At 44.5% G+C, this 72,089-nt stretch overlaps 1 protein-coding gene, 2 long non-coding RNA genes and 1 pseudogene across 3 annotated transcripts; 3 read left to right on the forward strand and 1 right to left on the reverse strand.

The window, feature by feature from the left end:
• The first annotated feature begins 19,517 nt into the window (after nt 1-19,517).
• Nucleotides 19,518-20,775, forward strand: LOC100445684 (glyceraldehyde-3-phosphate dehydrogenase-like; annotated as a pseudogene).
• Nucleotides 20,776-25,768: 4,993 nt separating this feature from the next.
• On the reverse strand, nt 25,769-42,167 carry LOC129059631 (uncharacterized). The gene is made up of 4 exons (XR_010140079.1): nt 42,058-42,167; nt 30,210-30,313; nt 29,496-29,704; nt 25,769-28,849 (listed from the first exon to the last, which is right to left on the reverse strand). It is a non-coding gene; the product is annotated as an uncharacterized LOC129059631 (long non-coding RNA).
• On the forward strand, nt 31,858-39,174 carry LOC103890780 (uncharacterized). Its single transcript, XR_008525645.2, has 4 exons — nt 31,858-32,074; nt 34,011-34,185; nt 37,959-38,032; nt 38,626-39,174. It is a non-coding gene; the product is annotated as an uncharacterized LOC103890780 (long non-coding RNA).
• Nucleotides 42,168-66,678: 24,511 nt separating the features above from the next.
• Nucleotides 66,679-67,163, forward strand: LOC100444944 (small ubiquitin-related modifier 2-like). Its single transcript, XM_054555292.2, has one exon. The coding sequence runs from the start codon at nt 66,703-66,705 to the stop codon at nt 66,988-66,990; it is 288 nt and encodes a 95-aa protein (XP_054411267.1). The 5' UTR covers nt 66,679-66,702; the 3' UTR covers nt 66,991-67,163.
• The last annotated feature ends 4,926 nt before the right edge of the window (nt 67,164-72,089 follow it).

Consider the following 72,089-nt stretch of genomic DNA (forward strand, 5'->3'; position numbering starts at 1 on the left):
GGAGTTAAGGGGAGGGGGATGCAATTTCTGCACTCTTTATGATATCATCAAAAGTAAATGAATTATGAAAACAAAAGAGGCAATATGAGGCTGCCAGTACTAATTACTGGGTAGGACAGAAAGTTCACAGTGAAGGAGGAAAGAATGATCAGAGAAGGACAAGGATACGGATCATCTGGCCTGCAGGTGTCTTTAGACAAGGTGGGGCTTCCGCGACTCCACCTTCCAATTTCAGGGAAAAGCTCTGCTTTTGCTCCAAATGAAGAAGCTGGATCGTGAGGAGTGATTTCAGCTGTTGTTTTTTGGTTTTGGCTTTGGTTTTTAATTTTCTTTCTGGTCTTAGCCTTAACAATGCTGGACAAACTAATCAACTTGATTCAGAGGCGACTTTAGGACTTCAGAGAGGTTAACTAATAATAACCCTGGAGCTGGTTGCTTTGGGAAATGACCACAGAGCTGGTTGCTTTGGTAATCATAATATTTCCCCTCAACAAAGGGCTGGCCACTCTCTGCCATGCACTACAGGGTAGCATCTGATACAGTCCACAGAGCCAGTCTGAGGGGTAGATGGAGGCAGTGGGCTCACACTGATACGGAAAAGATGGTTTGACGGGTGCTGAGGTGCATGCATGTGACTTTAAAAGACGTCAAACTTACCCAACAGAAAATTATTTCTCTTTCATTTTCCTTCCAATTCTTCTGATTAGATCAAGGAAAAGGATTCAGTTAGGTGCTAGCCTGTCTTAACACCTCCCTTAGTAACGGATAGGCATATTTTTAAATAGAAGTCTGGCAGACAATGGCATCAAGCTAAAATTTAATATCCTTTTGTTTTTAATGTATTAATTTGTACAATTGCCTTCTGTTAACATAAAATGATTATGTTTTTCCATTTATGGTAATGATATAAAGTTTTATGCAAAAATAGTGAATTGATTTTTTTAAACTTTTAAGTATATAATTCTATGAATGATACAATAATACAGTAGAAATTATGAAAGTGGTGCTTGAATAACTGATGTCTGAAAAACACCTGTGTAAAGGAAGGAGTACTGGCCAGAGGGACAAGGAGGACAAATTCTTAGGTCCTCTTCCACTGCTGTGTAATCTTGGGCAAGTCCCACAACCTCTCTGGGCCTCAGTTTCCCCAAACATGCCATGCCAGTTGAACAAGATGCTGTCTCAGAGAAGAACGAGCCATGACAGAATATTCCTTCTATCCTCAGAGTTTAGTTAAGAAAATTGAGGCCCAGAAAGGGCCAGAACGGTCCTGGCACACAGTAGGTGACCGACAAGCTGGTCACTTCCTCCCTTTCTGCTCTCCCTCCCTCCCCTTCTGCTCTCCCTCCCTCCCCTCCTGATCTTGCCAGTCACTAGAGAGAGAACTCTGTGTCACCCATGGATAGAAGTTCCACAAACACTGACGAGGGAAAACTAAGGGGCAATTTCATTGAAACAACAAGTTATTTTGAAAACTATTGGTCCCTGTTACAGTTGATTGTTTGCAAACCAAGAGATGTGTGTCCCACACAGAAAATTTCTGGGAAATGTTACCAGTCTTTAAAAACATTTGGTAACAGTAACTGTTTTCAAAATAATTGGCTGTACTACAGGCAGAGGGGGAGAAGAAGTCAGGAGAAGTGCACTGTATATAGAAAATTGGTAACAAGGGGCATGAAGTTTCAGAGCTGGGGGTTGGAGTGACATTTTACGTTATGATTACATTTTCATGTATTACTTTTTGTAATCGAAAGAAAAGACCCAAACAACATAGCCTACATATTTTTATATATTTCTAATGTTTGGGGAACAGTTTGGGTGGTAAGGTATCTTCAATAGGAATAAAAACTCAAATATTTCTGAGGTTCACATAGAAAATGTAATGAATAAGCCTAAATAAATAAAACAGGCAGACAGAAATGGGGGAATTGAGGGGGACCAGCAAGCTTCAAACAATTGCAACATTTGGAATGTGGGCCCAGGGATGTCAGCTCATTCCGTTGTTCCCCCACTCAAAAAAAAATTGAAATCCAAATTTTAATGTGAAACCTTCCATTCTTTTACTGGTAGCTTACATCTTAAAGACTGAATGTTAATTAAACAAACTGACCTGAAGATCACCAGTTGGAAGTGTCTCCAAATCCCTTTAAATCCATTCAGAGGCTCTACTTTCGGTCCCTGGGGAGGTGAAGCATGGCTCAATCTCTCCATGAACTTTCTTGCTTCTTCAAATTATGGCGGGGTAGGGGAATCTCTGGTGATTATCTAGATGTGCGCTCCTCTGTGTGCCCACATTTCTACTGCCCCAGCTTCCAAACTAGCCCCTTTCACCCTGGGGTGCCATTGCTGTCCTACTCTCTATTTCCCCTCTCTGGCTGAGTGCTACAAGGGCTGAGCCTTGGGGGCTCATCTCTGTCTCCTGGCATCTGCACACAGTAGGTGCATAGTAAAGCTCTGCGGAATGCATGAGCAAATAAATAAAGAGAATAAATGAGTTGCTTAAGGGGAGACTAATTGAACTCAGATTAATGTAGTGGATGAAGGGCAAAAAAAAAAAATCATGGAATTATGGGTGTGTCTGCCTTCATGTCTGGGCCAAGTGTCTTTCCTAATAGGCCTACTTAGTGTTTCACCTTTGAATGCTTCTAGACAAGAATTTCCCTAAACATAGTCTGTAGATGTTACATGGAAAAAGACCCATTCTCACAGAAGTTTTGAAAATCTTGGATTTAGCTACATTAGACATGCTTTTTAAATTGCAGGACTTCTCTGAGCCCTTAAATGCTAATGATTTCCCAGCCTTATTTCATCTTTTGATTGATGAGTAACTACTGGGACAAGTGCTCCAGGGTAAACAATTTTTAAAATGCTGTTCTAGGAAATGATAAGTCTAAGATCAAAAAATATATGCTTGTGTTATTCTCAGCTCTTAATCAAACCGCCAGCTCTCACTTGTCAAAGCCAAGGCCTCAAGTTTGGCTGGAATGGCATGGCAGGGCCAGAAACAAGACACCAGCCCCTAACTTTTTCTTAAATTTATTTTAGATTCAGGGGTTACATGTGCAGGCTTGTTACATGGGTATATTGTGTGATGCTGAGGTTTGGGTCTCTATGGATCCCATCACCCAAGTAGTGAACATAGCACCTGATAGGCAGTTTTTCAACACTTACTCCCAACTTGTTCATGTCCAGGGACGTTCCTCCAGCATTATTTCATGGAGCTAGGCTAGGTATATGTTCTTACTACCATTTTACAGGTGAGACAACTGAGGCTCCAGGAAATCAAGAAGCAACCATTTTTTAAAATTGTGGCAAAATAAATATAACCTGAAATTTACCATTTTAACTATTTTTAAGTGTACAATTTAGTGGCATTAAATCCACTTATGGTGTTGTGCAACCATCACCACTACCCATTTCCAGAACTTTTCATCATCCCAAAGAGAATCCCAAATTCTGTATCCATTAAATAGTAACTGCCCATTCACACCTCTTCCAGCTCCTGATAACCACTAATTTACTTTCTTCTTTATAAATTGACTATTCTAGGCACTTCGTATACAGTATTTGTCCTTTTGTGTCTGGCTTATTCCACTTAGCAAATTGTTTCAAAGGTTCATCCATGGTTGTAGCATGTATCAGAATTTCATTCCTTTTTACAGCTGAATAACATTCCATTGTATGGCTATAGCAGTTTGTTTATCCATTTATCCCTTAATGAACATTTGGGTTGTTTTCACCTTTTAGCTATTGTGAACACTACTGCTATGAACATTGGTGTACAAGTATTTGTTCAAGTCCCTGCTAGTAATTCTTTTGAATATATATCTAGGAGTGGAATTGCTGGTCATGTGTTTAATTTTTTGAGGAATTGCCACACCTTTTTCCACAATGGCTACATTGTTTTACATTCCCACCAGCAATGCATAAGTGTTCCAGTTTTTTCACATCTTCATCAACACTTGGTGTTTTCTGTTTTTATTTTTTTTGATTTATTATATCCATAGGTATGAAGTGGTATCTTCTTGTAGTTTTGATTTGCAATTTCCTAATGATTCATGATGCTAAGCATCTTTTCGTGTATGATATGGTTTGGCTGTGTGCCCCACCCAAATCTCATCTTGAATTCTACTCCCATAATTCCCACGTTGTAGGAAGGACCCAGTGGGAGTTAATTGAATCATGGGGGCAATTTCCCCCATACTGTTCTCATGGTAGCAAATAAGTCTCATAAGATCTGATGGTTTCGTAAGGGGTTTCCACTTTTTCTTCTCTCTCATTCTCTCTTTCCACCAGCATGTAAGGGGTGCGTTTTGCCTTCTGCCATGATTGTGAGGCCTCCCCAGCCATGTGGAACTGTGAGTCCATTAAACCTATTTTTCTTCCCTGTCTCAGGTGTGTCTTTATCAGCAGCATAAAAGTGGATTAATACAGTAAATTGATACCAGGAGTGGGGTGCTGCTGAAAAGATACCCGAAAATGTGGAAGCAACTTTGGAACTGGGTAACAGGCAGAGGTTGGAAGAGTTTGGAGGGCTCAGAAGAAGATGGGAAAATGTGGGAAAGTTTGGAACTTCCTAGAGACTTGTTGAATGGCTTTGCCCCAAATGCTGGTAATGATATGGACAATAAAGTCCAGGCTGGGGTGATCTCAGACGGAAATGAGGAAGTTATTGGGAACTGGAGCAAAGGTGACTCTTGCTATGTTTTAGCAAAGAGATTGGCAGCATTTTTCCCCTGCCCTAGAGATTTCTGGGACTTTGACCTTGAGAGAGATGATTTGGGGTATCTGGCAAAAGAAATTTCTAAGCAGCAAAGCATTCAAGAGATGACTTGGGTGCTGTTAAAGGCATTCAGTTTTATAAAGGAAGCAGAGCATACAAGTTCAGAAAATGTGCAGCCTGACCATGCAATAGAAAAGAAAATCCCATTTTCTGAGGAGAAATTCTAGCTGGCTGCAGAAATTTGCATAAGTAACAAGGAGCCAAATGTTAATCCCCCAGACAATAGGGAAACTGTCTCCAGGGCATGTCAGAGGTCTTCACGACAGCCCCTTCCATCACAGGCCCTGAGGCCTAGGAGGAAAAAATGGTTTTGTGGGCCAGGTCCAGGGTCCCCATGCTGTGTGCAGCCTAGGGACTTGGTGCCCTGCATCTCAGCTGCTCCAGGTGCGGCTGAAAGGGGCCAACATAGAGCTCGGTCCATGGCTTCAGAGGGTGCAAGTCCCGAGTCTTGGAAGCTTCCAAGTGGTATTGAGCCTGTGAGTGCACAGAAGTCAATAACTGGGATTTGGAAACCTCCACCTGGATTTCAGAAGATGTATGGAAACACCTGGATACCCAGGCAGAAGTTTGCTGCAGGGGCGGGGACCTCATGGAGAACCTCTTCTAGGGCAGTGTGGAAGGGAAATGTGGGATCAGAGCCCCCACACAGAGTCTCTACTGGGGCACCACTTAGTGGAGCTGTGAGAAGAGGGCCACCGTCCTCCAGACCCCAGAATGGTAGATCCACCAACAGCTTGCACCATTTACCTGGAAAAGCCACAAACACTCAATGCCAGCCTGTGAAAGCAACCAGGAGGGAAGCTGTACCCTGCGAAGCCACAGGGGCAGAGCTGCCCAAGACCATGGGAATTCAGCTCTTGCATCAGCATGACCTGGATGTGAAACATGGAGTCAAAGAAATCATTTTGAAGCTTTAAGATTTTACTGCCATGCTGGATTTCAGACTTGCCTGGGGCCTGTAGCCCCTTTGTTTTTGTCAATTTCTCCCATTTGGAATGGCTGTATTTACCAATGCCTGTACCCCCATTGTATCTAGGAAGTAACTAACTTGCTTTTGATTTTACAGGCTCATAGGTGGGAGGGACTTGTCTTGTCTCAGATGAGACTTTGAACTGTGGACTTTTGAGTTAATGCTAAAATGAGTTAAGACATTGCGGGACCGTTGGGAAGACATGATTGATTTTGAAACGTGAGGACATGAGATTTGGGAGGAGCCGGGGGCAGAAAGTTATGGTTTGGCTCTGTGTCCTGACCCAAATCTCATCTTGAATTCTACTCCCATAATTCCCACATGCTGTGGGAGGAACACACTGGGAGATAGTTGAATCATGGGGACAGTTTCCCTCCTGCTATTCTCATGGTAGTGAATAAGTCTCACGAGATCTGATGGTTTTGGAAGGGGTTTCCACTTTCGCTTCTCTCTCATTCTCTCTTGCTGCAGCCATGTAAGAGGTGCGTTTTGCTTTCTCCCATGATTGTGAGACCTTCCCGGTCACGTGGAACTGTGAGTCCATTAAACTTATTTTTCTTCCTAGTCTTGGGTATGTCTTTATCAGCAGCATGGAAACAGACTAATACAAGGTGCTTATTGCTCATCTGAATATCTTCTTTTGAAACATGTCTGTTTGAATCCTTTGCACACTTTTGAAGTGGATTGTTTGTTTTTATGCTGTGGAGTTATAGGAGTTCTCTCTATATTTTTGATATTATTAGATTACTTGATACTCTGATATTAGTTAATAATCTGATAGTATCCAAAATATGTAGAGAACTCCTATAACTCCTATATCTAGCAATTATCAATCACAGGTATAATTTGCAAATATTTTCTCCCTTTCTGTGAATTGTCTTTCCCATCTCTTGCTAGTGTCTTCTGATGCACAAAGGTTTTTAATTCTGATGAAGCCCAGTTTATCTATTTTTTTCTTTTATTGCCTGTGCTTTTCATGTCATGGCTAAGAAATCATTACCAAATCCAATATCATGAAGATATTCTGCTATCTTCTTTCTTAAGAGCTTTAGCTCTTACTTTTAGGTCTTTGATACATTTCGAAGTAAATTTTGTATGTGGTACGAGGTATACAACTTCATTCTTTTGCATGTGGATATCCGATTTTTTAAACATCATTTGTTGAAGAGACTGTCTTTTCCCCCATTGTGTGGTCTTGGCATCCTTGATGAAAATCAATTGACCAAATCTGCGAGGATACTGTTACTTTTAGAGACCCTGGAGCATAATGGGTGTGATGCCAGGTGTTTCCAAGTGGCGATAATGTATTCGAGGTCACACAGCTGGCAGAAGCAGAACTCGTAACAATAACACCCATGACAAGGACAATGATGATGATGAAACAATAACAATTAGCAGCTATTTAGCACCGGCTCTGTCAGGAACATTGCCAAGAGCTCTTACTTGCATACTCTCATTGAATCTTCCTGACAACCCCATTATTATTTTACAGATAATAAAACAAATTATCAGAGAGGCGAAGTAACTTGTCCAAGGTCACACAGCAGGTAGGAGCAGAGGCTGATTCCGTAGCCTGTGCTGGCAACCACTGGGCTGTTCTGTCTTGGACCTAGACTTCCCTCTAGCAGCCATTCTTGGGCCATATAATGATGATGATTTAGAACAACCACAGTCTCCATCTGTGTCTAGTCCTGCTGAAGTCTTACCAGGGCCAGTTCCATAATTTGCGGGACCCAGTTCAAAATAAAAATGCAGGGCCCTTGTTCAAAAATCATGGGAAAAGCTTATTTTCTTTCTTCCACCATGTATCTTGACCTGTCATGGTGTTTTTAGTTTGTTTTTTAATGCCACATTCCCTTGGGCATGGGGATACTCATGAAGTGAGTAAAGCCCCTACAGATGCCAGGACCATGTCTCCAAAACCCCAACCCTCCCTGCTTCTGTGCCCAGGCTCCTGCCAGAGTCAGAGGAAGGCAGTAGTCACTGGGTGGAGACAAAGACGGCCAAGGAAACATCCCAGGTAGGCAAGAAGGCAACAGGAGGTGGGACCAGGAAGGAGATGAGGCTTCAAGTTTCCAAGTCTTCCTTTTCCCATCAGACTTCACTTACAAAATACGAATTCAAAGACAAAGCTACTGAAAGTTGCAGGACAATGACCATGAGCATTAAACTCCAAGTGTGGGGCCCGTTTGAGTACCAGCTACACTGATTACACACCCATGTGTTTCTTCAGTAGTAAAATTGGAAATGAGGCTTCTCCAATTCTCTTCCCTCCCTGCACACAGGATTTTAACTCTGATGAAGTCCAGTTTATCTATTTTTGGAAGTGTGATTCTCCCACGGTCTGATGCCACCATCTTCAGAAGCCCTTTATCATGGGAATGTTTCCAACCTGGGATTCAGAGAGACTTACCTAACCCCATGGCTGGGAGCCACACAACGCCAGGATGTGAAAGGGAAGTCAAAGCTCTCTGCCTCCAATTAACTAGTAACTAAGACTGATTCATCTGCCTGTGAGGAAAAGAGACCCACAAAACTCAGCTAGGGAGCACTCACCTTCCTAAAAAAGCCAGGGACTGGGGATCTGGCACATGTCTGGAGTCATCCCATAAGCAGAAGATAGAGGGCTGGCCCCCTTCTTTATTCCAGAAGGCCTGGAGTGATGGGAAAGGCTCTAGACCTAGTGAGTGGCCCTGAGCAGTTGTGTGAAAACTGTCTCTTCACTTCCCCTCATAGAGCCTCAGTTTTTCCTTAAAAAGTGTGATGATAATATAATAATTCCCACAACAGAGGCTTCCAGTGACCCTGTGAAAGGGAGATTATTTGAAAGCTGTTACTCATGGCATAAAAATTGGTTATTACCACTACTGTTCTTCATTTAGCAAAGACTGATCGGGCACTCATTGCTGGACCCAGGGCAGTGCCAAGCATGGGAGTGAACCCTAGAGGCTTCTGGGGAGACACAAAAGGAGCATGGGCTTTGGAGGTTGGAGGCTGTCTATTCCCACCCCACTTCACCTTCCCCTACCACATGCACCCCTGACCAGCCCACCTCCTACCACCCATGACTTGATGGGAAGAGAAAAACTGGGCTTGCAGATGCCACTTTATTCCTCCACTCAAGGAGAAAGCAAGGACATTCTCACAAAGGACATGTTTGATTCTTCCAACTTGGTTCTCTGAGGCAGAGCAGGGAGGTGGACAGAGGTGGGTGTTCACCGTTACAACATGGTATGTACTTTCCTCACATTCTGTGACAGTTAACTTGACATATATCTGTCTCCTCATTAAGCTGTCAGCTCTGGGGTCCAAGACTCTGATGTGAATTATCTTGTATCACTCCACATTGCCAAGCCTGATCTCCTTTCTTCTTTCCTCTCATTCACTCATTCATAAAATCAATGAACAATGTGTAAGTGAGCCCTGCTCTGGGTCCTAGGGAAGCTCACTGAATGATGATGATTATAAGATGAAGAAGAAGGAGGAGAAGAAGTTGGATATGGAAAAGGAGGAAGATGAGAAGGAAGAGGAAGAGGAGGACAGGAAGAATCACTAACATTTATTGACTACTTTGTGCCAACCGTTTGGCACATATTTTCTGTGTTAATCCTCCTGGGGCTCTGTGACATGCAGATTATTATTTTCATTTCACAGATGAGGAAACTGAGGCTCAGAGAGGCCAAGTTTCCATAGTAAATACCATCTGAGCTGAGATCCAAAGACAGGTGTGTCTGTTTCTAAAGCCATACCCTCTTTACCACCAGACTCTGGAGACAGCAATAAATAATGATGGTGGCAGTATGTAGAAAATGTAATGCCTGGTATCCAGTAGGTGCTCAATAAATGCTTCTTTAAATTGGGTTGTATTGGTTTAAATACTGGCATTCCAAGATTTCTAGACCCATGGAGACCAAGCTAGATCCTTTCCAACTTCCCTCTTGGAGCCTAGGGCTTCAGGGGACAGGGGAAGATGGGCCTTGCAGACCTAGCGAGGAGGCAGCTCTCACTCTTCCCACCCGGACAGAGTACCCTTTGTTTATTGTGCCTCTGCATCCTACCCAGTAATTAGCATTGGCAGCTTCATATTGAGCTTTTGTTTTCATAATTCATTTGCCCGCGATGACATAATAAAGGGAATATTGATTCAATCCCAACTCCTCTTGGCCAGAAGCCCACATCAACCAATAAAAAAGAATTGCTAATTGCAGAGTGCGCTTGCCCAGCTGAGGCATTGGAGCAGGGCATTTTGATAGCGGCTGGAGGGCAGGCAGCTCAACCTCTAAACCCCCGTGGTCTGGGCACCAAGTCCTGTCCTGGGCACAGGACACCATCCTCCAGCGAGACCAAACCCAGCTTCTCTACAGCACCGGGAAGAAGGCAAGCTGGGTCACCTGGGCGTGGCCCCAGGAAGGAAAATCCTCCACGGTCCTGTTGACAGATGTGGTATCAAATGAATTGTTCTCTGCTTAGACACGACTTTGATATTTATTGGTTCAAATTGCTCGGCTGACTCAGTCTTGCGTAAGTCTCCCTGGTCTGTTTTAATCTTGACGTTTTGGGAAGCCACACTGATGTGGGTAATGACTGGGTTTACCTGGGATCAAAATTAAAAGGGAGAAGGGGGGGTCTGGAATAATTACAGTGGGGCAATGTATATTTTTGTGTAATCTGGAAAGGCGATTTATGAGGCCGATAAAAATGATAATGTGTTCTGCGTGGAGCCAGCATGGATTAGCTGCAACAGAGCTTTCTTTGCAGGAAATGAAGGGGGTGGTGGCTGCTGTTTACCAGACAAATAGTTGTTCTGAATCTCTTTTATTTTTTCACTTCTTTTCTGAAATTACTGAGATAAGGCACATTGGAATACAGATTGTGGTCCTCCTTCGGTTACTGTGAATTAGAATTTGTTTCCGGAGTGCAGGGAGGTAGGGATGGGATTTGTGGAATTAAGACCAAAAAAAATGATGGGGAGGGAAGGGAATCCCCCAACCCCCATTCCTGCTCTATCTTTAGAATCGAAGCACGGACCCTGCTGATTTTGTTAAGCTTGGCTGGAATGAGGATTCCTGGTTCCAGGAGGAAGCTTAAGCTTACATAACTTCCTGGGCGGTCTCCTCCCAACCAATGCCCATTTTGCTGACCCAACTGTAAATGAATCAGAAACATTTCACTTCCATCCCTCTGAATTTGCAGTTCATAATCTCACAGGAAAATAGTAGTAGAAAAAGCTCCCAAGTATTTGCTCAACTCAAGATGGAAAGAAAATGTCTTCACCCTCCTTCAAAGTGTTCCTTATGTCCTCATCTCCAGGAGGGCCCACCAAGCAACAGACCCTCCCAGGCCCCACTCTGCACCAGGTGGGACACAGTGACCATGGAGGCAGTGCCTATAAGACTCATGCAAAGCCACCTCCACCATGCACATGCCTCAGCCAGCAGATGCATTCATCTGGGCTCAGTCAGCTTCCACTCTGGCCCTAACGGTGATGCCTCGGGCTCTCCTGGCATCCAGTCTCTTTGACCCACCACTTACCCTGCTTTGCTCCTCTGATCTTGATTAAGGAACATTCATTTTCCTAAACAGTGGCCCTCTTTCCTCCCAGACTTTGAAGGGAATTCAAATGGGGAGGGGGAGAAATGCTTTCTCTAAAGGTGTCTAAAGGTCTCCAAAGGGTGACATTTTCAAAAATCAGGGCTGGTGTGGACTCAGCAACCACTACTCATCATCCTGTCCACCTTGACAGAGAGATCACGGTCCTTCTTCCTCATGAGACCAAATGTGGTCCCAGAAAACTTGACAGAATGTAGACTCGTCACCCCATCAGAGTTGGCCCTTGGGCAAAACCTTCTCCCTATCCTTGCCGGAAGTCATAAGGTGCATGAAAGCACCTGAGCACATGTCCCTGGTACCAGTTCCTGGTGCCTGATACCTGAGATCTGCCTCTGGGGTGATGTTAGATACTTGGCACCTTTGATCCACCCAACTTTCACAGCACCCCCAAGGGTCAAAATTTATTCTGTTTTATAGGTGAGGAAAGCGAGGCACAGAGAGATAAAATCACTTGCTCAAGTTCACACAGGCAGTAAATGCTGGCATTGGGATTCACGTGCAAGTCTAATGTTGCTTTAAGTTCACAGATACCAACTCTTCCTCCCCCAAGATGTGTTAGATGGGCTTGTGTCAGAGTGAGGTGCTGTGGGATGATCATGGAAAGAATAGGAAGAAAGTTTTGAAAATGATCTCATTGACCTACTAAAGCACTCACATGATAAACCTGGAAGTCGTCCAGGTACAAATAGTGTTATAAGTCACCTGGCTGGGGAGAGAAGCAGTGAAATTGGAAGCCACTTCCACTGAATCCATCAACAGGGTTCTGAGGCTTTCCCCTTATGTTAAGTCTTTATGGGTTCCTGGTAGATTGCTGGTAGGATTATGGTAGTGGATGGACAGAGATACATTAGATCTGAGGCACAGCCCATCTCTTCTCCCCAGTGGGAAAATGAAGGACAGTGGATGTATTCATGCTTATGGTCATAAAAAGGCAACAAACTATTTTTTAAATCATAAAATTTTCTCCAGCAACAGGGAAAGTATTATGGACATGTAGACCTTCTAGAATATGAAATGCAAAAGGCCTTCTTCCCTTTAGGGCCAAAAGTTATTTATTTATGTATTTACTTACTGTAATGTTGTAATAAAAAGAGTTATTGTAACAGTAGAAATATCTGTGCATGAGATAATGCATCTTACTGCCCTTAGCCCTGAGCCTGCCATTGTGTGAATGCTCCTTGAGGATTAGGTTCATTCACTGAATGAACGTTTCTTTGTGATTACTACCTGCCAGACCCAGTGCTAGGCTCTGGGGTATACAGCCACAGGATGCAGTCCTTGTCCGCAGGGAGGGAGTGGGGAGTGTTGAAGGCAAAGAGAAGCACATGTGCAAGGTCTAAAGCAACTGAGGCCAGGTCTGTCACACAGCAAGAGGGAAGCTGGGGTGCAGAGGGGGTCAGTAAGGCCCAGGCAGGCAAGGGAGGCAGATCCAGATAGGACAGCCTTTCCAGAAGGCCACAGGGGCTTCTGAAGAAGGTGATGTGATTAGACCCTTTTGGCTGAAATGGAGAAATTGAATTGGAAAGGGACAAAAGTGGAAGTAGAAAAAGAACAGAAAGAGGCTGTTGCAAGAATCCAGATAAGAACACTGGTGGCTGAGCACAGTGGCTCACGCCCTGTAATCCCAGCACTTTGGGAGGCCAAGGTGGGTGGATCATCTGAGGTCAGGAGTTCCAGACCAGCCTGACCAACATGGTGAAACCCCATCTCTACTAAAAGTACAAAAATTAGTTGGGCATAGCGGCAGGCACCTATAATCCCAGCTACTCAGAAAGCTGAAGCAGGAGAATTGCTTAAACCCGGCAGGCAGAGGTTGCAGTGAGCCGAGATCATGCCATTGCACTCCAGCCTAGGCAACAGAGCAAGGCTCTGTCAAAACAAACAAACAAACAAACAAACAAACCAATGGTGGCTAGATCTAATGCAGGGCAATGAAGGGGAGCACATCACTATTATAATAACCCCTTTGAGCTACACACTCCTCTTCAGTTCACACTGTGCTTTCAGACACATTATCTTATCTAATTTGAGTGACCTCTACAAAAAAAGAACTATTATGCCTCATTTGCTAATAAGGAAGTTGAAGCTTATGAAAGTTAAGGGACAGGCCCAGGGTTCACAGCTGAGCCAGGCTTCAAATCCACATCATCTTATTCCAATTTTAAGTTCATGCAACTGAGACTAAAGTCGCCGCTATGATAAAGCGGTACTGCCTTGAATGTTATGTTTTCTGGAGGGAAAAAGAGATCGTGGGCAAGTGACTTTATCAGCTTTTCCACTCCTTGGCTATGTTCTTTTGCCAGTTATTACAATTCCTTGAGGTTTTATTATTTCCCCCATTTATTTTATTTTTTATTTCCATGGGTTATTGGGGAACAGGTGGTATTGGTTACATGAGTAAGTTCTTTAGTGGTGATTTGTGAAATTTTGGTGTACCCATCACCTGGGCAGTATACACCACACCTTATTTGTGGTCTTTTACCCCTCACCCCCTTCCCACCCTTTCCCCCTGAGTCCCCAGAGTCCACTGTGTTATTCTTAAGCCTTTGCATCCTCATAGCTTAGTTCCCACTTATGAGTGAGAACATATGATGTTTGGTTTTCTATTCTTGAGTTACCTCACTTAGAATTTGTCTCTAATTTGCAGAAGAGGAAAACCAAGAGCTTGGAGAGATTAGGTGGCTTGCCCAAGATCACAGAGAACAGGGAAGAGTCAAACCTTAGAGTCAGATCTTTTGACTCGTGTTCAATTCTACATCTTTATGTGATTCTAGGAATCATGAATTTGATAACAAAGAAAGCAAATACATTTTTCCACTATAATAAATTTGTCACAGGTCGCAGAGATTATAGGTATATATCTACCTAACACTCATTTATCATCTACCTACTATGTGCCAAACACTGAGTTAGATGCCAAGACAAAAAACAAAACAAACAAACAAACAAAAACTTCATCTGATCATCCATTACCTCATTAATTGAGAACATTGATTACATGTTGCTTGCAGGCCAGGTTTACCATTTGCTCACCATGCCAGAATGCAATTTGAATTAACTCTAGGAAGGGGTAGGAGTTGGCCAGTTGGAGGAGCATCCCAGATAAAAAGGTAGAGCACAAGCAAAAGCATGCTGTGAAAGGGGTGTGATGGCGTCCTTGGGTATCAGGGAGCAGTACAGAATGCATCCGGAGGGCCAGAAACTGGCTCCCATTGGGAAGAGTTGGTCCATGAGGCAAGGAAGGTTGACCTGGGTTCCTTTGCCTCCTCTATCCAGTAGTGAGGCTGTTTTTCTCTCTCTGACCTTTTCTTTGCCATACGCCATGACCCCAAAAATCAAATGACTGTAGGCTGGTAACATTAAAAAGTGAAGCAGGGGGCTGGGAGTGGGATAGACTGGGAAGGGTCTTGAAGAAACTTCCTGGTGTATATTTCCAGAAAGCCAATAACCAATGATGCAACAACAATTATATTAAATGCCTATTGTATGCCAGATACTGTGCTAAGCTAGTATTATCACATTTAAGGTTCACTTTAGCCTATTGATATAGGCTCTATTTTTAGCTCCATTTTACAGATGAAAAAAAGAGGCACCAAGAGGTGAGATGCCTGCCCAAGACCTCACTGCCAGAGGGAATGGGTGCCAGGACCAGAAGACAGTCTGATCACAAAACATGTGCTCCGAATCAGCTTTGCTTTGTGGCAGAAGTAACACACTGGAGTCCACCTGCAAATGTTTCACTTGACCATTGGCATAAATTGTTTCTTGACATTTAAACATCAGAATACGTTATGTAAAAATGAGAATATCTGGCAACACCAAAACTGCAATCACACGCCAATAACAATTACAGCCAAGTAGGAGAGACTTATGCCCCCGAGTTCACTGCAGTCCCCACTACTCCCTATTGTCTTAGCACTGGATTCCTAATTCACAATTCTTCCCAGCATTATGAAAAACGTTGAGCATACAGAAAAGTTGAAAGAATTGTACAGTGAACACCAAATACCTAGATTCTACCATTAACATTTTACTCTACTTGTTTTATTACTTACCTGCTTATCTTTCCATCTCTCCATTGGCTCATGTTCTTTTTGATGCATTTCAAAGTCATTAACCTGAGTATACTTTACCTCGCAACACTTCTGCATACATGTGTCCATCTGTGTCATTCATTAGAGCTCAACATTTGCTTAGTTTCTTTTCTTGAGATGAGATTTAATATAGTGAATTGCACAATCTTAAGGGTTACCATCCTATGAGTGCTAATGAATGCAAACGCTGACAAGCCCAGACTCCTCCACGATATACAACATTTGCCTCCCCTGGAAGTTTCTTCACGGCCCTTCCTGCTTCATCCCACTGCCACCTGGAGCTCCTTTGGCCTGCCTAGCATAAGCAAAGGCATCCTGCCCTTCTCTAAATGCCCCTGCTGCTGGGCTACCTTGAGAGAGAATACAGGTTACAGAGAGTGTGATGCAATCAGCTAGTGGGCAGTGGGGGCTGGGGGAGCCTTGAGCAAGGAGGGAGGGCAGCTCTGCACCCCCACCCAGACATCCACTGGACATCTAGCTGAATGACCATCAAGTCATGCGTGAGCCATGGGAGGCCTCTGAGCGGGGCTCTCCTCCCTTTAGAATATAAGAATTTCTACAATTTCCCTCAAAAGACATTTCTAATCTTCTTGGCTTTTTTCACCACCCTCTTTTAGTCATGCAGGTTTGATTCAAATGTTTTGAGTGGTACCACTTATTTGACCCAAGCACATGCTTTAACCCAGCCCACCTGGACACAGCATCCTCTCATTTTCCTTTGAGCCACTGAACATTTTCTGTATGCAGAAAAAGGGTCCCGGATGCTGGCTCACCACCGTCATGCCCATGCTCAGCCCTGGGAAGCCTGGCTGAGCCCTGCGGTGTTAAGCCTCATCCCGGCTGAGGAGGTGAGATGAGTGGAGGTCCCACACATCACCAAAGAGCTCAGAACAAGGCCAGAGAGACCAGGGAGTGTCTGAATCACACTCTGGACTATTGGGACAACAGCTTCTGATGTCTCAAGTCCATGTCTCAAGTCCAAGTCTCTGTGCAAGATCCTGGCCAAAGACAGGTTCACAGGTATCAGAGATGGAGACACAAAAAAAACCATGAGGTGCCTCAGGAGCTTTAATGTATTCCCCCTCCCCATCTCCAACATCTTCCCCAAGCCATCCTTGATAGAAAAGAAAATCCAGGTAAAATCAGCATGCTTACATAATAAGTACAAGACAATTCCTCCAACCCCCACTCCCTCCTATAAAGAAATTCTAGAATCACCTCTGTGAAAGACCCTTGCTGGTTTTTGAGACCAGGGTATGAAAACTCCCCAAAACCAAATACTTCCAAGATCAGGCAGACAATATTAATGATGGAAGTTGATGGGTTCTTACCATAGTGAATTTAATATTCTGTAAGTTGTCGTCTATACAGATACTTGCTTCATTCATTCATTTATTCATTCATTCATTCGTTTCTACATGTTAAACACATAGGAATGCTCTTTGCTTAAAAAAACGCCCCTGAGATTTGTCTTTAAAGATACAACCTTCTAGGTCTAGGTTTTGTCATCCTATTTTGATAGGTAGTAGATACAAGAAATATTTCACTTCCTTCTTTGTTATAACACAAGTGTGATACCTCATGACAGAGGACAAGTAGTGGCTGCACAACTTATTGAGGGTCACTACAGAGTAGTGAGAAGTGCAGTGAACTGGAGCTTGTGTGTCTGTCCAGGGAGGCAGCTGCTACCCACACCCAGGTGGTTGCTGCCGCTGGAGTATTCAGTCCAGTAGTGCTACAGCTTCTTATGTTTATTTTTCCTGCAAGAGAAACCAGAAGTAAAGATTTTTTATGGGCCGGGCATGGTGGCTCATGCCTGTAATCCCAGCACTATGGGAGGCCGAAGCGAGTGGATTGCTTGAGCTCAGGAGTTTGGGACCAGCCTGAGCAACATGGCAAAACCCTGTCTCTACTAACAATACCAAAAATTATCCGGACGTAGTGGTGTACGCACCTGTGGTCCCAGCTACTTGGGAGACTGAGTTGGAAGGATTGCTTGAGCCTGGGAGGTGGAAGTTGCAGTGAGCTGAGATCGTACCACTGCACTCCAGCCTGGGCAAGAGAGTAAGATCCTGTCTTAAAAAAAAAAAAAAGTGTCAAATCTTCTTATTTTAAATTTGTCAACTATTTTAAATTAAAATTTAAAAAAGAAAAGAAGCTAAAATAAACAATGTCTACAGGCCACATCTAGCCTGTGGGCCACCACTGTAGTTCATTTTGTAACACTTGACAGAATTTTTAACTACAGATTCATTGGATTGTTGACTTGCTTACCTAGCACCCTGTTTGATTTTAAGGAGCCACAACTCCCAGTTTTAATCCTTTCTCTGCCATCACCCATGGGAGAGGGAGGTCTTGATTAACTCCTTACGCCTCTCAAGGCCTTAGAGTTCCCATTTGTTAGGGGGAGAAAAACAAGATTAGGTTAGTCTGACTTTTCCAAACTTTCCTAATCAAAAGAATCACTGAGTCACACAGAAAAGGGGTTACAAATTGCTCTTAAATATGTGAAAAATGCTCAGTCTCATCACCATGAGGAAATGCACATTAGCTTGGTGGAGATAGCTAAAAGTTGATAACGTGGAGGGTGTGAGAGCAGCGGTGCGTCTCATCTGTTGCTGTGGAATGGGCATGGTTCCTGCCTCTCAGAGGCAATGTGGCAATACCACTCAAAACAACAAAGGCACAGGCTTTTGACCCAGTCAGGCCACTTCTAGGAACGTTTCTTAATCATGTACACATGTGAAGAGATGTAGATACAAAATTGCTTCTTTCAGCATTGTTTGCATTGGCAGAGGATCAGAAACAACCGAAATGTCCATCAACAGGGGATTGATCAAATACACTATTGTTCATCTATACAATAGATTACTATACAGCCACTAAAAAATGTGAATAGGGTAAATCTCTTGTTAAGTATTCTTGCTACAAACATGAAATGAAATAGAATACAATACAATAAAATAAAAGAGAGCACTTTATCTACTGGTGTGCTGGTAAATGTTGAACATCCAGTTCGGGGGTGGGGTTCACTCTGACTGCAGCATTTGCTTGTGGTTTAAATAATTCCATCATGGTCAACTTCGAGCAACCAACATGAGGTCACTGAACTTGAACTTGAGAAAAGATTCATCTCTGTTGACTCTAGCCCATCACTGCCTTTATTAACTGATATGAAAAGATCTCCAAGTTGTATTGAATAAAAGAAAAGGCAAAACACAGAACAGTAGACATAGTAGGTATTATTAACATAAAAAAAGAGGAGAGGATAAAAAATATATACGTATATACATACTGGCCTGTGTATCACAGATTTCACTGGAAGAATACACACACAGACACACACACACACACACACAAGTACACACACAGAGAGCCACTAATTTTGTAATTGGAGATGGGAACCAAGAGGCTGGTGGCGGGGGGCAAAGTGGATGGAAATGCTTTATTACTACCCATGTATACTCTGTCAAAGATCTATGATATGAATGTCTCACATATAAAAAATTGTTAAGACTGCCATGTATCACCTGGAAGATTTATTGAATGCTAATTCCGTGGCCTCTCCCAGGATATTTTAACCTGACATCCTTGGTGTGATGCTGGAAAAATCAGTTTTTAACAAATTTCTCAGATGAGTCTTAAAATTAGGCAAATTTGAGTGGCACTGTCTAGCCCAACCTTTCCATTTGATGAGAAATGCAGTAAGTGTGGGGATTTTACATGGCCCACAGAGGGGAAGGGCCTGACCTCCAGGCGCCAGGGGAGTCAGGGCTGAACCCAGGACCGACACGCAGCCTCACCCCCTTGCCTGGGCCATGTCCTGTGCTTTCCAGAGCTGGAGCCTGGGCATGGTCTTACCTGCAGCACTGAGACCCAGAAAGAGATATGGCCTGTCTGGGCTCACACAGCCACAGCCCAGGAAAATTCTACCCAATATACACCCACAAGAACAATCCACAGGAGTTCTCTGCTCCTCCCGTTCGACAGACAGCCACATCTTCTCATGCATTGCCAGCATGAGACACCACGGTGAAGGCGAAGGCTGGAGTCAATGGATTTGGTCGTTTTGAACACCTGGTCACCAAGGCTGCTTTTAACTCTGGTAAAGTGGATATTGTCACCATCAACGACCCCTTCATTGACCTCAACTACATGGTCTACATGTTCCAGTATGATTCCACCCCTGCCAAATTCTATGGCACCATCAAGACTGAGAACAAGAAGCTTGTCACCAGTGGAAATCCCATCACCATCTTCCAGGGCGAGATCCCTCCAAAATCAAATGGGGTGATGCTGGTGCTCAGTACATTGTGGAGTCCACTGGTGTCTTCACCACCATGGAGAAGGCTGGGGCTCAATTGCAGGGAGGAGCCAAAAAGGTCATCATCTCTGCCCCCTCTGCTGACGCCCCCATGTTCGTGATGGACATGAACCATGAGAAGTATGACAATAGCCTCAAGATCGTCAGCAATGCCTCCTGCATCACCAACTGCTTAACACCCCTGGCCAATATCATCCACGACAACTTTGGTATCATGGAAGGACTCATGACCACAGTCCACGCTATCACTGCCACCCAGAAGATTTTGGATGGCCCCTCCGGGAAACTGGCATAATGGCCGTGGAGCTCTGCAGAACATCATCCCTGCCTCTACTGGCACTGCCAAGGCTGTGGGCAAGGTCATCCCTGAGCTGAACAGGAAACTCACTGGCATGGGATTCTGTGTCCTCACTGCCAATGTGTTGGTCATGGACCCGACATGCCATCTGGAAAAGCCTGCCAAATACAATGACATCAAGAAGGTGGTAAAGCTTGGTCATGGACCCGACATGCCATCTGGAAAAGCCTGCCAAATACAATGACATCAAGAAGGTGGTAAAGCTTGGTCATGGACCCGACATGCCATCTGGAAAAGCCTGCCAAATACAATGACATCAAGAAGGTGGTAAAGCTTGGTCATGGACCCGACATGCCATCTGGAAAAGCCTGCCAAATACAATGACATCAAGAAGGTGGTAAAGCTTGGTCATGGACCCGACATGCCATCTGGAAAAACCTGCCAAATACAATGACATCAAGAAGGTGGTAAAGCAGGCATCCAACGCTCCCTCAAGGGCATCCTGGGCTACATGAGCACCAGGTGGTCTCCTCCGACTTCAACAGCGACACCCACACCCACTCTTCCACCTTCAATGCTGGGGCTGGCACTGCCCCCAATGGCCACTTTGTCAAGCTCATTTCCTGGTAGGACAATGCATTTGGCTACAGCAACAGGGTGGTGAACCTCAGGGCCCACATGGCCGCCAAGGAGTAAGACCCCCTGACCACCAGCCCCACTGAGAGCACGAGAGGAAGAGAGAGACCCTCACTTGCTAGGGAGTCCCTGCCACACTCAGTCCCCCACCACACTAAGAATCTCCCCTCCTCACAGTTTCCACGCAAACACCATGAAGAGGGAGGGGCCTAGGGTGCCCCACCTTGTCATTTACCATCAATAAAGTCCCCTGTGCTCAGCCAAAAAAACAAAAATGAAAAACAATCCACAGGTCTCCAATCTACATCCTGAGCAACTGGACTCAAACCCACTAGTCAGTGTCAATCAAGGCTTTATCCTCAGAGGATGAGAGGACAACACTGCCCCAGCACCCCGGCAATCCCTTCACATGAATGACCTGGGACAGGGCAGAAGACCCTTTTGTGTTAGCTCTGGCATGTAAAGTATCGTCTCTTACCTTCCCAGCATTCATCGCCAGCTGCTGTCTCACAAAGATGAGAGGTGAGATGGGGAGGGGACAGAGAAAAGAAAAAGAAAGAAACAGAAGCCATTTCTCCCCAAGTGCTTTGCCGTTGATAGCTGATATGCTTGGCTGCCATTCAGTCCCTCAGTGTCTCCTGTGTCTCTGTACCTGCCTTTTGCACACATAATTAACTGTGTGTTTTCAAAAATGGCAAATCATTCCTCCATATAAAACAACAAACTCAGTCCAGAGACAAATTGAATCAAGTTCTCTGGGTGTTTTTTTTTTCACTTCAATTAACAGGAAGACTGGCATATATCAGAGGTGCAAATCTCCTAGCGTTATGTGACCACAAGCAGGGATGCAGCAGAATGTACACCCCCAATTATGTCTTTAAGTGCTCATTGGAGACACTTGTAATCATGTTTTATTACTGGTCTCCTCCCCAGCATAATGAACTTTGATGAAATAACGAAACAGCCCTGGCGCCTGAGCAGTCAGGCTGGCGGCCTTGCCAGCTAAGACCTCCCATGAGTACAATAGCCTGAGCAGGGCGCCTGGCTCCAGTGGCAGTGGGGCGGAAAACCTGGCTCCCCGCCCTCAGCTCCCCACCTCCTGGCTGCTGGGCCTGCCCCCCTGAGTCACAAAAATGCCACGGCCAATTGGAAATGGGGAGCAGGCCAGGAAAGCCAGGGCTCACAGAGCTTCAGAACAGAAGTACTGGACAGGAGTTAGGTGGAGGACATCTCTTCCACCCCACCTTGTCAAGATGGGGAAACTGAGTCCCAGAGAGGGAAAATATTCTCACTGAGGCCACGCAGTGGCAGAGAAGGGACTCAAAGAGGGGACTCAAAAGACCTCTCCAAATCCTAGGTATTTCTTTAGTCTCTACAGGATTCTCTTAACCAGTGTCTCCCAGCACCAAAGAAGCTTTGAGAAATCTCAGATTCCATGGGCCCACCTGGGAAATGTTAATTCAGTAGGCCTATGGGCAAAGCCAGGCATCTGTGCTTCCCAAGCAATTCTGAACATCAGCAGATGTGGTTGAGAAGTTGAGATTGACAGCAAGTTTAAAGTCCTCCTGGATGAAGGTTGCTATTTCTCCTTGCAACTCAAAGTAGGGGCACAGCCTAGCAGCACTGGCATCCGCAGGAGGTCCTCAATCAGAATCTGCATTTTGGCATGATCTCCAGTTTAAGGAGCACCGCTATATCCCCTCAGTGCATCCCAGAGGGTCTCCTGAAGATCTGACTCCATCATGATAGATAACCAACACCTTTCTGCAGAAAGCCTGGGCAATAACACCGTATGCCATGAGGCCAGATGCTGATGCCCCATAAAGAGCTGATATTATCCCCATTTTGCAGTTGAAGGAATCAGGGCTGAAGAACTGACTTGAAACTTAAAATCCAAGACCTTCCACAGCTTTTTTTTTTTTTTTTTCCTCCTAAGCCCCCTTCTCTGTTGTATATGTATAGGTAGGAGAAGATAACACGTGTAAAATCTCAGCTACAAGTTGTGTTTTCTAGCTGATTGGTCTGGATGCCTTTTGAGGAAAATCCCAAAGCTTCTCTGGTATCAGGATTGTATAAATTTATTATTTTAAAAGCTCAAATAGAAGGTTGGATGCAGTGGCTCACCCCTGTAATCCCAGCACTTTGGGAGGCCAAGGTGGGAGGATTGCTTGGGTCTAGGAGTTTGAGACCCGATCTCAAAAGAAAAAGCACAAAACGTAGATAAAAGTGTTTAAACCTCCTTGGGAAAGAAACTATTTATTTGTGTTACATTGTCTGTAAGTTATTTTTAAATGCATTATAAGTAGTGTGATGCATATATATGTGTTAATTTTTTATTTTATAAATAACTGTATTGAGACACATTTTACATGTCATTCACTCGTTTCAAGTGCACAATTCAATGACATTTTAGTAAATCTACAAAGTTGCACACCATCACAGCAAATCAATTTGGGAACATTTCCATCACCCTAATAATATCCCTCATGCATATTTACTATAATCCCTCACCCCCATCCCAGGTAACCCTAATTTTCTTTCTATCTCTATGGATTCAATTTTTCTGGACATCCCATCTGAATGGAGTGGTCTCTTATGTCTGGCCTCTTTCGCTGAAGAGTGTTGTTTTTGAGGTTCATCCATGTGGTTGCTTGTGTCTGTGATTCATTCCCTTTTTTTCCTGTATAGTATTCCATTGTATGGATACACTATATTTTGTCTTTCCATTACATGTGAATTAATTTTATCTACACCCAGAAGTAGTTAAAATTCAAAGGACCTTTATTAGGAATCCATGTCCACAGGGTCTTCAAATATCCAGTTGCTTATCTAGAATAAGGAATGTTGAAGATCATTTTTCTTTGGTGAAATAAGTGTTGCCCAAGAACTGAGGTGGAGCAGACAGACTGTACAGGCACTGAGGTCCTCTCTGTCTGGTGCATTTCCAGCCTGGACTCTGCCACCTGGTTGTACTATAAGGTCAGTTAAATTTACCATGAGAGTATGCTGCATCCACTGTGGAATGAAGCTTTCCAGAAAAATACTTCTCATGACAGACAGCTAGGACTTCACTTATTTTATAGGCACTCATAACCATTTGTGTCTGTTTGTTATTAAGTGAAATCCTCCCCCCACCCATTTGCTAACAGATGTCGTACCTGTAGCAAAATTCAATCTGTGACTCATTTTCCTTATACCCTACTATCCAGTAGTGAAGCTGTGGAGGGAGAAATACATAGTTCCCACCTCCCCAGTCTCCCCCCTGATATTTACCAAAAGAAACTTGTAATTGGTGAATGGTCAAATTGTCTTAGATCAGTTTGCAACACTTCCAAAATTATGCATTGCATCCTTCAGTACTGGGTTCCACATACATAAGTGTGGAAGACTTTACTACCACCAGCCTTTGACGTTTGGCATGGCCACGTTACTGATTCTGGCCAAGGAGTTGTGAGGTGAAGTGACAGGTGTCACTTCCATTCCAAAGAAGTTCATTGCTGGTCTCAACACTCCACCCCTCCCGTAGTGAGCCCTGAAGCACGGCATTGAGAAGCCGCCTAAGAAGGAGGCAGGTCCATCAGCCTTGGTGCCCGACTGATTACCCTGAGCAGAGCTCCCCAGCCCACCTGTGATGGACACATGGAGCTTGAGCAAGGAATAAATTTTTGTTGCTGTAAGTCACTGGGACTGGGAGGTTGCTTGTGGTTGTAGCATAATTCAGCCCGTCCTGCTTGACTGCAAAAGTAAGCACATTCAAGCATGGCCCTCGACTCAGAATTGCCAGTCAACTGGGGAAGTTCAGCCTTAATTAGACCATTAAAACAAAAATAAAAAGAACAATTGCAAACTGATTGCAAACTGATGATAATGCATGATCTGGGTAAGTTAGAGAAAAATCAAATTCAGGTGAAAACCCCCAAAGAGATGGTGTTTTCTCTGGCAGAAGCAACACCAGTGCAATGGCCCAGGAGCGCAAAGACCCTGTAGGGTGTTCATCCACCGATCACCAGGTGCCTCTGCCCTTCCAGCCCCACTAAAGTGAGGAAACAAGGGCCATAGAAGAAGCCGCATCTGCCTGGGACCCCTGCTCTCTGGGGTCCTGTGTGCCTGGGTTCTAGACAGTCCACTCCCTTTGAGCAGCCCGTGGCCTGAGAGGTGGTCCCAAAGCCCTCGCACACCTAGTCCCGCAGGATCCTGCTACTGCAAGGTGACACTGAGGGAACTCTGCCAAGTAATAGTTTCAACTAACAGAAAGTTGTTATACATATATGATAATAATAGTACTTTCCTTTGTGCTTTCAAGTTTACAAAACACTTCCATCTATTTTAAAAACACTTTTGCCTGTATTAAATACCCTCCAGCAGCTTCCTAGCTCGTTTGGAATAAAATGCACATTCCTTAGCATGATGCAGGAGGCCCTGTGTGATGTGGGCTCTGCTTCCCCCTCCCCCATGTCCCCCGCTAAGACGGGGCAGCCTTGCTGTTCCTCACCCCCCCTGCCTACCCCATGCGTCCACCCAGAGCCTTCCTACGACATCCATTCCGTACACATTGCAGGATACCCCTTGCTCTTCTCCTTTGGCTCAAACCTTATTTCTTCAAATAGATGTTTCCTTGCCATGAAATTTATTCCCCCATTCCAATAGCCCTCTATGCAAATCCCCTATTTCATCATTTTCACCACAGGTGACACATTTAGTGTGAATCATTTACTTCTTGATTGGCTGCTTCCCTGACAGAGCTGGGAAATAATGAAGACTTATTTATTTATTTATTTATTTATTTATTTATTTATTTATTTTTGAGATGGAGTCTTGCTCTGTTGCCCAGGTTGGAGTACAGTGGCAAGATCTCAGCTTACTCCATGCAACCTCCGCCTCCTGGGTTTGAGCAAGTCTCCTCCCTCAGCCTCCTGAGTAGCTGGGATTACAGGTGCCCACCACCACGCCCGGCTAATTTTTGTAATTTTAATAGAGACGCGGTTTCGCCATGTTGACCAGGCTGGTCTCGAACTCCTGACCTCAAGTGATCCACCTGCCCCGGCCTCCCAAAGTGCTGGGATTACAGGCGTGAGCCACTGCACCCAGCCAGAGATTTATTCTTATAAACTCAATGCCTAGGATAGCTCACTGGACTGTCACCCTTTGAGGGATACATTTATTTCCATTTTTGCTTGTGGAGAAAGTGCAGTGAAGAAGTTTGAGCAAGGTCCTAGGGCTAACAGTAGAGCGGAAGTGATACCAGATCTTCCAGCCCCTGAGTCTGTGGCTTTTCCCCACCCAGCCAAGCCAAGCCAAGCCTTGCCATCCAATGTGCTTCTGCGTCACAGAGAACAGCAGACAGCCACATTGCAAGGCGGCTGATGAGCTAACTTATTCACACTCAAATGTGACTGTCTAAAGGTCACTTTTCTGCAGCCCTTCCCAGGGGAACTGGGATTTTAACAAAGGAGTGAGAGGAGCAGTGTGGGCCTCAGCATAGAGGACTTTAAGCCTAGTTCTGACGAAGTCACTTTCAAAGTGAGGGTCATTGTTACCTGGGAGCCATTTCATGGGACTTTAATCAGTGCCCAGGTCAGAGCAGTGACATCCTGGCCTGTCCCCGAAAAGCCTGGGTGGCCTCAAGGCCCAGACTGCTCACCCACCAAAAGCCTCCAATTTAGACTCCTCAGCACACACAACAATACCTGTGTCACATGGATTATACGAAGAGGACGCCCACTTCAAAGTTTTCATTCAGCATCCCCCACCTGGATCACACTTCATATTTCCAAAAATAAATCTACTCCTTATCTTATGCATAGTACAACTTGATTACATTGTAATATTCTTGGCTATTAGCATGCATTGTTCCATGTAAATTATTATCACCGTATTTGTAACTCTGATTTGGCATTTCTTCACTTTTTAATATGCCCAGGCTCTTAAAAAGTCACTCCTTTTCTGCAAGGACCAAAAAGAAAATGGAAAAGTGGAATATGAAATGATTTGGGGTGCCCCCTTTTAGTCTTTGTGAAAAATCCCTGAGCATCTGGAATGAGAAATGAGCACGCATTTTATAGAGGGGCGGTCAGGCAGGCCCCATCCAAGAAGGGCTTGTTTTACATCACGGGGGACCAAGGGCCAGGATTAGAATCCGGCCTCACTCGAACCCTTTCAAGGATATTTGCGATCTCTTTCTTACAGTCCCGAGAACCCCACTGTGGATGAGAACAAAGGTTTGTTCGGTTGACCCTTTCTCAGATCCCGCCCACTAAGAAGTGACCGTCGCTCCTCTCCCCGCCTCTCCCTGACCCCCAGCTCTCCGCGGCGGGATCTGAGCCCTCTCCCGCTGGACTTGTGGTACTTGCTGAACAATCTCATGTTGTTGTCTGCCCGCTGGGAGAGAACACTGATAAGAGAGGAGATTAGATGACTAAATCTGCTGGCTGCCCTTACACAATGCCAGCAGGTAACTCATTTGAAGCTTAATGGCTGGATTTAGTCATAAAGGAGACCTGCAGAGGGAGTGATGTCAGAAGTGCAGGAGATTGGAGGTGGTATCAGGGCTTCCAACCGATAGATGGAAAGAGATCGTCAGCAAGATGTAGAAATTTGTTTGTGTGTAAGAACACAGCACATTGTGTGCACCTTCACATATGTGTGTAAGAGAGAGAGAACCAAAGACCCCAAGGGCTGAAAAAGCCTTGGTGATTGTAGTTCCAACTACCTTATTTTATAGATGGGGAAACTGAGGAAAGGGCTTGTCCAAGATCCGGCTTCTGGGAGTCTTGTTCTCTATCACAGCAGGAAGTGGAATTATTCTGGTATTATTTACTTGCCACTTTTCATCTCCAGGAGTCATAGCCATTTTTATCTCTCCCTGTGTATCTGTTTGCCCCTGGGAGTAGCACTGTGCCTGAGGTCTGGCGGCTGAGAAATGAAACATTCCTAATGTGTGGATGGAGGCACAGTCACTGCAGGGCCAGGCAGTAAGATGCATCACTGAATAGGGAAGCCCACAGGGTGTGCAGCGTTTGGGAATGGTGGGGACTGTGGCTTGCAGGCAAGAATACACTCAGTTTCAGAGGGACAGCTGCCACTTAGTGCCAGGCAGATTTAGCCTTGGAAAATGCAAACCCAGTTTTGCTAGACCTTAGGAGTTTCACGAGAATCTTGTTCAAGTGAGGAACAAGATTTTTTTTTCTAGGCAAAGTCTCTAATTTTTTTTAATGTAGGTACATGCTTAAATCTTTTGTTTTTCAATACTTTGGATCAATCAACACATCTGCAGTCAGGATGGGGCCCATAGCCCTCAGTTGGTAACCACTGATCATTTTATCGATGGGAACACTGAGGTCCAGAGAGAAGAACCAAAACTTGGGTCTCATGCTTCCCTGTACTGGGTAATTTTTTTCTACTGCATCGCACAGTATGTGTGTGTGTATTTGTGTTTGTGTGAGAGAGAGAAGAAAGAGAGACAGAGTGTTTGTGTGTGTGTGTGTGTGTGTGTGTACATATATATGTAGGCACAATCTGATGAAAAACCAGAGCTCTACATAACAATACTTCTGACCATTCATGGTACAGTGTGATCTTTACCCACATAATCTGCACAGCAGCCACTGGCCATAAACATTTCTGTGTTTGCTCACTCCTCGCTGCAGACTGTATGTGTATCTGTTATTCATCACTTCACAGGCTCCTTTACATGTATTTTATCCTTTGTATCCCTAACACTGGGACAAGGAGCCTTAAGTAATATTGTTCTACCCACTGGGCAGATGAGAAGACTGAGGTCTACAGTGGTACATGGACCAGCCCAAGGTCACATGGGGAATGAAAGGCAGAGATGGAATTCAGACCCCAGTCTCTCAGGCAGGTGTTCTCCTTCCCATACCACTCTGCATCTTTGTTTTTCTGCTTCCTAACAAACAGGGCCTGTTTCTTCTCCTTCCCGTTTTTGGTTCTTTCAAACATCCTGAGCACATGAGCCTGGGATCCTCCTTAAGCCCTAGGGAGACCAAAACTCCCCTGGAGAAACTGGGAGGCAGCAGGACTGAAAGAGAATGAAGAGAAAATCCAGGTCTTTTCCTTCTCGTGGCCTTGGAGCACAGTTTCAGCATTCTCCATCATCTTCCTGGAGGAGTAGGACCTGGTTGAAGAAAAAGAGACCCTAATTTTAAATCTTTAATGCCTCCTCACTTCTGTAATGACCTAAAGCTGAAGCTTAACTTCAATAGCATAAATTATCCACAAAATTCTAAATATTTTCAAAATCTGTGCAAACTCTCAGCATGAAGTCCCCAAGGACAGGCACTTGGCCATCTCACTTTTAGTATATTCTCAGAATCTTGGACAGAGCCTGGCACATAACAGCTGCTCAATAAATATAAAGGAGGAAGAAGGAAGGAAGGAAATAATGAAACAAAAGAGAAGAGGGAAGGAGGGAAGAAGGAATGGAGAAAGAAGGAAAGGAAATATATGTATGTCAGCCCAAATCCTTAGAATTAAACCTTCCAAAATTAAGGCAGCAACTGGGTGCCTGCAAATGTCTAGAGTGTTGTGGATAATTCATCACAAAGAATTCCAGCTTCAGTTATGGGCCAGAGAGAGGTGGCAGTGGAGAGCAACGAAGAGTTAAGATTTTATGACCTCAATCCTAACTGTGCCACTGACCTTGGATGAGTTATTTTATCTTTCTGAGCTTCAATTTAGCAACTGTGTTTGTCTTCTATTGTTGCCATTAAAAAATTATCACAAACTTAGTGGCTTAAAACAATACACATTTATACACTTACAGTTCTGGAGCTCAGGAGTCTGAAATGGTAAGCATTCCTCCTGGAGGCTGTAGGGCAGAATGCGCTCTCTTGCCTTTTCCAGCTTCTAGAAGCTGCCTGTGTTGTTTGTCTTGTAATCCTGCGTATCTCCAACCTCTGCTTCCATTGTCACATCTTTGACTCTGCCCCTGCTGTCTGCCTCTTCTAGGGACTCTGTGATTACACTGGACCTATCCAAGATCCGAGATAATCAACTCATCTCAAAATCCTTAAGTTGACCACAGCAGCATCGTCCCTTTTGCAGTGTAAGATAACATATTCACAGGTTTTAGATCACTTTCTGCCTACCACATCCACCAAAAAAATAAAAGATACCATTTACCTTACAGGATTGTTCTGAATGTTAAATTGAAAAAAATGCATGTTCAGCACTAACATGCAGGAGGAGATTTATAAATATAACTTCTTACCAGGTCTCAGAAATACAGATCTGTCCCTGCCTTGGGGGCCATATAATCCCATCTTTATCATAGAGATAAGTGAGAAACAGTATCAAAGGAAGACTTGGAAAATAAACTCTCCCATATCCCACTCCCTGAGAGTGAATCTATTTACTGTTGCTTGCTTCCTTCTCATCTTCGCCCTGAAGCAGACACATTTGGCATAGCTGCAATCACAGTGTGCATGCCTTTTTATCAAGCTTGTGTTCCCCTCACTTTTCACGGACCTACTGACCTTGTTCCATGTTGCTACACCGCCATGAAGTCATAACAAAGTGTCATGTGTAGAGAGGTCTTCACTTTCTATCATGCCGTACCATCTTTTTCTTTGGCCATCCCCTAGAGTTGGACAAGCTCAAGGTTATTCTAGTTTGTTTTTTATATAATTGTGTTTTTGCTGTTTGCAATAATGTTGCTAAGAATATCTTTATTGAGCCGGGAGTGGTGGCTCATGCCTGTAATCCCAGCCCTTGGGAGGCCGAGGCAGGCGGATCACTTGAGGTCAGGAGTTTGAGACCAGCCTGGTCAACATGGTGAAACCCCGTCTCTACTAAGAAAATACAAAAATTAGCTGGGCGTGGTGGCAGATGCCTGTAATCCCAGCTACTCTGGAGGCTGAGGCAAGAGAATCGCTTGAACCTGGGAGGCAGAGGTTGCAGTGAGCCAAGATCACGCCATTGCTCTCCAGCCTGGGCGAAAGAGTGAAACTCCGTCTCAAGAAAAAAAAAAAAGAATATCTTTATTGAGCTCACAGTAAATTTGCTGCATATACACACATATACATATAAAAAGTTTGTTGAGTAAATGAATAAACAGAATAATACATGAATAAGAGTTAATATATAAATGAATGAATGAAGTTAATTGATAAATTTCTGAATCACTCATTTATTCATTTTACAAATATTTGAGTAACTAATAAGAATAAACACTAGATAGAAATCCTGTCCTCATGAAGCTTACATTCTAATGGAGAGGGAGAAAAAATCCACAAATAAGTAAATGAACAAGGTAATTTTAGATTGTGATAGATTGTGTAAAAAAAAAACAATAAACTAGGGAAGAGCATTACAGACGGTAGGAAGTGATAGAGTGAATTGCTGTAGAAGAGGTGGTTTGCAAAGTTCATCTGATGGGTGCTCTGAGCTGATACTTGAATTATAAAAGGGAACCAGCCTTGAAAAGACCCAAGGGAGAAGAATTTCAGATAGAGACCAAAATAAGTGCAATAGTACCTAAGCCAGGAAAGAGCTTGGTGTGTCCCAAGGCAAGGAAGAAACCAGGGTGACTGCAGCACAGTGAGTGAGGGTAAGGGTCTTATCCAGCAAGTGCTCAGAGGGGTCAAAGCCCATGTCATGAAGGGTTCAAAGTGCCAAGAGAAGCCATTGGAGAGTTCTCAGCAAAGGAGATGCATTTATAAATTAAATCAATGAGTGAGTCATTAAGTGGAGCCCAGAGACAAGAGTGCATAAACGAGTGACTATATTAAAGGATGTATGTGGTGAATGCTATGATGTGTCACCCAGATGTCCCTTTGGGAATAAAAGACCTACTAGCCCAGAGGCTGGCAGTGCTGCCTGCAGATCCTCAGCTCTCGGCTGAAGAAATCCCCCTTGCCCTGTGTCCAGCCTCCTTCACAGGAAAGCCCACATCGGATGATTGACCAGCATGGAGGTATAAAGGCCTGGCCTTCAGGGCCCAGTCAGGAGACCTCTGGAGGCTCCTCCCATGTTTAAAACTCCCCCAGTAATGGCTGGACCTTCACTGAGACTATGTCACAGCTCCTTGTCTCCCTAAGCCCAATCCCACTTCCTTTGTCTCCCTTCCATTGGTGTTGATTGCAAGATACTTCCTAATAAAGCTCCTGTCCGCTTCCCAGGGAGCCCAGCTGGGACAGTGTGTGAATCAACGCATGAAGGAGTGAGTGAGCAGCTAACCAAATGAAGGAACACTCAAATATCTGGGGTACAGTTCCCCTCCAGGTTTGCACAGCATCTGCTGAAGTCTCCACTAGAAACTCAGTGGAAGGTCCCTATCAGAAACTGAAAGTCTCCTAGAACAGCTTTGAGTTGTGGTTTTACCCTCCCTGCAGATCCACAGGTGAGGTCAATACTTGACTCTAAGAGCTGGGAATGGCCATGGCAGGTGGGGGCATCTGGAGGCCCCGGTGTCCACCTCAACCGGACTTCTCAGCACCCCCAGCCGGCCCAGCTTCCACCCTGAGAGCCACTCCCTCTTCTAGCAACATGCAGGAGAAGCGCAACAGAGAGTGCCCCTTGGGAGACATTTTTAAAAGAAATTTTTCTTTAACCTTCTCTGTGACCCAGAGAGTACATGGGTTCCTGAAATATACTCAATTTCTGTTTATGTAAAGAATGCTTGCTCATTTGGTGCTTGCTTGAGTAGAATCACTGTGATTATTCACTTCACTGTGAGCATTAACCTGGCAGGATTTGCCTGGCATCCTTAGTTCTCAAAAGATTTTTTTTTCTCATTTTTTTTTTTCTTTTTCATGTTTCTATTTTTAGGGGAGGCTGGGGCACATGAAAAATACCAACTTGAGGGTCTGTGGCCACACCATGCTGCTCCCCAAGGTGCCTCAGACTTTCACTGCCCAATATGGTAGCGCCCAGCCTGAAACGTGGCCAGTGTGAATTGAGATGGGCTGTAAATGTATCAGACTTCCAAGAGTTGGACAAAAACCATACATGTAAAATATCTTATTTTTACATATTTATACTGATGACGCTATGAAATCATATTTAGGGTATTTTCTGTTACATAAAATACATTGCTAAAATTAACTTACTTGTTTCTTTTGACATTTTTAATGTGGCTGGTAGAAAATTTAAACTTTTCAATGCCAGCCTATGTACCATAGGGAGACCCCATCTCTACAAAAAATTTTTTTTTAATTAGCTGGGCATCATGGCTCATGCCTGTGATTCTAGCATTTTGGGAGGTCGAGGCGAGAGGATCACTTGAGCCCGGGAGTTCGAGACCAGCCTGGGCAACATAGTGAGAGCCTGTCTCTACAAAAAATAAAAGAATCAGCCAGGCATGGTGGTGCATGCCTGTTATCCTAGCTACCTGGGAGGCTGAGGCGGGAGAGTAGCTTGAGTCTGGGAGATTGAGGCTGCAGTGAGCTGTGATCGTGCCACTGCACTCCAGCCTGGGTGATAGACCCTGTCTCAAAATAAAAAGAAAAAAATTTAGACTTCGCACATGTGACTCATGTTATGTTTTTATTGAACAGGACTGGACTGGGCCCCATGCATTTGTCATCATAGACTCTTCTACCTATTTTCTTTTTCTGTTTTTTTTTTTCTTTTCTTTTCTTTTTTTAAGACAGAGTCTTGCTCTGTCACCCAGGCTGCAGTGCAGTGGCACGATCTTGGCTCATTGCAACCTCCGCCTCCCAGGTTCAAGCAATTCTCCTGCCTGAGCCTCCCGAGTAGCTGGGACTACAAGCGCATGCCACCACGCCTGGCTAATTTCTTTTGTATTTTAGTAGACAGGGGGTTTCACCACGTTGCCCAGGCTGGTCTTGAACTCCTGAGCTCAGGCAATCCACCTGCCTCAGCCTCCCCAAGTGCCAGAATTGCAGGCGTGAGCTACCGCACCCGGCCTCTTCTACCCCATTTTTACCAGCAGGGCAAGGCCTTGGGATGTTTGCGAAGTGACACTTTACACCTGAATGTGACTGCAGGAGCTTTCTTGTGGTCTGAGCTATCGGAGAGGAAGGCAAAGATCATTTGCTAATGACATCTTTTTTCTTCCCCATTCGTCCCCTCCTTTTTCATTTGGGTCTGCTGTCGTGCAGTCTGCTGCAAGCCAGGAAGCACACTGCAGACCAACTGTTTCCCCTGCTGCATTTGTCATGGCTTCCAATTCTGCTCTCGTTGTTTTTGTCTAGCGTTCAAAAGATGTCAGGAAAGGCAGGGGGGTGCTGAAGCCAGCGTGGGTGTTTGTGGGATGCCAGACATCTGGGCTGCTGGAAAACTTTCGCACCAACTCTGATTTCTTCTCTTCTCAGTTTCCATCCAGCTGTTTGGCATTGGATACTGCTACCTCTGCTTGACTTGAGAGTGTGTGAGAAAAGCTGTGTTTAGACAACTGAAAACCATGAGCTTGAAAGTAGTGGGGGCTCACCCTCTTGGAGACTCCAGTTGCTCACCAGCTTGGACAAACCACTGGACTCAAATGATCAGGTAGAAATTCATCACTGGAGAGAACACAGTGGAATGGCTTCAGCCAAAACTCACTCTGAAGGTCTTGAGGGCAACTTTAAGACTTGCCCTGGCCGGGCACGGTGGCTTATGCCTATAATCCCAGCACTTTGGGAGGCCGAGGCGGGTGGATCACCTGAGGTCAGGAGTTCAAGACCAGCCTGGCCAATATGGCGAAACCCTGTCTCTACTAAAAATCAAAAAAATTAGCCGGGCGTGGTCGTGGGTGCCTGTAATCCCAGCAACCTGAGAGGCTGAGGCAGGAGAATTGCCTGAACCCGGGAGGCAGAGGTTGAAGCGAGCTGAGATTGCACCACTGCACTCCAGTCTGGGCAACAAGAGCAAAACTCCATCTCAAAAAAAAAAAAAAAAAAAAATACTTGCCCCGGCTTTTGGTGTGATGGACTTTCTATTTACAGACGTGATATTTATCTATGACTTTACTCAGAGTCTGGCTCATAGACCAGAAGGATTGGTATCTCCTGGAGCTTGCAGGAAATACAAAATCTCAAACCCCTGTATTAGTCAGGGTTCTCCAGAGAAGTAGAACCAATGGGATAGAGACAGGGATAGGGATGATAGAGATGGAGATGAGATGGAGATAGAGATAGAGATCCATTGATCCCTCTGTTAATAAATTGGCTCATGCAGTTGTGACAATTTCAAAATCTGCAAGGTATGTCAGTAACCTGGAGACCCAGGGAAGAGTTGATGTTGCACCTTGAATACAAAGGCAGTGTGTCTGGAGCCATAATATCTTCTTATTAGGAAAACTTCAGTCTTTTCTCTTCTGGCCTTCAACTGCTTGGGTGAGACCCATCCCCACTATAGAAGATAATAGTCTGTTCTACTCAGAGTCTACTGATCTAAATGCTCATCTCATCCCAAAAAATACCCTCACGGCAACATCTACCTTGGCATTTGACCCAACAACTGGGTACCATGCCCCCCTCCCAAGTTGACACACAAAATTGACCATCATACCCTCCCCACCCCCAATCTTACTGAATGAGAGAGAATCTGTGCTTTAACAAGATCCCCAGAAAAGGTATAAGCTCAGGGAAGTCTGAGAAGCACCACCTTTGAGGCTTATCCAGGATGCCCACATGAGCCTTCTCTGGATATGTCAGATCCCCTTCCTGGGTCCCTAGACACCTCCCCCACTCCCCAAACTTGGAAGCAACATTGTGGAGAAGCAGGCAGTGAGGCGCTCAGTCTACCACATTGTAAGATACACAGTCCAATCTGTGTACCATGATTTGATCCAAGGGAAAACAAAAGACCCAGAAACGTAAGTACTTTTTTGTGAGCTCTCAAAAACTTCCTGTGACAAGATCAGGTCCTTGATGCAAGAGCCACACTTGTTTCTTTTTCCTCTTCATTCTCCACCCCTGACATAATACTTAGCATATAAAAAAAAATCCAATAAACACCACTGAATCAATTATCTAAGCCTCAATTTCCCACTTATAATATGTAGATACTTACCTGGTTGTGGTAGGAAAGAAACCAGGCATGAGAAACACTTAAAAGCCCAGGACCCTGAGCTGGGCACATGATAGGTACTCAGGAAGTACCTGAGTACCTATCTCATTGCTGAGTGCTCAGTGCATGCTTGTTGAATGAGTAAATGAGGTCAGGCTTCAGCATGCAAACACTCACTATAAAGCAGGAACCCTGTGCCCTGAGTGCACAGAATAGATATAGGTGAGTGCATATGGGGGCAGTGAGTGTATGGATTGGATATAGGTGGGTGTATATGGCGAGGAGTATGGATTGGATACAGGTGGGTGTATACGGAGGTGAGTGAGTGTATGGACTGGATACAGGTGGGTGCATATTCGGGGAGTGAGTTCATGAATTGGATACAGGTGAGTGCATTTGGGGGCGTGAGTGTATGGATTGGATACAGGTGGGTGTATATGGGAGGGTAAGCGTGTGGATTGGATATAGGTGGGTGCATATGGGAGGGTGAGTATATGGATTGGATATAGGTGGGTGCATATGGGAGGGTGAGTGTATGGATTGGCTATAGATGGGTGCATATGGGAGGGTGAGTGTATAGATTGGATACAGGTGGGCGCATATGGGGGCAGTGAGTTTATGAATTGGATACAGGTGAGTGCATTTGGGGGAGTGAGTGTATGGATTGGATACAGGTGGGTGTATATGGGAGGGTAAGCGTGTGGATTGGATATAGGTGGGTGCATATGGGAGGGTGAGTATATGGATTGGATATAGGTGGGTGCATATGGGAGGGTGAGTGTATGGATTGGCTATAGATGGGTGCATATGGGAGGGTGAGTGTATAGATTGGATACAGGTGGGCGCATATGGGGGCAGTGAGTTTATGAATTGGATACAGGTGGGTGCATTTGGGGGAGTGAGTGTATGGATTGGATACAGGTGGGTGCATATTTGGGGAGTGAGTTTATGAATTGGATACAGGTGGGTGCATATGGGAGGGTGAGCGTATGGATTGGATATAGGTGGGTGCATATGGGAGCATGAGCGTATGGATTGGATATAGGTGGGTGCATATGGGAGGGTGAGTGTATGGATTGGATATAGGTGGGTGCATATGGGAGGGTGATGGATTGGATATAGATGGGTGCATATGGGAGGGTGAATGTATGAATTGGATATAGGTGGGTGCATATGGGAGGGTGATGGATTGGATATAGGTGGGTGCATATGGGAGGGTGAGTATATGGATTGGATATAGGTGGGTGCATATGGGGGGAGTGAGTGTATGGATTGGATATAGGTGGGTGCATATGGGAGGGTGAGTGTATGGATTGGATATAGATGGGTGCATATGGGAGGGTGAGTGTATGGACTGGATATAGGTGGGTGCATATGGGAGGGTGATGGATTGGATATAGATGGGTGCATATGGGAGGGTGAGTGTATGGATTGGATATAGGTGGGTGCATATGGGAGGGTGATGGATTGGATATAGATGGGTGCATATGGGAGGGTGATGGATTGGATATAGATGGGTGCATGTGGGAGGGTGAGTGTATGGATTGGATATAGATGGGTGCATATGGGAGGGTGAGTGTATGGATTGGATATAGATGGGTGCATAAGGGAGGGTGAGTGTATGGATTGGATATAGATGGGTGCATATGGGAGGGTGAGTGTATGGATTGGATACAGATGGGTGCATATGGGAGGGTGAGTGTATGGATTTGATATCGATGGGTGCATATGGGAGGGTGATGGATTGGATATAGGTGGGTGCATATGGGAGGGTGATGGATTGGATATAGATGGGTGCATATGGGAGGGTGAGTGTATGGATTGGCTATCGATGGGTGCATGTGGGAGGGTGAGTGTATGGATTGGATATAGATGGGTGCATATGGGAGGGTGAGTGTATGGATTGAATATAGATGGGTGCATATGGGGGGCATGAGTGAATGGATTGGATATAGGTGGGTGCATATGGGGGAGAGTGAATATCTGGGTTGGATACAGGTGGGTGCATATTGGGGGAGTGAGTGTCTGGATTGGATACAGGTGGGTGCACATGGGAGGAGTGAGTGTACAGAACGAATACAGGTGATGCATATATTGGGAGTGAGTATACAGAGAGGATACAGGTGGATTGAGTTGTTACAACCAACAACAGGAAGCATGTGCAAGGCTCTCGGCATTTCACAAAGCACTCTATAGGCAAAATCACATTGGTGCCGATAGCAATCCTGGGAGATGTAATCATTATTAATAATATTGTTGTCATTTTATAGAGAAGGAACACAGGCTCAAACATCAGTGCCATATCTGAAGACATTCAGCTAATAACAGGATGGAGTCCAACCTGGTAATGCTTTTTTTCTAACTTTAATATCTCCTACCACTCCTTTCTTTTTGAAAGGAGATAGAAGTGAGATAGAGAAAAGAGAGACAGAGTGTGTACACACCTGTGCCTGGGTGTCTTTGCTGGTGTGTGTGCATGTGTCTACATGTGTGGGCGTGAGAGTACACACGGGAGCTGGAGGGTGGGGAAGGGCTTAATCTAATCCTGAAAGTGCCAGCAGAACTCTTGAGTGTCCCTCGAAGTCAAGCTTCTTTCCAGGTCATCAAAGTTTTCACTTGGGTAATAACGCATGCATAATTAACTGAACAAATATAATGAATCTATCTGTAGTGACATGATAGTTGGTGCTGAATCCTATTAGAGCACATTTAATTAAAAATGCATTAAACCTTCAAGCTTCTAAACACACCCTGCACTTCTTCAAAGCCGCCCCTCCATTAAAGTCTTCCCCACTATTAACTATGAGTCAGCCTGTGACCCTTTGGGCATGACGGGGTGAGGTGAAGTGGCTCTTAAATGCCTGTGCCAGTATATCACAGGCACTAATGGATTTAAATCAGGGAGATTAATTCCATTCATTCGGCTTCTCATTTCAGAAACAACTGTCACGCTGAGCTTAATTGCTGGAGATGGTTGAAGGCACTGGGAGGCTGGAGTTTCCTGGAGGTGTCGGTGGCCAACCATCAATTATTTGGGCTACTGTGCAGTGGGGATAGAAGGATGATTAGAATCCACAGACAACCCACTGGCCTTTGTTTACCATTAACTTCTGTTTTCTCCACCAGCCAAGCTTCTCCAGACCCAGGAGATGGCTCTTCCCCCTGTGTAGCACACTCCTTCCAGTCAAGGGGTCTTGCACTGCTATTTCCCCTTCTGCTTTGCTTGGTTCATTCTTACTGACCCTCCAAATACTGAAGGAATGAATGGAGAAGTAAGTAAATGAGAGAAGTGGCCAAGAGTCTCCAAGAGAGGAAATTAAAAAATCCTATACCTGTGAGGAACTGGCCCACTTGCAAAAGGCGGACTCATTTTTCACTGTGTTTGCTGGCTGCTCGCACCACACAGTTTCCAGCCTGGGCATTATTTCCAACCTCTTTTTCCAAAGGGTCTTTCTAAGGTACAGAAAATGGAAATAAAATCGCCCAACGTAGTTGAGAGGTAAGGAGTAAAAGCCAGAATTTGAACTCCTAATCTCCTGCCACGATTTCATGCTGCCTCTGGGTAATCTCCCAGCACGTTGCTTAATCAGCTGCTGAGTCATTGAGAGCTGGCAGAACCAGCTTCCTGCTGAGGCAGAGTGGGAGGAGGCCTGTCTGGGAGCAGCACACTGAAGGAAGGGAGGAGGAGGTGATGTTTGGCACAATCGGATTGGTTCCCATGAGGTCCAGGGCTGCGGCTCCTACAGAAGGCACTTTTTGCACATGGTAGGCTTCACAGGGTGCAACCTATGTGTTGCTAAAAGAGCCCCATGCTTGCTATAATGCTCTGCTGTCATTATCTTGAAATTCTTAGTAACATTCAAACACAGGAGCCTACATGTTTATTTTGCACTGGACCCCGCAAATTAGCCAATCCTGGTACTGAGGGCAGGTCCCTCGGTGAGTCTCACACAGCCTCCATCCTTTGGTAAAGCAGCCTTCCTGATTTAGCAAATGCCTTACCAGAAAGCCTTTTCCTTGAGGATGCTTTAACTTTTGTCTTCCCTGGCAAAGCTGTTTCCTTATGGTAAAGCACCCAGCTCATAGCAGATATTCAATCCATGAAGTAGCTCTGTCAGCAGCTGTCATCATGAAGACTTTGCAGACTGCAGGTGGTAGCATTCTGAATCATCAGTCTGTCTTGCTCCTATAGCAAATGCATGATCCGGGAAAGCATGTCCCAAGCTTTGTTCTGGAGAAGATTTCTCCAGCTATCAGATGGTGTCTGTCATCACAATAGCTTAGGAGACGCTGCTCACTCCATCCTCCTCACTAAGCATCACAGTACACTTGGGTATGTACAAGTCTCTGAGAAGTCCAGCAGCAAAGACACCTTTGTGTTTTGCTGATTCTAGCCTTTCCTAGACTAGAAGTCTCTTTTCTAGTCTAGGAAAAGACTGTGGAATCTTTTTTTTTTTCCTGATACACACATTCGCATTCCATGGAACATTTAGGAGGTGGTTATCTGGTCCAAAAGTAGTAAAGATGAAGATGTTGTGGGAGGTGCAAGAAAGAGCAGCAAGGAGTAGAAGGGGCACAATGCAAAGTGCGATCCCCACATACCTAAGTTAGTATCGATTACTACTAACAAAACTCGGCCAAAACTCTTTTGCATTCGCTTTGTTTCTCTCTTTTATCCTGATTATATTAAGAAATATGACAGGCCTGTGACTCACTGATTAGACCATCTTAGTCAGTTTGGGTTGTCCCAGCAACAGGGGACTTAACTCTGACCATAGGTAAGGAGCCCAGAGGATAGGAGAGCAGGGATTTCTGAGGATTTAACAAATGCTTATAAACAAATGATATCACTTTGAACAAAGTAATCAAAGTATCAAATGCTATAAACACCACAGTTAGGGCAATGTGTGAATCATACTTGTGGTGAGACATACATAGATCGGCTGCAAAGAGGAACTCAATTCTGCAGAACCTCAGCTGGAGTAACTGATGTGAAACATGGACAGGGAAATGGAAGGAAGTCAGCGGACATGGAAACTCTAGGAACTGAGCTTTGACAAGGAACGCCCTCCATAATCCCAAGTCATATGTTTTCATAGAGGAATAAAACCCTAGCGGAGCAGAACAGGGCCTCATAGATGGGCTGGAGCCTCACTGAGGGCTGGGGAGTTTGATAGGACTTCCCTTGCTAGCAAGGAACAAAACTGGGTCTCAGGTTCAAGTTTGTAAAGCTAATTTCACACATCTGCAGCAGATGCTGTCAGTGTCCCTCCCAAATCCCCTCAGCACTCAGCATTCATAGACATCCTCATCTTGCAAGCACCTGAGTCTCTCTTCGTAAGGGTTGGCCTCAGGGCAGACCAGGGTATCAGGGAGGGCAGACCAGGGTACCAGGGAACACAGACCTCAAAGAAAGATGACGGGAGTTGGTGTAAATCTCATGGCTTTCATGCTACTTAGGGGGACCAATGCTGAGGCATGCTTAGCATGATCCTCTGTGAGACTGGGCCTCAGGTGTCCACTGCAGCCACCTGTTCATTAGTGTGACATGCATGGGCTTCTTTCCGTATCCTGGCTCCTTTCTCTACTTCCCAACTGTGCTTCCTGAGACATACTCGAATCCTTGTCTCACACTTGGCTTCTGGAAGAATCCAACTGCAAATGATGTGTTTTATTTTTTATTTATGTATTTATTTGGAGATAGGGTCTCCCTCTGTCACCCAGGCTGCAGTAAAATGGCACAATCCTAGCTCACTGCAATCTCAAACTCCTGGGCTCCAGTGATCCTCAGCCTCCAGGAGCTGGAACTACAGTCACGCACAGCAATGCCAGCTAAATTTTTCTTTAAATTTTTTGTAGGGTCAAGATCTCGCTATTTCAGTCAGGTCTCGAACTCCTTGCCTCCCAAAGTTCTGGGATTACAGCACTTGGCCTCCCAAAGTGCTGGGATTACAGGCGTGAGCCACTGCATCTGGCTGTTTATTCCATTAAAATGATTTAAGGAGTCCCTTGCTTTGGGAATTTTGCTCCCGTGATAAGAACACTATGGGAATGACATCTCAAGAATATGGCTCCTTCAAATGAATTTAAAATGGTCTTTCTATTTTTGTCCAGTGGTTACAATAGCGGATGGGCTCGAGGTAAGGAGATGCTAAGCTGCCATTCTCTCATTCAACCCATGGCATTTACTGAGCTTCTAAACCAGTCAGGCCCTGGGCTGGACCCTGGGCTGGACCCTGGGCATGCAGACTGCATCACAGCCTTCAGGACTAGCAGGAGAGTCAGGTATATAGAGTGGCAAGGGCAATATTTATTCACTCATTCATTCTTTTTCCTTTTTTATGTGCCAAATCTTTAATCAGGGCCTACCTTGTACTCAGGAACACCAGGAATAAAAAGAAAACAAAAAGATATCATTTCTGGACTCAGTTCACCATCTAGAAAAAAAAAACAAAAAGACTTGAAATGGACAAATACAGTACTGTTTGACAAGTGTCACATGAGAAGAAGCCCATGATACTGAGGATGGTACAGAAGGGGCTGTATCCAGGTTGAAAGAGTCAAACATGACAGCTGCTGTGAGAATTACAATCAGAAAACCATGACCAGGATGCTTATCCTATTCATTGCTTAAGCCTGAGAACACAAACACACAGGGTATGGCTGAAATTCCTATGAAATTGTACTGATTTGAGAAAACTGCAATCTTGTGTTAAAATGTGAATCATACACAAGGATGCAAAACAGTTACCATTGACCATAAATCTAGGCTATCAGAATGGAATCTGATGGCTTGTCTACCAGACTGCATTGTGAAACCAATCAAATGAGAGATAGACTCACCACTTACCAAGTACCTCTGAGACACCAGGCACCCCGTGGGGTGCCCTACTCATCATCTTGTTTAACCAGTTGATTGGGAATAGCTCCATTTTACAGAGAAAGACTGTTAGGCAGCTTTCTAAGATGGCCCTAATTATTCCCTCCTTCTGGTAATCCCCTTCCTTTAACTGTGGGCTACACTTAATTACCTGCTCTTAACAAACAGAATATAGCAAAAGTGATGGGATGTCAGGAGACTGAATCAGTAACCAAAAACCTCCAGACAAAGAAAAGCCCAGGGCCAGAGGGCTTCACTGGTAAATTTACCAAACATTTAAAGAAGAATTAGCACCAGTCTTTCTCAAACTCCTCAACAAATTTAAGAGGAGAGAACACTTCTAAATACACTTTATGAGGCCAGCATTACCCTAACATCAGAGCCAGAAAAAGACACAAGAAAAGAAAACTACACACTAATTTTTCTAATGAATCTTGATGCACAAATCCTCAAAAAAGAAGAAAACATTAGCAAACAGAATTCAGCCGTACATTAAAAGGATTAAGCACCATGACAAAGTGGGATTTATTCTTAGTATAAAAGGATATTTCAACATAAAAAAGTCAATGTAATATATCACATTAATAGAATGATGACAAAAAATCCACAAGATTATCCCAATTGATGCATTTAACAAAACTTAATATTCTTTCATGAAAAAACACTCAACAAACCAGGAATACATGAAACTTCCTCAACATAAGACAGTCCACAGATGAAAAGCTCACAACCAACATAATACTCATGGTGAAAAGCTGAAAGCTTCCTCTAAGATCAGGAATGACACAAAGATGTCCACTTTTGAATCAACCTGTATTCAACATAGTATAAGAAGTCCTCGCCAGAATTTTCAGGAAAAAAAGAAAAAAAAGCCAGTCAAATTGAAAAGAAAGAAGAAAAATTATCTTTGCTCACAAATGACATAATCTTATAAAACTCCTAGAATTTATAAATGGATGCTGCAATGTTGAAGGATACAAAAATCAACACACAAAAATCAGTTATGTTTTTATATACTAACAATGAATGAGCCAAAAATGAAATTAAAACAATTCCATTTACAATAGCATCAGAAAGACTAAAATACCTAACAATAAACTTAACCAAGGAGGTAAAATGCTTAAGTATTTAGACACTAAAAATTATAAGACCTGCATGGTGGTTCATGCCTGTAATCCCAGCATTTTGGAAGGCAGGTGGATCACATGAGGTTAGGAGTTTGAGACCAGCCTGGCCAACATGGTGAAACCCTGTCTCTACTAAAAATACAAAAATTAGCTGATGTGGTGGTGCGCACCTATAATCCCAGATACTTGGGAGGCTGAGGCAGGAGAATCACTTGAACCTGGGAGGTGTAGGTTTCAGGGTTTCAGTGAGCTGAGATGTCACCACTGCACTCCAGCCTGGGCAACAGAGAGAGACTCCAACTCAAAAAAAAAAAAAAAAAAAAAATTATAAAGCGTTGCTGAAAGAAACTAAAGACAATACCAATAAATATAAATATATTCCATATTCATACACTGAAAGACTTAATATTGTTAATATGTCAGTAGTACCCCCAGGCAACCTACAGATTCAATGCAATCTCTATCAAAATCCAAATGGTGGCTTTTTTTCTTTTTCCTTTTTTCTTTAGAGACAAGGTCTCACTCTGTCACCCAGGCTGGAGTGCTATGGTGAAATCTCAGCTCACTGCAACCTCCACCTCCTGGGTTCAAGCAATTCTCCTGCCTCAGCCTCCCAAGTAGCTGGGATTACAGGTGTGTGCCACCACACCTGGCTAATTTTTTTGTATTATTAGTAGAGACAGGGTTTTACCAAGTTGGCCAGGCTGGTCTTGAACTCCTAACCTTAGGTGACCCACCCACCTCGGCCTCCAAAAGTGCTGGGATTACAGGCGTGAGCCACCTTGCCCGGCCCCAATGGTGTTTTCGTTGTTGCTGTTGTTGTTGTTTTGTTGTTTTTGAGTCAAGGTCTCACTCTGTCACCCAGGCTGGAGTGCAGTGGCCCGATCTTGGCTCACCACAATCTCTGCCTCTCAATTTCAAAGGACCCTCCCACCTCAGCCTCTCAAGTAGCTGGGACAACAGGTGTACACCACCACACCTGGCTAATTTTTGTATTTTTTGTAGAGACAGAGTTTCCTCATGTTGCCCAGTCTGGTCTCAAACTCCTGAGCTCAAGCAATCCACTCTCCTCAGCCTCCCAAAGTGCTGGGATTACAAGCATGAGCCACTGCACCTGACCAGATGGCGTTTTTTGCAGGAATAGAAAATCCCAAAATTCATATGGAATCTCAAGGGATGCAAAATAGCCAAGATGAAATGAACAAAAGACAAAGTTAGAGGTCTCGCATTTCCTGATTTCAAAACTTGTTACAAACCTACAGTAATCAAAACAGTGTGGTACTGGCATAAAGATAGACATATAGACCAATGGAATAAGATAGAATAGACAGAAATGAGTCCTCTCATATATGGTCACACTTCAACAGGGCCACCAAGACTATTTAATGGGGAAAAACACAGTCTTTTCAACAAATGGTGCTGGGAAAACTGAGTATCCACATGTAAAGTAATAAAGTTAGATCCTTACCTTACATCATAAACAAAATTAACTAAAAATGGATCAAAGACATAAATGTAAGACATAAAAGTGTAAAACTAATAGAAGAAAATATAGGAAGAAAACCTCATGACATTGTGTTTGGCAACGATTTCTTGGCTATGAAACCAAAAGCAAAGGACAACAAAAGTGAAACTAGACAAATAGGACTACATCAAAATTTAAAACTTCAGTTCATCAAAGGACACATCAACAGAGTAAAAAGACAGCCTATGAAATGGGAGAAGATATTTGCAAATCATATATCTGATAAGGGGTTAATATCCAAAATATATTAAAAAAACCCTAAATTCAACAATAAAAAAACAAACAATCCAATTTAAAAATGGGCAAAGCCAGGCATGGCGGCTCACATCTGTAATTCCAGCACATTGGGAGGTCAAGGCAGGCAGATCACTTGTGCCCAGAAGTTTGAGAACAGCCTGGGCAACATAGGGAGACCTCATCTTTGATTTAAAAAAAAATTGTTAATTAGCCAGGTCTGGTGGCACACACCTGCAGTCTCAGCTACTGTGGGGGCTGAGGTGGGAGGATAACTTCAGCCCAGGAAGTCCAGTCTGGAGTGACCTATAATCACATCACTGCACTCCAGCCTGAGCAACAGAGCAGGACGCTATCTCAAAATGAATAAGTAAAATAAAATAAGATGCAAATGGGCAAAGGACTTGAATAGCCATTTTTCTAAAGAAGATATACAAATGGTCAGTAAGCACATGAAAACATACTCAGCATCACTAACCATGAAGGAAATGCACATCAAAACCACAATGAGATACCACCTCATACCCATTAATATGGCTACTATCAAAAAAAAAAAAACACACACACACAGAAAATAACAAAAGTTGGTGAGGATGTGGAGAAATTGGAACCCTTGTACACTGTTGGTAAAAATGTAAAATGGAGAAACCACTGTGGAAAACGGTGTAGCAGTTCTCAGAAAGCAAAATAATAGAATTACTGTATGATCTGGCAATTCTACTTCTACATATATATCCCAAAAAAACTAAAAGGAGTGTCTTGAAGAGATATGTGTACACCCATGTTTGCAGCGGCACTAGTCACAACAGCCAAAAGGTGGAAGCAACCCAAGTGTTGAAAAGATGAAAGGAATAAACAGAATGTGACATATACACACAATGGAATATTAGCCTTAAGAAGGAAGGTAATTCTGATACATGCTACAACACGGATGAACCTTGAAGACATTATCTTCAGTGAAATAAGCCCTTCACAAAAAGATGAATACTATATGACTGCATGTATATGAGGCACCTGGAGTAGTCAAATTCAGGGAGACAGAGAGTAGAAGGGTAGTTGCCCGGGAAGGGGGGCAGGTGGGAATGGGGAGCTGTTGTTTAGTGAGGACAGAGTTTTAGTTTCACAAGATGAAAAGAGTTCTGGAGATCAGTTGCAAAACATGAATATACTTAACACTCTAAAGTATACCTTTAACAATGGTTAAGATAGGCATTTTTGTTGTGCGTATTTTACTACAATTGAAGATTTAAACTACTTGTTTTTGAGACAGGGTCTCGTTCTGTCACCCAGGCTGAAGTACAGTGGCATGATCATAGCTTACTGCAGCCTCGACCTTCCAGGCTCAAGCGATCCTCCTGCCTCAGCCTCCCAAGTAGCTGGGACCACAGACATGCACACTGTGCCCTGATAATTTTTAATTTTTTTTTTAGAGATGGGGTCTTGCTATGTTGCCCAGGATTACCTCAAACTCCTGGGCTCAAGTAATCCTCCTGCCTTGGCCTCCGAAAATACTGGCATGACAGGCATGAGCCACTGTGTCCAGCCTAAACAATTTTTAATATAAAAAAAAGACAACATAAGAATAAGAAATTCACAGAAAACAACAACAACAAAACCCAAAAGACACAAGATGTTATTTCTGAGACATAAATTATAAAAGACTGAGGCTTCAGTCTTACTCTGGCTTGATCGCACAGAGGAAGCCAGCCACCACACTGGAGGGGCCCAGGTGGCAGGGAACAACTGAGGGAGGCCTCCAGCCAACAGTCCTTAGGGAACCAAACCTGCCAGCAGCCACATGAGTGAGTCCGCAACCTTAATCCCAGCCTGGGAGGAACCCTGAAGCAGGACAAGGCTAAACTGCAGAGGGATTCCTGACCCACAGAAACTGTGAGATGACTGATACTGTCATTTTAAGTTACTAAGTTTTGGGGTAATTTGTTACACAGCAATAGATAAGTCGAGGACACCAAGGCTGAAAGAAAATAAGCATGTAGGCCGGGTGCAGTGGCTCATGCCTGTAATCCCAGCACTTTGGGAGGCTGAGGCGGGCAGATCACTTTGGGAGGCTGAGGTCAGGAGTTTGAGACCATCCTGGCCAACATGGCAAAACCCCATCTCTACTAAAAAAAAAAAAAAAAAATTAGCTGGGTGTGGTGGCATGCACCTGTAATCCCAGCTACTTGTGAGGCTGAGGCAGGAGAATTGCTTGAACCCGGGAGGTGGAGGCTTCAGTGAGCTGAGATTGTGCCACTGCACTCTAGCCTGGTGACAGAGTGAGACTCTATCGGAAAGAAAGACAGACAGACAGAAAGAAAGAAAGAAAAGAAAAGAAAGAAAGAGAAAGGAAAGGAAAGGAAGGAGAGAAAGGAAAGGAAAGGAAGGAAAGAAAGGAAAGAAAAGAAAGAAAAGAGAAGAAAAGAAAAGAAAAGAAAAAAGAAAAAGAAGCATGTGACAAGCGGGAGGCATCTGAAGCCTGTCTGGCCCCAAAATGCCCCCCTACACCGCTCATGTCCTTCCCCCAGAAGCATCTTCCCTGGTGGGGTAAAAGAGCTGACGGAGATCACACCGCATTCCAACCTGTTCCACACGAGTGGCTCTGCCAGCGAGGACACACGGTTCCTTGATGTTCAGCTTTTTTGCACATCAAAATACCAACAACAATAACTCCTCACATTTATTGACAGTGAGGAGTTATTAGTGAGGAGTTATTAGTGAGTTGTTATTGCTCTTGGGGGAAGGACATGAGCGGAGTAGGAAGGGGACTTTGGAGCCTGACGGGCTTCAGACGCCTCCCTCTTGCTAAATGCTGATGCCCTTTCAGCCTTGGTGTCCTCTACTTAGTTATCTATTGCTGTGTAACAAACTACCCCAAAACTTAGGAGCTTAAAACGACACCTAAGAAAATCCTGCTACTCAGAAGCTTAGCCTTAAATATCTCTGTTTCAAAATAAAAGTGAAGGCTGCCTGCTAAGGACAAATAAAGACGAGGATGCTGCCGGTCATCAGCACATTGGCCAAACCTGTTCCCAGGCAGCTCTAAGCAGTATTGGCAAAAGACACCTGATCACATCATCTGTGGGCTTGGAACACTGACCGTGGTAATGTTGATCATAACCACCCTGTTCCATGCACCTCAAGTGTACCAGGTTTTGTGTCTAGCTGTTGTGTGATTTGACCACTGTGGTGTCAGAGGCAATGCAGTCTCATGGTTACAAATGTGGGCTCTAGAGTAGAAGACTCCAGCCACAACCCAGGCGTTGACACTCCCAGCTGTGTGACTTTGGCAGCTGTTTTGTCCCTTCTTTGTTTCCTCACCTGCAAAATGGGATTACAATAATTACCATCTCATAAGGTCATTATGAGGATTAAATGGGGTGAAGCACATAAATCACACAGAACCATGTGCAAACAGTCAATAAATGTGAGGAGTTATTACGATTGTTGCTATCATCATTACTGCCTTTGTTATCTTCTATAATTTGCACAATAATGGAAGCTAAGATTCGGGAACTGGGTTTTCTGTGTTCCAGATGAGGAAATGGAGGCTCAGAGGGGCCTCCATTTCCAAGATCACACAGCCTCAAGGATGACCCCGGATCCACTCTGGGTGTGTCTGTCTCCAAGGTCAGTGTGATATTTCCAATATCCCAGGCTCAGATGCTCACACGTACCATTTCTGTTCTCACTCACTGGGACCCTGGTCCTCCTTGTTTTAAGATATCACTTGATGTATGTTGACTCTGGAGGTCTGCTGCCTGATGGCTTACGAAGAAGCCAACATGGGGACAAATAAATAAATAAAGGGCTTTGGGAAACCTGTGTGGTGGGAGGAGGAGGGAGGCTTTGCGTGATACAGGAACAGTTATTTTACAAATGCCTTGCCTTTAAATAAAGTTTCTATGTATGGATTTGTGAACCTTCATAATAACCCAGGGAAATGTAAATTATTATGCCTTTTTTAGGTCAAGTTTCCTCATTTGAATTAATGAATGAATTTTCCAAGGCACAGAGAACTCCTTCCCCAGAGTCTCACTATTTTGACCTAACAAAACTTGTGCTTGAACCCTGCTCAACTGACTCCAAGCCCAGGGCTCTTTCGTTCATACTACAGCTGGAGTTCATCATTACAGTGGCTAAATGTATTGAATTTCCATCACCTGCATGTTTCATAGGCATTATCACATCCAATCCTTATAACCACCCAGTCAGGTCATTATTGTATTAGACTGGTGCGAAAGTAATTGAGGTTTTTGCTGCTTAAAAGTGATGGCAAAAACCACACTTACTTTTGCACCAACCTACTAATTATTCCCCCATTTTACAGATGGGAGAACAGACTGCAAGAGGGGACAGGACTGGCTCAAGGTCATGCCGCTGAAAAGTGATAAATAGAAGATTGAAGCTCACAGTTATCTGGCTCCAAATGTATTTCTCCCTACACAACACCCAGGGGAAGACATCTGGTGAAGTGGAGGTTCCTTCCTTGTAGTCTTCTGTCCTGTTACTCAGACTCTACATCTGGAAGCATCTCTACTTAGGGGCCTTCCAGAAGCCAGCAAAGCTACTTGCCAGGGCGAAAGTCCCTTGGCTCTGCCCATCACAAGCTGGTGAGAGTAAACACATATGCACTCTGACTTTGGACGGCTTTTCTTTCTTCTTTGCCTTCGATCATCCTTATCTGAAACGATTTACTTGTTTGTCTGTTGTCTGCACCTCCTCCACCAAACCCCTGCAAATGAAAGTTCCATGTGAACAGAAACTACGTTCTGTTCATTCCTGTATCTCCAATATCCAAAGCAAGCCCTGACATTCAGGTGTTCAGTACATTTTTCCTGAATGAGTGAATGAATGAAAGATGAATTTACATGAAATTCCATGCAAGAGGGAAAATTTTCAATACAGAAAGAATGTATTCTGGCTTTATCTGTGGTATGGATTGTCTCAGCACTGCCAGTTCCTCTGGCTGGATGGGCTAGCTCCGCTCCTGTCATCTGTCTCTCTGCTTAACTTGGCAGAGTCCTTAGACACAGAGATTTGTCGAGTGATCAGGGCCTCCCACAAACAACGCACAGAGACCCCTCTAGTGAAGTGTGGTTTTATCACAGTGGGCAGTTTCCACCTTCATTTGCCTCCTGTAAATTGGAGTCTTTGCATTTCTTTCTGCAGCCTTTGGGGCGAGGCTGTATCTAGCCCGTGTGACTCGGGGCTGGAATTTGTTTCACCTACCTAGGACTTTAGGGCTGAAAAGCCCTTGGAGGTTATCTAATCACAACGTATCACTTTGCAAATAGGTAAACTGAGCTCACAGAAAGGAAAGCTGAACTCACAGAAAGGAAGAGACTTGCCCAAGGTCACTGTTAGAGGTTGAATTGTGTCCTTTCCAAAATTCATACTTTGGAGTCCTAACCCCTAGTATCTCAAAATGTGGCTTTATTTGGAGACAAAGTCTTCATAGAGGTAATCAAGTTAAACGGAGGACATTAGGGTGGGCTCTAATCTAGTATGACTCATGTCCATGAAAAGAGAAAATGTGGACACAGACATGCACACAAGGAGAACACTGTGTAGATGAACACAGAGATCAGGTGATGCTTCTACAATCCAAGGAACAGCAAAGATTGACCCAAGCTACCAGAAGTTTTGGGAGAGAGCTAGGGGACCTGTCACAGCCCGCAGAAGGAACCACCCCTGCAGATACCTTGCTCTCTGACTACTGCCCTCTAGAACTGTGAGACGATAAATGTCGGTGAAGTTGCCCAGCTGGTGTTACTTTCTATAAGGACACCAGTCAAATGGGATTGGGGCCCAACCTAATGTCCTCAGTTTAGCCTGATGACTTCTGCAAAGACTCTGTCTCCAAATAAGGTCACATTTCAAGGGACTGGACATTAGGACTTCAATATATGAATTTAGCAGGGGGACACAATTCAACCCTTAACAGTCACTCAGCAAACTGTGAAAATGGAGAAGGCAAGGGCCCACCGTAAACCTGGCTTCCATGAAGATGCTTCCCTGACCTGTACTCCATACCCTCCCCGAGAGAAGGAGGGCTCTGTGGGCCTGCAGTTCATCTCTTTCCACTTGTTTTAAGATGTGACATCGTGGCTCCTTGGTCTTTTCTCATTTCCTCTCTGTCTTGGATAGAGAGGCCTGGCACACAGATCTCAGGGCCATCGCCCCACACCCCACCTCTTGCCCCTGCCTCCCACCGCAGGTTCTTGGCAGGACATGGGAAGTCCCAACAACTCCCCAGCTCTCTTCAAAGCATTTTTCTCCTACCTTTGATTTTTATTGGTTTGTGTCTTAAATGTTTTGTCTGTAATTACACAGTTTGCTGCATGTCTTGTTTCATAATGACTAACATGAAGTTCATATACAAGCAAAGGGAAGCACATAACTAAATGAACATTTAATAATTAGTATTCACTAAGGCAATTATTTTAATAAATTATGCTTAGTTGAGTATAACCATTTTGTCCTGATTTAAAAACAAAACAACAACAAAAAAACACCTGCCTAGTCTAACATTGCAGCAAGGGAAGAGAAGTAGGTGAATGAGAGGAACCAAAAGCTAGACAGAAACAAGAAGGGATTGCAGAGAGCGGAACAGAGGCACATGAATGTCTAAAGCAGTTTAGAAAATCTAGTCTACCCATTCATTACGTATCAAGAATGAAAGCAAACATTTATAAAGTGCTCACTAAATGCCAAGTTATTTGCCCATCTTACCTTATTTAGTCCTCATACCAAAGCAATGAGGCAGAGTCTTTTATTCTTATTGCCATTTTAGAGATGAGGAAGCTGAGGTCTGCCCAAGCTCACACACCTGGTAAGTAATGGAACCAGATGTTGAACCTAGGCAGCCTTATCCAGAACCTGTCCTTGCAACCTCTGGACTCAAGACCTTTACATTTCAGGTGTTAGAAAATGGGAGCGAACCATCTCCCTTGGAAGGCTGAAAGATGGGTAGATGATTTTGTACTCTGCTGTCACTGTCTTGAAATCCTTTAATCATTTTTTTCTTTTCTTTTCTTTTTTTTTTTTTTCGAGATGGCGTCTCGCTCTGTCATCCAGGTTGGAGTGCAATGGCGCAATCTTGGCTCACTGCAACCTCTGCCTCCCAGGTTCAAGCGATTCTCCTGCCTCCACCTCCTGAGTAGCTGGGATTACAGGCACCTGCCACCACACCCAGGTAATTTTTGTATTTTTAGTAGAGACAGGGTTTCATCATGTTGGCCAGGCTGGTCTTGAACTCCTGACCTCAAGTGATCCGCCTGCCTCAGCCTCCCAAAATGCTGGTATTACAGTCGTGAGCGACCGCACCCGGCTTAAATTCTTAACCCATTTCTAACAACAACCTCCACATTTGCATTTTGCACTGGGCCTTGCAAAATAGATAGTCAGTACTAAGTACACGTTTTGCTGTTGTAACAAAGAGATCTAGAAATACGGTGACTTAAACAAGAGTGAAGTTTTTTTTCTCTCTTACCTAACAGCCCAGAAGTAGGCAGTTCGGATAGTAAGATATCGTTTCTATCTTCAGCAGCAGCTTCTACATTTGGGTCCAAGAGGACTGTCCCATTCTCACCACCTCCTAGTCAGTGGCGGGGAAAGAAGGCAGGGAAAGAAGCATATACCTTTAAGATCAGGGCCTGGAAGTGGTACCTGTCACTTCTACTCTACCCCATTGAGCAAAACAAGATCACGTAGCCACACGTATCCCCCAAGAGAGTTCAGAAATGTACCCTTTGGCTGGGCAGTTCTGTGCTGAGATGAAACTCTTTGATAACCAGCACTTTGGTACACTACCAAATCCTCCTCAGTTCTGACATTCTCAGGCTGATGCTCTTATATCAACCAGCTGTCTCCGTCTCTCCAGTTTCTAGAAAGCCAAGATGCATTCATGGAGCTCATAAGAATTGAGAGGTTATATGTCCACAACGCCCCTAGAATTGTGTGCAAAATTGTTTGCACATTTGCGTGTCCTTATGAGAGGGTTTTTGGGATTCTCATTGGGCTACGTGCCTTCCTCCTTCTCCTCACCCTCAGCCCCTGCAAAAATATAACAGCCCCTGAAGTAAAGGCCTCTGTGTTGAAATGTGTTTCAGGCAAATATTGAAGCTAAATCAGAAAGGGGCTGTTGGCTGGATATAGGACTAACTATAGCGGGGTTGGCAAACTACAGCATGTCATTGTTTTTTATAAATAGAGTTTTACGAGAACATAGCCACTTCCATCCATGGGTGCATTGCTCTGTGGCTGTGTTCATGCTACAGCAGAAGAGGTGAGTAGTGGCAGCAACAGAGACCTGCAAAGCCTGAAATATTTACTATCTGGCTCTTTACAGAAAACGTTTGCCCACTCCTGCACTAGACATAGCTAGACAGATGAGAGTTCATGGCTTCCCTCTGAAAACCCCAGGGAATCTCCCCTCTGAATCAGACAACTGGAAGATCTCTGCATGTGTTCAGAGTTGAAGTCCAGCGGGAATTTAAAACTCCCCCAAAATGATGATAATGTTGGGAACGGCAGCTAACAGTTTCATATAATACTCTCCCATCCACCTAAACATGGCAAGAGGTATATGAGGAGCATCTTGTGTCATAGGAATCTGTCCGAGCTGGATTTGAGTCCCACCTCAATTCCTGCCTAGCCTGCAAGTATTCTTTGTTTTGAGCCTCTGTTGCTTGGTTTTTAAAATGTAGCGCCTAAGTCAGACCTGGCAGGTTAAAACGTGTAATATGTAGCACAGAGGGGCAGGCACAATCAATGTGGGCACCTGAGGGGGAACCCTTGAAGGTCACCCTGAAGGTTGGCTGAAGGTCTGAGTCCCCAACTGAGGCTTCTGCAGTTTTCTTCTTGCGCCTGATTTTTGCCCAGTGGCTTACGTCAAGAGAGCTGGATCTCACCCCAGCTCTGCCACCAACTCACTCTGTAGCCTTAGACAGGGTCTTAGCCACCCACCCCCGTCCTGGGCCTGTTTTCTCCTTGGTGTCATGAAGGGTTGATTCGCTAGTTTCTAACACTGTAATATTGTTTGATTCCCACCGTGTGATCACAGTGGCTGTTTTTTTTGTCTGAACTCTCTCCAGGTTTTTCTCGTTCCTCAGAAAGAATACCTCCTGGTGCCTGGAAAAGGGCCTGGCCATATTTAAAGGGCATATGACTCCACGGGTCCCCAGGGCTCTGTTCCTGTCCACGATCACAGCAGTGGAGCCAGCGATCTGACTCACAGGGCTGCGCTGCCCAGACATCAAGGGATTTCAAATTAGAGGATAAGACGCGGGTGCGGTTTAATAGGATGAAAGAATAATGTGGCCTTGTTAGTAATACAGTAAAACTAAGCTTTCCTAATGCTTAGGGTGCACTGGCTAATTGGAAATTCTAAGTATCTGAGAGCTAAGAGTAGTGGCCAGGAACACATACATTCTGTCAGGCTGTTCTAGAGTCATTTCTCTTTCTAGCACTAACTAGCTGTAGGATGTTGGTCTTCACTGAACCTGTTTTCTCAAAAGTAAAAAAGAGTAATAATACCTAACTAATAGTGGCAGTACAAGAATTAAATTTAAAAGAATTACATGTTGCAAGAACAGAGTAACAAACAGCTCCCAAACTTTCTCTGTTCAGTGCCCTGAGCATTTCAGCATTTGATGGTGCCCCTAGGCAAAAAGAAATATCTAAAAGTTCTATTCACTAAGCAATTAGCTCCAAAGGAGTTAATAAGTATCCATATCCTAACAATTTAGTAACAATTTGAATAAAAAAGTAGCACACATAAATAGAAAGAACAATAATATGTTTGTTTCATTCTTCAATAGCCATGATTACTTAAGAACAAAGTAAGTGACACGTGTGCTTGCTGGGTACCCCACAACTTCTCAAGCCTTGGGAAGCAGAGACACCGCCATCCTCATTTTCAATTCCACATTGATTTTCCTGCTGTACTTGGATTTTATTACAGCAACTGCAGAAAACCAAAGCTATGATGTCATCAAAAACAATGCAGCACAATCTAACACTAAAACTGGGAGCTACCTCGGGCTAGTAGTGCACAGAGTGCTATAGACATCAAGGATCAGGCCGGGTGCGGTGGCTCACGGCTGTAATCCCAGAACTCTGGGAGGCCCAGGCAGATCACCTGAGGTCAGGAGTTGGAGACCAGCCTGGCCAACATGGTGAAACCCCATCTCTTCTAAAAATACAGAAATTAGTCTGGTGTGGTGGCAGGCACCTATAATCCCAGCTACTTGGGAGACTGAGGCAGGAGAATCGCTTGAACCCGGGAGGCAGAGGTTGCAGTGAGCCGAGATCACGCCACTGCACTCCAGCCCGGGTGACAGCATGAGACTCCATCTCAAAAAAAAAAAAAAATTGAAGGATCACTGTGTTTTTCCTCAAAATTTAAAATAGCCTGGAACACCCTTTGAGTTCGCTGCAGCAACCTCGGAGGCTTGGCTCACAGTTAAGGACCTTTGGGAGTAGCACTGGGAAATGTTTGCTCTTCCTCAATTCTACTCATCTCTCTTTTCCTCCCTCCTTTCACCTCGATTCCACTCCTTACCCCCTTTCCTCCAGCTTGCTCTCTTTCGCTTCTAATAACTACCAGCTCCTAGAGGCTACATCAGATTCGTCCTGTGTCTCCAGCACCCAACACATGCTGAAGCAGAAGGTAGGTTTTCTAACTGTCAAAAGGAAATGAAGTGAATGAAAATACTGTTTGTCTCCTCCCTTAGTGACCATTATTCTCAATGTATCACTCTTTTCCCTGGACCAAGTCAATACCTTCCAGAGAACACTGAACTGAATCAGGCACATGTCTAAGTCATTACCTGACCATTTGACTTGCAAAATTTGACACCAGCATTCCCAATCGTGAGCTCATTTTCTTATTAATTTCTCCTTCCTTGACTACAGGAATAATTCCATGTGACAATTACATTAGAACTAGCTGTGCTTCAATTAATAGAAGTTTCAAATACAGCAGTGTTTCTCCCAGTGGGGTCCTCAGACCAACCTGCTTTCTATTTTCCTGGTGTTTGTCCACAGGCACCAGCTCGGAGCAGCTGACTTTCTTCTTTACATTTCTTTACATTACCATTTTTCCAGGGCATTCTTGTGCCCACTACCTTTGACATCCACTGACATTTAATTTGGAGAATTAATATTGAGCATCTGTTGTACAACAGATCGATACCATTCAACCTCAGGCTCAACACAGGCCCGAAGGACCCAATATTTTCAGAAGACAATGTTTTTAGGACGATGCTCGCTGAAGGTGGAATCTTGCTGCTTAAATCCTCTGGGTGTCGGTGGCCTTCCACAAAAGGTCTTAATCCAGGGAACTTTCTAGAGAGACCTACTGCCATCATCCAAATATCCAGGATCTCCCAAGTCTGGGTGCAGGCTTTTACTAAGCTGGGCTCTATTTCTGAGTCTGCAGCCACTTCCTCTCTCTGAACCTCAGTAATGTCCTCTGCAAAATGGGCATAAGCGCTTGCATATGTCTATAAGCTGTCCTTCGTGACCCCTAGAACATAGGTAAGTACTTCATGCCTTTTTTTGAGACAATAGGGAACTTTTGGAACTTTCACAGAAAAGTAACTTGATTATTTCTTTTGCCTTTGACTGAGAGAAAGAATTTTTTTTTTTCTTTTAGAGACAGAGTCTCCCTCTGTCACCTGGGCTGTGAGAGAAGGAAATTTTTCATAAACCCTCAAAAGAGTTGTGGAGACTTAATCCTCAGCCCAATCCTGGCATCCTTATCCCCTTTACTTATGCCAAGAGAACTGGATATTCTTTCTAACTAGCCACACCCGGGTCTCCTGAGACCACTGTACCAACCCGACTCCATCTGGGTTCGCTCTCATAGTACGCTGGGCCTATTATGCAAATAGACTAATAAAAAATATGTTACCAGAGTTACACAAAACATGAAAATGATGCTTTTTTAAATATTTCAAGTTTTTGAGAAAATCATATAGATAAGGAATCTCAAAATAGTAGGTAAACTAAGCTATTGTTTGTCTAACCTACTCCCTAAACAGCTCTCAAAAGCTTTCCCTCATCTGGAGTCTCAAAATTTCCCCTTCCTTCAAGTCTCATCACTTTTCTTCAGCACGATTACTGTATCCCCTCACCCAATCTCTTCTCTTCTAGCCTCTCTGCATTCTGCCAGAATGGTGTTTCTGAAAAAGAAATTTGATCACATTACTTTCCTTAAAACCCCCTCAATCTCCCAAGGGCCTCCAAGGAGCTGTCCCAGCAGGGCAGCAAGATGTCCAGGGCCCTCCCAGCCGGCCCAGGTTGCCCTCCCGACTGCCTTACTCCTGTCTTCTTGCATTGAACACTCATGTTCCCCAGGGACTCCCTCCACACACCAGCTTGCCATGCCTGGACACAGGCTGTGCCCCCTACCGGGGATCCTCTTCCGTCGCATCCTTCTAGGGTCAGGGGTCCACGTGATCCATCTGAAAACCCGCTAGGAAAGCCTCCATGCCCTGCTCAACATTGATTGTTGACAAGGGTCACACACACTTACTGTTTCTTGGAAAGGCAACGTGGAAATATCTATCCAAATTGCAGGGCTGGGGGTGGTGACTCATGCCTGTAATCTTAGTGCTCTGGGAGGCCAGGATAGGAAGACTGCTTGAGGCCAGTAGTTCCAGGCCAGCCTGGGCACTACAGTGAGACCCCAACTCTACAAAAAAAAAAAATGTTCATGCATACATATTTCAATCCAGCCAAATCTACTTCTGGGAATTTTCTATATGTTTTTACGCACTCCTCACATAAGCGCTCTAAGAAATTATTCATGGAAGCATGATTGGTTACAGCAGGAAAAACAAAACAGGAAATGACCATTCTATCAATGGAATCTGCTCATGTACAGTTAATTGTAATAATAACAATAAGGGAGATGAGTGCAGAACCATAAAAAACCATCCCCAAGTTATAAATTAAGTGAAAGCATGTAGTGTGCTGGGGGAGAAGTTTATAGAAGGGATTCTGTGCTGAGATTTGCAGGTAGAACCTAGAAGCAGTGCGGGGGCCTCCAGGAGGAAACCTGCAGGATTGGGATGAAGACTTACTTTTCACTGTCACCTATTTCAGAACTATTTCCATTTTTGCCATTTGCATGTTTTACTTATGTTAAAGCAATAATGTATAAGCAAGTTTTGATAAACCCCGTTGAAGCTTCACTCCTTCTGTAAGGCTCTCCTTAAGGCCTCAGTTGGTGAGCATTTTACCCTACGAGAACATTATCTGGGCTCTTTGCCTTCCACTCAGGGAAGGACCCCCAGGAGCAGGTTCTAAGAATGCGTCCCACCCAGCCGCGGCCAAGAGTGGGTCTCGAGACAGGTCATTTGTATGAACCGAGCCCTTGAGTTCTTACAGCGTGCAGAAAAAAGCTCTGGAAGCACATTCCCTGCCCTCGCATCACTTGCAGACTTGTTGTGGAGAAAAGACTCGGGCACATGGCCCGTTAGGATGCATTGCCAGAAGGAACACCAAGACAGGCAAGGTCCTGGGTTTTGGGAGCAGAGGCAGCGTTGCAGGTCAAGCAAAATACTTGAGATCACCCCAGCAGTGACTTGGACAAGATTCCTCGGCAAATTAGTTAGCAGTTGCCTTTAGAGGGCAATGGGATGACATAGGGCTTCTGGAGACCTTCTCAGCTCTGTAGTTCAATGTGAAAGTAACCACAGTAATTGATGTTCCTGCACTTGTCATATGTCAGGCAGCACTAGGAATTTACACACAGATCTCGTTTAATCTGCACTACAACTCTAGTCAAGTAAATACCGTTATCATCCTCACTTTAGAGATGAGGAAACTGCTTAGACCTTATAAAATAGGCTGAGGGTCAGACATACCAAGTGACAGCACTGACTAAGGAATACAAGGCTGTTTTGCCCCTAAGTGTCTCCTTCCAACTACTGCTAACACAGAGGGACACGTAAAGATAAAAGTTGGGGCTGGGCATGGTGGCTTACATCTGTAATCCCAACACTTTGGGAGGCCTAGGTGGGCGGATCACCCGAGGTCAGGAGTTTGAGACCAGCCTGGCCAAGATGGCGAAACCCTGTCTTACTAAAAATATAAAACTTAGCTGGGCATGGTGGTGCACGCCTGTAATCCCAGCTACTCGAGAGGCTGCGGCAGGAGAATCACTTGAACCCTGGAGATGGAGGTTGCAGTGAGCTGAGTTTGTGCCACTGCACTCCAGCCTGGGCAGCAAGAGCAAAACTCCATCTCCAAAAAAAAAAAAAAAAAAAAAAAAAAAACTTGGATATAGGCAAGGAAAAAAAAATAGGAATCCATCTTTTCCTATGTTCCCACCAGACAGATGAGAGAGTGACATTGTGATGGTGGCTGATCCTATGCTCCTTCCACTACTCCTTAGCCAGGACAGAAGTAAAGGGGAATGCAAAACTCATTCACGATTTGCCCTTGCACTTAGGATAATATCAAAACTTAGAACTGAAAGCAACCTAGTTCCCTGCTGCTATGTTAATACTAGGCTGGGCATTCTTTTCAGTCCTTTTTTTTTTTTTTTTTTTTTTTTGAGACAGAGTCTCACTCTATCACACAGGCCGGAGTGTAGTGGCACGATTTCGGCTCACTGCAACTTCTGCCTCCCGGGTTCAAGCAATTCTCTGCCTCAGCCTCCCAAGTAGCTGGAGTTACAGGCGTCTGACACCACACCTGGCTAATTTCTGTATTTTTAGTAGAGATGGGGTTTCACCATTTTGGCCAGGCTGGTCTTGAACTCCTGACCTCATGATCCACCTGCCTTGGCCTCCCAAAGTGCTGGGATTACAGGCGTGAGTCATGGTGCCCGGCCTTCAGTCCATTCTTAAGCACTACTGAGGGTAAGTAAAGATCACCCAGCTACGTACTGTAAGAAAGATCTGCTCCTTGGAGATAAGTATTTGAACCAACTGAAAGAGCCTATTTATGTAAGAAGACAAATGACAAACCTCACTTTAAGACTCTCTCCTCGGCCGGGCGTGGTGGCTCACACCTGTAATCCCAGCACTTTGGGAGGCTGAGGTGGGTGGATCACTTGAGGTTAGGAGTTCAAGAAAGACCAGCCTGGCCAATGTGGTGAAACCCTGTCTCTACTAAAAATACAAAAATTAGCTGGGCGTAGTGGTGCATGCCTGTCATCCTAGCTACTTGGGTGCCTGAGGCAGGAGACTCACTTGAACCTGGGAGGCAGAGGTTGCAGTGAGCTGAGATTATGCCACTGCACTCCAGCTTGGGCGACAGAGCGAGACTCTCTCCTCATTGAGTCCACAGATCTGAGGCCACTATGGTATCAACTCTGCCTAATCCCAGCTAATTCTCAGCCTTGTGAAACCAGCCTTCAGTCCTCCAGCCCAAGCCTTAAAATTCTATAAACATCCTCCCCGACCTTTCCCTTTGAAGACATTACTAAAACTCTGTTAAGGGTGTGTTCTCCATTATTGCAGTGGGTCTGGTAAACCTAGCTTTGCGGGACAAATGTGCCTTTCATTTTGTTTCGCTTGGATTTTGTTTTGTTCGTTTTCTTGGTGGTCTTCTGGGGAAATTGATAGTTGGCACTTCCTCACCATGGCCTGTAATGAGTCATGAGTCTTGGTCGCCACTTATCTTCCTGACTTCTCTTTTCCTTGCTGTCTGAGTTCCAGCCCCAGAGGTCCTTGGTCAATTCTTCCATTGCACTATGCTTCCCCCCACCCCCAACCATGCCTTTGCACATGCCATCCCTCCTGCCTGAAATGCTCCCGACTTTGTTTACCTGGTTAGTTCTTACTCTTCTTTCAAATTTCCTTCTTTACCTGGTTAGCTCTTACTCTTCTTTCAAATGTCTTATCACTTCTAGGAAGCCGTCCTTAGTGTTCATGATTAAGCCAAATCTCCCCATGATTTGCTGTTTACAGGCACGTATTTTGCCTTTATAGCACTTACCCCACTTGTAATTTTACCTTTGGTTTCTAGTGATTTGACCATTGTGTCGATTGCTCTGGAATGTAAACTCCCTGAGGGCAGGCGTTGTGCTTGTTTTGCTCACCTAGTCCTTGCACTTCACCTGAAACATAGTAGGTGTTCAGCAGAGAGTTCTTGGATAGGTAAAAGCATGGATGGATGGATGGATGGGTGGATGGATGAATGGATGAGTGGATGGATAGATGGATAGATGGATGGATGGATGGGAGCAAGATTTCACTTCAAGCCAGGCACGGTGGCCCACGCCTATAATCCCAGCACTTTGAGAGGCCAAGGCCTGTAGATCAGCTGAGGTGAGGAGTTCGAGACCAGCCTGGCCAACATGGTGAAACCACGTCTCTACTAAAAATACAAAAATTAGCTGGGGGTGATGGCACGCACCTGTAATCCCAGCTACTCAGGAGGCTGAGACAGGAGAATCACTTGAACCTGGAAGGCGGAGGTTGCAGGGAGCCAAGATCGCACCACTACACCCCAGCCTGGGCAAAAGAGTGAGACTCTATCTTAAAAAAAAAAAAAAAAAAGATTTCACTTCTACTAATGCCTCACAGTTGTGTGTTGGTGTCAGTGTGTGTGTTTTACTTGTTCGTAGCTTAGAAAGCAGAATGTGAGGGATGGGGACACCCTCAGCTGCAGGGAGAAGGCAGGAGTCTAGAGTCCTCCTATGAACTTGGCGCTGGAGCCTTTCCACGCTGAGACACTAAATGTCTCACCCAAGTCCTCTGTCCAGCCTCCCAGTGAGAGCTGAAAGGGCTCCAGCCCCACATGTTTCCTTTCAATGTCAGGCAAAGTTGGAAAATCTCCAGCTCCATCAAGGAAGATTAAAAAAAACTTTTATATTCTGTTCAATTCAGCAAATATTTACAAGCTTCTCTAAAGCACATCATTGAAACTGGATTTCCACCAAAGGAATCCACACATTGGATTATCTTGGCACAGGATATTCTAGATTAAATTTTTTTATTATTAATTTTTTTTTTTTTGAAACAGGGTCTAATTCTGTCACCCAGGCTGGAATGCAGTGGCAAAATCATAGCTCACTGCAGCCTTAGCTTAAGTGATCCTCCTGCCTCAGCCTCCTGAGTAGCTTGGACTACAGGCATGTGCCACTATGTCTGGCTAATTAAAAAAAAAACAAAAAAAATTGTAGAGACAGGGTCTCACTATGTTGCCCAGGCTGGTCTTGAACTTCTGGGCTCAAGCAATTTTCTCCCTTTGGCTTTCCAAAGCACTGGGATTATAGGTGTTAGCCACCATGAACAGTCTCTAATTTTTTTTTTTTTGAAACTGAGTTTCACTCTTGTTACCCAGGCTGGAGTGCAATGGCAGGATCTCGGCTCACCACAACCTCTGCCTCCCAGGTTCAAGCAATTCTCTTGCCTCAGCCTCCCCAGTAGATGGGATTACAGGCATGCACCACCATGCCTGGCTAATTTTGTATTTTTAGTAGAGACAGGGGTTTCTGGCTATCTCGAACTCCTGACCTCAGGTGATCCTCCCGCCTCGGCCTCCCAAAGTGCTGGGATTACAGGTGTGAGCCACTGCGCCCGGCCCAGTCTCTAGATTTTTAAGATAACCTACCTCTTGAAATCTCAGATAGGGGCTGGAGAGCTTCCTCCCAGAGCATTGCCCACACACCCAGTTTTAAGGAATGCATAGACAAGTAGGCATCCCTGTTCTTGGAACTGTTAAGGCATATAAGTTACATCAGGACACCCAGCTGTCCTTTCTTATTGGCTGATGACAGATCTTATGCTCCTACATTTCAAGCTGGGAACATATCCACCATCAATTTTTTAAAAGACAGTATTAAAAAACAGAGAAGTCATTCATTTTGTTATTTACAAATTTTTCACAGTGTAACTGACAGCTAACAGCTACACAGATTTTAAAAAGCACAATTTAATGCACTATCTGTATACCTGTGAAACCCTCAATATCAAGATAACAAACATATCCCCCTGCAAAAGTTTCCTCAAGCTTGTCTGTCATCCATCTCTTCCCTTCCCCCCAACCACACATAATCACTGATCGGCTTTATACCACCATAGATTAGTTTGCATTTTTTAATGTGGTAATTTCCATTCTAACTTAGAACATCTCTCCCTCCCTTCCTTCCTTCCTTCTTTCCTTCCTTCATTCCTTCCTTCCTTCTTTCCTTCCTCTCTTCTTTCCTTCCCTTCCTTCCTTCCCTCCTTCCTTCTTTCCTTCCTTCCCTCCTTCCCTCCTTCCTTCCTTCTTTCCTTCCTTCCCTCCTTCCTGTCTTCCTTCCCTCTTTCCCTCCTTCCTTCCTTCCCTCCTTCCTTCCTTCCCTCCTTCCTTCCTTCCTTCCCTCCCTCCTTCCTTTCTTCCTTCTTTCCTTCCTTCCCGCCTTCCTTCCTTCTTTCCTTCCCTCTCTCCTTCTTTCATTCCTTCCCTCCCTCATTTCCTTCCTTCCTTCCCTCCTTCCTTCCTTCCCTCCTTCCTTCCCTCCTTCTTTTCTTCCTTCCCTCCTTCTTTCCTTCCTTCCTTCCTTCCACTCCAGCGTGGGCAACAGAGCGAGACTCTGACTCAAAATAAAATAAAAATTTAGTAGGAACAATCTTTACATTTCATATCAAAAACTCACTAAGAATTTAGGGAAGGAAGCTTCTCCTATAAGTACTCTGGTAACTGGCAACAGCAATTTGCAAGCAATTTATGGCTCTGTATTTGCATGATGTTCACATGGGAAATAAGGTGTTGACTGTTGACATACTTCTTGGCGAAGGCTGTTTGAACAACTCATGCTTTTTTAAGAAGTTCTTAGGAGGCTTTGGACCCCAAGGATTTGTCATGACCTGCCAAATGCCAACCAGATTTGTAACTAGGCTCCTACCAAGCTTAGCTTTCAAAAATATGCATACTACGCATAAACATACTATTTCTCCAGTGTTACCCCCTAGCAAAACATCCCTTTGTGCTTCAGAGGAATAAGGAATCCTTCAGCAAAAGATCAGAACCCCAGTTGGGCAAAAACTTTTCTAACTTTGAACCTGTTAGGATAACAGCAGTGGCAAGAAGTGTCATAACAGCTGTCAGGATTTACCAAGGGCCAGGCATTATGCTAACCTCTTCCACTTGCATTGTCTTGCTAAATCCTAACAATCCTGGAAGTTAGAAATTCACACTATTCCCATTTTGCAAAAGTGGAAATGGAGGCTCTGTGAGGTTAGGTGACTTGCCTGAGGTCACTTGCTCTGAGTGGAGGAGGGAGGATTTGACGCTGGATCTATTTGCTGAGATGATAACCTCTAAAGCATCTGCCTTTGGCGGTCAGCAGGTATGCAGCAGATACTGTCACTGCCCCACCCAATACCTTTGCTGGGTGTCTGCTTCCTTTTCCTAGGGATTGCCTTGGGCTGGGGGTTGCCCTGGGCTGACCAGAGCTGCCTCAGAGTTTCACCACCCACCACCCACCCCACTGGTCTTGCACTTTCCCACGCCAGGACTGACAGCCAGTTCCCTTCCTTTGGGTGGGATAAGCCCTGGAGTGCAATTCCCACTCCAGAGTTCCTCCAGGATCAGGGCTCTCTGGAAACCACATTTTAGTTATCTTCTTCCCCTGCCCTATCCTGCTTCCACTGCTGCTTCCCAGATATTCTGGCAGAATACTTCCTCAGTAATTTATTTGCACAAGAATCCTTATTCCAGGCTCTGCTTCTAAGGAACAAACCTAAGACAAACTTATTCAGGGAAAGGCAGGTTTACCATGATGGAACAAAAGGAAGGATAGCCCTCCTGAAGGACCTCTCCCCTCTGGGGCAGTTCAGGGCCCCAGAAGCACTGTGGGTGGCATAGGGTTGGTTCACAGAGTGCAAGACAGTAGAACCATGACAGGTGTTGGGAGCAGGCACAAGGTCTCAGATCTCAGCTTTTGGAGTAAACAGAGGCTGGCACTCGGCACTCATAGCACCTGCCTCATGAGATGTGATAAGTGTGATGGAAAAGCCTTCTGGCATGGCACAGGCCTCGTACAACTCACTGACTAAATGATAGATGTAGTTGGGGATTTCAATAGAGGAAATAATGTTTCCTGCTCCTCTCCCCCAGCCCCAACCTCAAGAACTGAGCAGAGTATATAAAATCGTTACCCTAAGTGCGCCAGAGAACGTGGTAGATACTGATCGACTGCTTTGCTCCTAACCTCTAAATTTGAGCTAATAGGCTTAAATCAGGGAAAGGCTGACATAATCTTTTGAATCCAAATAGCCTAGAACCTTTTGCTCTGCTGAAAAATGCAGAGGAGGTGGTGTGTTTCTGGGGTTTAACTGGAAGGTCCCAGAAGTTGGGTTTGAGATTCTTTGAGATCCTCCTTACAGAGCCTTTGTGGTCTTCAGGTTAGGATAAAGCCAGAGCGTGTTAATACTTGCTCGCCCAACCAACCCATCTCTACCGTCTCCACTAATTTCACACCACTATCAGATAGATTCCTTCCTCTCTATCCTCACCCCAGCATTCCAGTGCATTCAAGCTTGATTCAATGCCATGTCTACATCACAGCTAAAGCTTCATTCCTTAATCCTCCACGTACTCATTTAACAAACACTTACTGAATTACTGAATGTCTAGTTTTTGCCAATCACTACTCTAGACTCTGGGAAAACAGTGAGCAAGAGGTAGCCCACAGTCTAGTGAGGGAGCAATGTCCATGTTTGTGCTCCATGCTCTCCTATTTTTGCACATTCTGTTCCCTCCACCTCTCAATACTTGTTCCCTTGAAGGCTGACCCACTATATTCACCCTGTAAGTCCCTGCTCATATATCACTGTGTCCTTCTCAAAACTTCTCTGACCTTCCCCCTGCTGGGTCAGGTACCCCTTCCCTTAATTTCTAGAGTCTCTTGTTCCTTCCCTCTCAGAGCTCCTATTGCAGAACATTGCATTGGTATGTTTACAGAGGGTGAGTTCCTTGAGGACAGAGATTATGCCATTCATTCATTTAACCCTTCCTTCCTTCTTTGATGAGCCAGATAGTGTGTTAAATGCAAGGGGCTGAGCAGCAGTTAATTACAGACAAGCTCCCTGTCCCACCTTCATGACACTCTCACTCCAATGGGGGTAGACAGGAGCAAAGTAACTCATTTTAGGATTTCTACACTTTAGCACATGGAGAATAGTTCCTACATGCATAAAATGTAGAATGAAGCCTCCTGGTGCTGCTTGTGTGCTTGTTTGGTGCGGACCTGGTACCTCTGTTGTGAAGCGGCACCTGAGGAGACTCCGTTGCTCGCTATGGCCAACGAAAAGCCCAAGGAAGGAGTCAAGACTGAGAACAACGATCATATTAATTTGAAGGTGGCGGGGCAGGATGGTTCTGTGGCACAGTTTAAGATTAAGAGGCATATACCACTTAGTAAACTAATGAAAGCCTATTGTGAACGACAGGGATTGTCAATGAGGCAGATCAGATTCCGATCCGATGGGCAACCTATCAATGAAACAGACACACCTGCACAGTTGGAAATGGAGGATGGAGATACAATTGATGTGTTCCAACAGCAGACGGGAGGTGTCTACTGAAAAGGGAACCTGCTTCTTTACTCCAGAACTCTGTTCTTTAAAGACAAAGATTACATTCACAATTAGAAAACTGCAATTTGGTTCCACCACATCCTGACTACTATTGTATAGTTTTCTCTATTCTTTCATTTCCCCCTTCCCCATTCCTTTATTGTATATAAAGTAACTGGTATATGTGCACAAGCATATTGCATTTTTTTAACTAAACAGCCAATGGTATGTTTTGATTGACATCAAGTGGAGACGGGATGGGGAAAATACTGATTCTGTGAAAATATTCCCTTCCTCCATTAGTGGCATGCTCATTCAGCTCTTATCTTTATATTCCAGTAAGTTATTTTGCTCTCACTGTTTTAACAACAACAACAAAAACATAAAAATCTTGCATACCTTGTTCAAGTGGAGAATTTTAATGTTATTCATTTATCATTGTAAAACCAAGGACAATTGTATAACTTTTTTGTACATAGCTGTTACATGTAGGGCAATCTGTCTTTAGGTAGGGATAAATTACTCTAAAACAAAAAACAATCCTAGATAGTCTTCCCTTCAAGTCAAGTGTCTTGTTTAAATAAACTTCTTGTTTAAAATGAAAAGAAAAATGTAGAATGCAAAGGCCAAGAATGTCCTTTATTTCATGTTAGGGATCAGGGACTATGTTTATGTCACTACAGAATAAAATAAACGGAAATGGATATCTGACAGTGGTGTTAGCAAATCCTAGGTGCCCTAAAAGAGAGAGTGCCGCCTCTGCAGTTTGGGCTGCACAGGCCAGGGATCCTAAACTCAGTCACCAACAGAACCCAAAAGGCAATATGCACCTGTGATTCATCTAAGACCATTGTCTTACACTGCCCATTGTTGAGGCTGTGGTCAGAAGGAGAGTGGACCCCAGGCAAGACCAGGTGGCCCCTTCCCAGCACTTTCATTTGTTTCTCTGTAGGAAAGTAGACGAAGGGTTGCTCTTTCTCCCAATTCCTCAACAGAAGCTAAAACTTTGACATTGTGTGTATGATCTCCAGGTTTTCAAACAACTGATTAGTGAAAATCTGGAGATCATACTTACAATGGACTCAACGATCGTACTTACTTTTGGATTCAAAAGATTATCTCAGCAGTTTCAATAGAAATAGTCTGGCAGGGCACAGTGACTCATGCCTGTAATCTCAGCACTTTGGGAGGCCGAGGCAGGCAGATCATGAGGTCAGGAGTTGGAGACCAGCCTGGCCAACACAGTGAAACCCCGTTTCTGCTGAAAATACAAAAGTTAGCTGGGCATGGTGGCACACACCTGTTGTCCCAGCTACTCAGGAGGCTGAGGCAGGAAAGTTGCTTGAACCTGGGAGGTGGAGGTTGCAGTGAGCCAAGATTGCACCACTACACTCCAGTCTGGCGACAGAGTGAGACTCCGTCTCAGAAAAAAAGAAAAAAAAGAAAGAAAGAAAAGAAAAAAGAAATAGTCTGAAGTTCTTTTATCTCTATCCTGCTCCTTAGTACTGACTTAATTCAACTCATGCTTATTGAACAACACAGAAGAATAACACAACAATGAACAACACAAAAATGAATAAAACATTTTGTCTTCACCCCGCCCTAAGAAATGCATACTCAAACATAACAGCGTAAGAAAAGTGTTAATCGCCCATAGCTTCTAGAAGTGATCCAGCCCCAAATCAAAATCCCCAACTGGAGACGCTTCTCTGTATAGTTAATGCTTCTTGCCTGGATAAACTCCTAAAGGAGAAAGAAAAACAAATAACAACAGCAAAAAGCAAACAAACAAGAGGAACTGGATGAGGCTGAGAAACTGAGATCTCTTAAAATGAATGTCCTTAGCTAGAAATCTCCACCCCCACCTCGTAAAAGCCCAGGCTGTGGGACTGGAGTGGAGGTGGGATCTATGTGACCAAAGAAAACCTCCTGGCTTGAGGGAAGAGCCAGGCCTGGCACCAATGATCTCCCCCAGATGGCCACTCAAAGCCATTAAAGCAAGGGGAAGTCCCCGTGCCTCCGCTGCAGGCCGTTTCAATGAAGAGGAGGAGCCTGCCAGGAAGCAACCGGATAGCTTCCTGGTCGGAGGGCCTGCTGGTCTCGCCTCTGCATTTCTGGACAGTATTAATTTACACAGGCCCACAAACCAGCCGGGCACTCTCTAACCTATTGGGTTACATGCAAAGCACAAATAAACTTCCTGGGATAACTAACAGCGGAAATTGGAAAGGAAGGAACAATCTATCAATTATCAATAGGCAGCTCACAGGAACTTGGCAAATTAAGTAGTTAAAATGGGTAATAGAGATGAAAAGAAAACGATGGGATTTTTTAAAATATCCCTCCATAATGCAGGAGCTTAAAGGACTCGGCTGCTTTCCTTGCTCCCACAATAATGTCCCAGATCAAGTAAGGTGGAGGAGCAGGGAGAGGGGAATACTGAAGAGGCTGACTTTGCCTAGCTGCAGGCATCGCTATGGCCTGGGGAAATGGCCTTCCAGCAGAGAAGCAGGAAAGCCTGGCGTGGTACTTCCCACACTCGGGGAGTCGGGGGTGGGTCTGCATGGTACATTTCACATAGCATTTAGGAACACTGGATTGAAACATAGAGAAATGATTCCCTTCTCAGTTCTATTTCTGTCTAGTGCTACCCCTCTGATACCTCTCTGAAGCCTAAAGACCTCCCTCTTTGACAACAAGGGACTGGGCACATGGCTTTCTGTTGGCAGCCAGGCTTTTATTTTGCCTGTCTTACATCTATTTTTTCAGTTGCCTCCACGTCTCACAGTTGTCCTGGCTACCACATCGTCATTGCAGTAGCCGTCTGCAGTCCTTTTGAAATAGATTTACTTGGGTTGTATAAAGTGAGATGATTTTAAAAGTTATGTTCAGGAAATAGCAGCACCTAGTTTAGAGGGAGGTGATCATGAGAGTCTCAGCTGTGTATAAATGCATGGAACTCTTGGAAACGGCCTTGGAATTCCATGGGGTATCTCACTATATTAAGAACTGACATGATTGACCTCTAAGGACGAGGCAGAGGGGCCGCACATGAATTAAATGCATTCTTTACTTGAGTTCTTTCCATTCCTTTGTGAGGTAATACTTTGGAGGCCCCTTTTACAAATGAGGCAACCGAGGCACAGCAAAGCTAAGTCACTTGCCCAAGGACACCCAGATATGAAAATGTGGAGCCTGGTTTGCTCCCTAGAGCTGGGCGATTCAGAACATAAGAGGCAGGGTACCCTGGCTGCCCTCTGAGTTACTGGGATATGTTTACCAATCTCAAGAGTTCTTCTGAGGATTAAATGAGATCACACAGGGAAAGCCCTTGGCTCAGTGGTCTGGCATGTAATCTGTACCCAAGAAATTCTCTCTTTTTTTCCCAGTGAGATGCATAGAGCTCTGGGAGACTTCAAGGTTGTGTATCTCAATTTCATTGTATAGAGGAACCTGGAGATGGTAAGCATCTTCTAACATCATGTAGCAAGTCGCAGCAGAATTGGCTCTTTGGTTGAAATCTCTAGGATGTCTGAGTTCAACTAAAAGTTCTTTACAGCTCCCCCCAGGACTGGGCACTGACTAGCCTTCTCCGCATCCGGCCATGTTTTCAAGGCCTAGAGATGATTCTCAGTGCTCCAGAAGACACAAGTCAGACCCCAGCTCTCTGACTTATTTCACCTTTCGATAGCTATTCATAGAGCATCTCCTATGTGGGTGATGAGGACTCACAGCAGTCTCTAAGACAGACTCAGGCCCCACTCATAGAGCTTCCAGTCTAGACAGGAAGGCAGGCATTAATCAAATGACTGACCAAACAAATATAAATTTGCGATGATTTCATGTGCTATGAAGGAACAGCTCACAGGGCTAGGGGAACATGCACCTCTTTTCTAGTCTATTGAACAGCCTGCTTACTGGTGCCCTACCTCCTGTCTCCATTTCCAAACAACTTCTGTATGGCTGCTGGATTCATCTATCTAAATCCCAATTCTAATGTCACTCTTGGCTCTCAAACGTTCAGTGGCTCCCTACTTTCCGGAGAGTGAAAGGTACATATCTCAGCCTGGCAGGCAAACCTTCCACCCAGCTTTCCAAACTTCCTCTTAGCTCCATTCCCAGGACAAGAGCCAGGGTTTCCCACTGCACTACCTAATACCCTGTCCACCTAAGACATGAGGTTCATAATGTCCTCATAATAGAAACCCCGAACTACCACTCTCCAAGGCCTGTGCCAAACGCCTCCTCTTCCAAGAAGCCTTTTCTTTATCCCCCATCACTTCCATCATCCACCTGCATGCAGCCTTTGGTTCACCGTTGCCTGAGAACCCTCATGCTTCTCTTGCATCCAGTCATGTAGGGGCTTTCCTTATGTTCCCAACTTGGTATGGATTCCTTAGAGTAGGGTGGGGGCATGAATGTTTTATTCGTTCTTGTATCATTCATTGTTGTGTTATTCTTCTGTATCGTTCAATAAGCATGAATTGAATTTAGTTAGTGCTACAGGGCAGGATAGAAATATGAATAAAACTCTAACAAAGGATAATTATTATTAAAACTTAATCACACTCTGGGAGGCCAAGGCAGGTGGATCACGAGGTCAGGAGATCGAGACCATTCTGGCTAACACGGTGAAACCCCATCTCTACTAAAAAATACAAAAAATTAGCCGGGCGTGGTGGTGGGTGCCTGTAGTCCCAGCTACTCGGGAGGCTGAGGCAGGAGAATGGCGTGAACCCGGGAGGCGGAGCTTGCAGTGAGCCGAGATCACACCACTGCACTGCAGTGTGGGCAATAGAGCAAGACTCCATCTCAAAAAAAAATTAAAAATAAATAAATAAGTAAACTTAATCAGTGCTAATATCAGGCCACCTGGTAAAGACTGAAGACAGAGAGTGAACGAAACATGGCCCTTGTGCTTGAAGACACAAAGGCTGGAGGGGGAGGCCAATGCCCGAACACGTAACTATTGCCAAGATAATGGCGACCCTGGAGATACTAACAACAGCAGCTTGCACCCATTAGGAGGCTTGTACCCCACATGCCAGGACTGTGTTAGGCTCCTTATATCCATTATCTCATTTAACCCTCAGAGCAGTCCCATGAAT

The sequence above is a fragment of the Pongo abelii genome, chromosome 4 (genome assembly GCF_028885655.2).
Source record: "Pongo abelii isolate AG06213 chromosome 4, NHGRI_mPonAbe1-v2.0_pri, whole genome shotgun sequence".
Lineage (NCBI taxonomy): Eukaryota > Metazoa > Chordata > Mammalia > Primates > Hominidae > Pongo > Pongo abelii.

Excerpts from the sequence above, each read along its gene's own strand:
- LOC100444944 (XM_054555292.2), top strand. The coding sequence starts at position 66,703 with ATGGCCAACGAAAAGCCCAAGGAAGGAGTCAAGACTGAGAACAACGAT.